Consider the following 72,089-nt stretch of genomic DNA (forward strand, 5'->3'; position numbering starts at 1 on the left):
GCTAGCTCTTTAGAGCAGTGCCAATTATAGTATTTGCAGACAAGAGAAAGAGAAGCAACATTACGACGATGTGATAATGGTTGGAGGTTGGCTGTAAGAACAGATCCAACTATGTTTACAATGCGTTTTTGCACCTTGTCTAAAAGAGAAAGGGCATCATTAGAAGATCCGCCCCAGATATGGCAACAGTATTCCATACAAGGAAAGATTTGAGGTTTATAGAGGTAGAGAATAGAATCCGAAGTAAGAAAGTGTCGAGCTCGATAAAAAGTAGCAACCTTGGCTGATGCTAATTTTGCAACGGATTTGATATAGGGCTTCCAAGAAAGATCGGAAATAAGAGTTATTCCTTGAAAATGAAGAGTGGATGACTCATTGAGTACATTACTGTTCATAAATATAGGAAGATCTAAATTATTGCGATAACGATTGGCTAAAATAAATTGAGTTTTATCTGAATTGTTCACCAGCCACTGTGAAAAAGTTCATCAGCCACTGTGAGCCCCATGCTGTAGCAGAAGTCAGATACTTTTCAAGCTCAAATGCCCCCTCCAAGCAATCAGAGAGTATTGGCTTCTTATCACGACAATAATAAGTGGTAGTATCATCAGCAAACAATGCCACCTTAGATGTGAGAAGATCTGGAAGAACGTTAATGTAAATTAAAAAGAGTATAGGGCCAAGGATAGAACCTTGAGGAACCCCTGAAGTTACAAAATAAGAAGACGAGTGCTGTCCATCAAGAACAACTTTTATACTACGATTGGAAAGGAAGGATTTAATAATCTTAAGGATGTTACCAGATACACTGTAAGAAGAAACTCATGGAGAAGACCAGCATGCTAATCTTTGGCCTTAACCTCTCCACCTTTATTTAATACACGATAAAATCTATCGGTTAATCAATCGAATAATCTTATCTGGATAAAATCTGTCTGTTAGCGAATAGCTGTAGAGCAAAAAGATCGAAATCCATATTGATGATCAGAAAATTAGTGATTAGATTCAAGATGATTGATTAAATGTTTGTTAATTAAAGATTCAAAAACCTAGCTTATGATTGGAAGAAGACTAATGGGACAGTAATTAGACGAACTAGATTGCTCTCCAGAGTTTTTGAAAATCCAGCAGGCTAGAAAATAAGACTCTGATAAGCACTTGTTAAATAGTTTGAAAGTATAGACGACAACTCCGGAAAATACTTCTGCAAGACTATAACAGATATGTTGTCCGGGCAACATGACCTAAGAATAGCGGGTTTCGGCGTTAGACAAAACCTATTTAAAATGGCTTCTGGCATTAATAAACAGATGCCTGTTTTCTGGAGAATTGTTTTGTTGATAGATATGGAAGTAACGGTTTCAATTGGCAATTGCGGCAGCATAATGCGAGGAAAATTATTGAGGAGAGTGAAGCTTGATCTGGAATCTTTCAGAGGGAATAAAAGATTCCATGCCAGCCTGAATCCACAAAGTTATGTAAGAAGCACATTTGTCAACAGGAAGGAGAAAAATTTCTACCCATGGGCCATCACGAAGAAAATCACGGAAAGAATCGCAGTCAACTTAAAGGTAGTTATAAGAGCTACATTGTTAGGGGGATCCAGATGATGAAGTAGAATGAAATAATAGTTTTAGAGAGATCAGAAGCACCTAAGGGTGAATGTGGAGAAACTGAGCACTGACTAGGATCAGAAACAAGACATAAGTTGAGTAGAAAAGGTATATGATTCCTGTTGTCTTGAAAACGAGTTTGAAAGTTGACTATTTGAGTTAGGGATTGAGAAATGCTAAAGTTGTGGGCTTTAATGCCTGCAGAGTCACTGACACTAGCACCAAGCTTTTCAGCGTGATGAGCATCAAAGTCACCAACAACAACAATATTAGCTGATGGATAAAGAGAGAAGACAATTTGATCAGAAATAACATCAAAAAGAGTGCAATGTTAAGATGAAGGAGAGCGATATAAAACAAAGAAAAAGGCAATAAAGTGAAGTGGTGCTAAACAAAAGCACATAAAGAACAGTCTTTGGATTCAAATCTAGTTTTACGACAAATAGGCGAATTCTTAAGGTTGTAAATGCCTTGGCCATGCATGTGACTATTAGAGTCTTTACGAATTAAAGGAAGATAACCATCAACACTAAGATCACAAGAAGAGACAACTGAACTCAACTTAGTCTCACAAAGAGCAAGTAGGTCTGGTGAACTTTGCAAGAGATAAGACTTAACAGAAGAAAAGTTACTTCGAAGACCACGGACATTAGTGAATAATAGGTTTAGAGAACTTGTTAATAACGATGGTTTTTTGTATTTTATAGTTTTTGGTACTTTATTCATTTTTAAGTTTGTTAAAGAACTTGGCTCAAAACATAGATAGTACTTAATACACTGTTTAATATCCTAAGCTATTGTCTCATTACTACTAATAAACCCTAAGCTGTAACAAAGGGCTCCAAATGTGAGCTTGGCAATGCACACCAAAAGTACAAACTGGGACATCACCCATGCGCAACATGGCACTGTTCATATTTTGATATTATTCAGCTGTTGATGGAATCAGCCTCTCTGAGAGCTACCACAGAGTTTGGGAAACCTGACTACCAACCGGCCTCAGAACCATAAAACTGAGTTTTAGAGCTGTACCCTTATTAGGAGTTAATAGAATGAGTTGCCTAGTCATAAAAACAGAGACACAAGCAAAACACATGCATTGAGTCATGCAAGAAGATCCAGCATTCAACATCCTAAACTGGAAACAATGTATTATAAGTACATCTGCGCCGGCCTAATAAATGAAGGAGTGCGAGGCTGGTCAACAGATAGAATCTATTTACCACTTTAGTCTTTGTCTAAGAGGCCTCCTGCAAGACAGTAGCCGGATGCATTTAACATCTGCCCAAGATGAGTATTTTTATCGAGACACTATCTCTAGCCCTTACTCAACCAAGAGTCCAAAGGCAGGGGGTATTTTAACCATTTGTATCTGTATCAACATACAAGAAATTTGAGTATGCTACATTGGTCGTAGATACTATCTTGAACAACAAAATAACGGCAAAATTACGGGCCTTTGCCTAAAATACAAAATTTTTCATCAAAAAAAAATGTTCATTACATTTTTGGAACAAAGAAGAATTTTCTGATAATAAACAAAAATATATTTTTGGGGATGTGTAGCAAGATTTTAGAGCATGTTCCTATGTACCGTAAAACGTACTTTTTTGCGTCAACTTATAAAGGTTAGTTTTTTAAGTACAGTCTTTATGTCGTTTCCTTTTATTTATAAAACAAAAGGTTAGAAAATATTTCAATGCGGTTGAACCTCCATCTGTTTTTTTACTTACACGGTACGACGTTTTACCTCAAATTAGTATAAGTCAAATTCAATTGCATTTTATATCATAGCATCATATAAAATACAAGTTACTTTTTTTTGAACTCGTATATTTGAGTTATATAAAATTTTACATATGATATCAAAAATTGTATTTACATAAACTACAATTCTTCATATCTTATCAGTTCAAAAAATCAAAACACACAAATTGAACATTTAGAGAAAATCTTGCTTTACAAATATGAAGTTCCATTATAAATTAAGTATATTTTCCACTCCTTTCAATAAATCAAACTAACCTTTTCGAGCGGACCCAGAGAAATAAGGTACGGGGTTTAAAAAGCCATGATATCAGGATCATAAAAATATAAAAATTGAAATCAAAACATTATATTCAAAAAATTATTCAACATTTAATTTTATTACTATAAACAGCAATAAAGGTAATGACAGCATTAAAAAAATTGACATTTCTACAGTACAAATAAATAAGTAATTCTTTAATTTACAAACAAGAACAAAATATGCATGGTTTTTCATCCAAGTGGGACTGTTTTGAATGTCTTAAGGCAGTTTTACAAATGTTTGCTATTAAAATCAACAACATATTTTTGAAGTTGAGTTTCATATTCTGGATGTGAAATGGGATGCTTATGCCGTTGCCTATTATTCTGAAATTGGTGATGCAAAGCTTCAGTTGTTTGCTCAATATATATTCCTAATGAAACATTTTTTGTCATGATGAAATCCTTGATATGAAAAAAAACGGTATGGACTTTAGGAGTCACACTTCCTGCAGGAAGTGCAAAAAAAAGAGTGCTTGAAAAGAACAATTTTTTCATCAAAATTGTGTTCAAAAACATTCCCAAAGCATGCTTTTACAACAGCATCGAACTTTCGTAAGGCATCAATGAGAGGGAAAATGTGAAATGCTGCTTTCTCTTCTGCCATTTACTGAAGAAGATTAACATTTTTGAGCAGCTTGCGGCAATCATTGTCAATGAATTGACCTTCATAATAAGGCTGTGGGCTAATGTGAAAAGCAGCTGTCCACTCATCAGTATGAGGACAGACAGTTTAAAGAATTTTGTTAAGGTGGTCGACAAATCCAAGCAAAAGATATAGTTCCGTTGGTTGAACTAAATCCAAAACAAGAATAGTGTCATCTGCTTTAAGAATGGGTTCATGAATAAAATTTACAAATTTATTTTGCATTACCAGCAAAAGCAAATGCTTGAAAAGAAGCTTTGAGTGAACCAAATATGTAATTCATAATTATAATATGTCATTCAAATATATGATTCTAAACCTTTTATCATAATAGTACCTCATTCAAATATACAGTATCGGACAAAACGAGTGCAACCAAATAATGCTAATTTAGTTTCTTTATATAAAAGTGCTGCATTTTTTCAATTTAAGGAAATAACTATGTAACTGTTTAGAGACAAAGTTCTTCAAGCTTTATTCATCACAAAGTTCATTATTTGTACACGAAAATTAATAAATTAATCAAAAGTTTAAAAAAAGTTGATTTCCTTCTGGACAAAACAAGTGCGACTCGACAAAATGTTGACCAAGCTGTATTTCGCTATTAATTATTTCGTGGCGAATCATTTGTTGTCAATCACAGCCTTGCTTCTTTGAGGCATAGATTCGATCAGGTGATCAATGAAACTTTGTGGAATCGCTGCCCAGGCCTTTTGGATTTTTCAAACATTTGATCCTTATTACGAACACCTTCACGAATAATTCTGCGGTTGATAATCTCTTACAGGTTCTCGATAGGGTTGAGATCCGGAGATTAAGGCGGCCAATCCATAACCGATAGGTGGTTGTCTTGAAACCACTGCTTGACTTCTTTTGCAGTGTGTTTCGGATCGTTGTCTTGCTGAAAAACTCATTTTATTGGCATATTCCATTCAGCATGAGGTAATATAACATCTTTCAGGATATTTTTATACATGAAAGGTCCGTTATTCCATCGTTTCGATGTATTGGACCTAGACCGTTAGCAGAAAAATACCCCCAGACCATTACATTGTCTCCACTATGCTTCACGGTCTTATGGCAGTAACGTAAATCGAGGCGTTTTCCGGTTTTTTAGTGAAATCAGTGGTTTCTTTGCAGGGCGTCGAGAAAACAATCCGGCTTCAACAGCACGTCGTCTGATTGTTCGGTCCAATACAGGCAGCTCTAATTGCTTTTGTATCTCGACTAATGATATCCAGGGATCCTTCTTGACGGATCTGACGATCATAGAATTCTCTCTAGAAGTGGTGGAACGCGGTCTTCCACCTTTGTTATCTGCTGCAAACTTCCCCGTAGAACCATATTTGGAACATAGTCTTGATACGGTCCATTTTTTCACGCGATATTTACCACAAATACTTTTTTGTGACATTCCACTTACGTAACCGCCAATAATTTTCTTTCTTAGTTCCAATCCAAGACCGTCGGGGGCCATTTTTGCACTTGAAGTCATAAAAATAATAAAAATAAATAATCACGCTTCTCAAGGCTTACCGTGTTACATTTACCTTGTGATGATACAATAATACTCTGTGGAACACAACGTCTTGGTTGGATGTGGACTGTATTGATGTAATGAAACACTTGTTGTATTTCACTTCTTGTATTGATGTTCTTTGATAAAACGCTTTGATAAAACTCACTTCGATAAACTGTCTTGATAATACTGACTGATTGACTTCCATATACTGACTGAATTACATGTCGATTTACATGTCTCTTATATAGTAAAATGAACCTGTGTGAACCTGTTCTAAAAGATTCTAGATGCTTCTTTTCGATGCTTCTGGAAGCGTCTGGATGCTTCTAAATGTTTCTGAATATTTCTGGATGCTACTGGATGCTTCCAGATACTTCTTCTTGAAACTTCTGGAAGCTTCTGCATGCTTTTGGAAACTTCTGGATACTTCTGGATACTTCCTTTAATTATTAAAAAACTTCCGTGACGTTGGCACGGACCAGACTTAAGATAATGTCACAAACCAAAAAAGTTGCACTTGTTTTGTCCGCTGCAAAATGGCACTTGTCAACGAAATTCTGTCTGTCTGCTGTCAACTGTCAGCTGATTGCTCATGGCATGGCATGCTCTGACTCCAGACTCCTGAAATGTTTACTGTGGTAGTATAGTTCGTTTGTTTTTAAGATATGTAAAATTAGGAACACTTTTTAGCATTGTTCGATGTTGGTTGCAAATGTTTTGTCCAATACTGTATAATTCATAACCTTTTATGATGTGTTAACTGGGATAGTCTATTCCTTAATCAAAACTCTGATAAAGCCTATGATATGTTCATATCAGAGTATTAAAAATATTATAACAAAGCATTTCCAGAAGTTTCAAAATTGGTTAAAACAAAAAGGTTATTAAACCCTTGGATTAACTAAGGGTATTCTTAAATCTTCTAAAAAAACAACAACTACTATTTAACAAATTTCTTAAAAAAAAACCATTCGTAATGAAACTAATTATAAAAACTACAAACGACTCTTTGAGTCAATTGTAAAAAAATTGAAAAAATGTTTTTATTTAGATCAATTAAAAAAGCACTCGAATGATCCTCAAAGTACTTGGCGTATTATTAAGGAAGTCATTGGTAAAAATAATTCTGACAGAAATACTGATCCAAAATTACTCAAATTTAATAATAACTACGTTTTGAAGAAACGACTAGTGGCTGAAACACTCAATGAATTTTTTGTAAATGTTGGTCCTTCATTAGCATCAAAAATTGAATCTTCACAAACAAGGTTTGATGCATACTTGGTTTCTAATAACACTAATGTTATGTCTAATAAAATACTTACTGAAAAAGAATTATTAGTCGTGGTTTCTTTAATCAAGCCCAAAAAAAGTGTAGTAGTTGACAATAAGTAGTAGCATCATTATAAATTCAGTTAAACTCATTGCAACCCCACTCTTGTATATATTTAATTTATCTTTAAAAGAGGGAGTTTTTCCAGAATAGTTAGAAATTGCTAGAGTTGTCCCAATTTTAAAATCAGGTGATCCTTATGACATTACTAGTTATAGGCTGATCTCAATTACTAGAACGAATATTCTATAAATTTTATAACAGACTCAATTCTTTCTTAAGCAAAAATAATATTTTATACAATGAACAATTTAGTTTTAAATCTGGCCATTCTACTGATCACGCAATTTTCTTACATCTTACATCTTGTACATGATATATTTAAAGGGTTTAATGAAATAAGTATACTTTAGGAGTTTTTATAGATCTAAGAAAAACCTTTGATACAGTTGATCATATAATTCTTTTGTTCAAACTCAAAATCTGCGGTAAAAGAAATTCAAACATGACTTAGTTTAAAAGATACTTGTTTAACAGGAAGAAATATTTTTCATACGAAGGTGGAAAAACGGATGATATGACTATCACAAGCGGTGTTCCCCAGGGCTCAATACTAGGAACCCTCTTATTTCTAGTTTATATTAATGATTTAAATAATTTTTCTAATATCTTAAACTCAATTTTATTTGCCGATGATACTTGCTTGTTTTATTCCAATGAAGATATTAATATTTTTTTTTTAACAGTAAACAAAGAACTTGATAAACTAAGCCAAAGGTTTAAATCCAATAAACTATCCTTAAACATTAATAAAACTAAATACACATTATTCCATCATGCTTTTAAAAAAAAAAATTCCATGGAAACTACAAAATCTTTTTATTGATAATAATTTAATAAAAAGGGAAATATCATTAAAATTCTTGGGCGTAATTCTAAACGAAAATATTAATTGGAGAGAATATATAAATGTAATTTGAAAAAGTATTGATATACTGTGTAAAGCTGAACAGTTTTTAAACCAATCTTGTTTGAAATACATATACTTTTCATTTATACATTGTTACCTAAACTATGCAAATATTGCTTGGTGCAGCACCAACGTTACAAAAATAAATAAACTTCTCTGCAAACAAAAACATGCTATTAGGATTATTACAAATATAGGTCGACTCTTCCATACAAAAATACTTTTTAGTAAACTCAATAATTTAAATTTTTTCAAAATAAATCTTTATCAAATTCTTATATTTATGTTTAAACTTTATAAAAAAAACAGCACCGCCTTTATCTTATTCAATATTTAAAAAAATAAATCAGCACAAGATTCTCAAAAAAAAACTTTAGTCAATCCAAAACCTATTATTCAACCACTAAATACTCAATTACAAATTGAGGACCTAAATTATGAAATACACTTTTAAGTGATGATCTTAAAACACACTCTTCGCTTCACCAATTTAAAACAAAACTTAGGCAAACTCTTCTACTAAATGACAATGAATTAAATTTTTTCTAAGGCTTTAAGTAAGAGTACTCTTATGATTTGATTTATATAGTTATGAGTATATTTATCAGATTTATATATACGCATATATATTAAAAAAAAAACTCTATTGTAAATTTTTACACGATTTAATTTTTTCATATGTTTATTACCGAGGATGTGTATATATATATTTATATATATTTAATATTTTTTTATTTTTTTATTTTTTTCTTCCTTTTTTTATTTAAAGTTTAACTTTTTAGAAAACTAAATTAATATATTAAAGATTTTGTATTATCTTTCACGTTTTTTAAAAGCTATGGTAGGTATGGTATATAGTATGGGGCTTCGTGATAAGACAACTATAGTCTTCTTTTTGCTCCTGTCATGTAAACTTTTATTTATTTACTTAGTTATTGTAATTATTGTCAAACAGCGAAATATATATGTAAAAAAAAAACAAATATTCGCAGTTCTCCACATTCAGCAAGATTAATGGAAGATGCTGAGCAACAAGTGCATAGATGCTTGGAAGAGTGGGAATGAAGACCACATAAAATATTGGCTGCTTTTATATCACAAGACAACATGAATGAGGTTTGTGTAATTTCCAGACATTTCTTTTGAAATAGTAACATTAATTTGCTGGATGCAATCACTGTCTTTGGAGTTCTTTATGGTTAAGAGTCGCTTTCTTGATGGTGAATTAAGATCAGGCCTTGTATCTATTACTACAATCCCGAGAGAAAATTTCAAAAATCCTGCACCACTATCTATTCCAAGTTTAATGATAACGGGTGATTACTAAAAATCTGGACAAAACTAAAAATTAAATAACTTTTTATCTAGAAGACCTATTTTCTTGTTTTAAAAATAATAAAATAGCAAATTTATTCTAATTTTAATAAAAACGTTTATCTTAATTCAACAAGACCTTGTCTTCTTATTGTGTCGAGTCTTCTGCTAGTAGACTCTGCCAAGCGTTGTACCAGCTCTTAGTCGAATTTCTTAAAACAGTAAATTATTCTAGAGCGTAATTGATCCAAATTCTCTGCCTGCCAATCATTTTTGTAAACATATCCTTTGATACAAGACCAAAAATCCTCAACACAATGACATTCTGCTATATTTGGAGGGTTTTCACTTTTTGTTACAAACTTTATACCATTTTCATTCAAAAACGTAATAGCTTTGTTTGAGTAATGGGCACTTGCTAGATTAGGCCAGAATATGTATTTGGTCTTTTTTGGAAACTGTTTAATGTGTGGTAATAGTTTTTTAGTCAAACATTCATCAACGTAAATATGCTGGTTAATAGCTGTTCTACACTGTACAATGTATGAGTTGATAGGCCAAAAGGCGAAATGACCACGTAAACCAAAAATTTCTTATTTTCTTTGAATTTAACATTGTTTGGTGTTAATTTGATGTTACTTGAATAGAAATTATCATTACCATTAATTTGGCTGTTCGAGAAAGTAAAATAAGACTCGTCATCAAGAACCCAAATAAAATCTTTATAATTTTTATAAAGTTGACCACACAAACGTCGGTTTTTTGCTCTCTGGCTGTCAGTTCGACTTGGAATCTTCATTTGTTTTCTTTTTTTTTATTAATGTTTTGGTTTTCAATGTCTTAGAAATAAGTGACTGAGAACATTTGAACTTTTTTGAAGCTATACGCTGAGAAATGCCACATTTATGGTCAAAAAGCTTGGTAAGTTGACTGATGGCGCGCTTAGTCATTATTTTCGGCTGTCTACCACTATCAGTTTGCCTTTTAAATAGTTTATCTTCTTCTACACGTTTAATAATTCCATATATAGTCGATCTTGATAAGTTTTCTGCTTCAAAATGAGAAACAGTGATTAATATAGGTTTATCTGAATTTTCTTGATAAAACTGGTACACACGTTTTCTCTGGAGCTCTTTGTTTGACGTCATTTTTAATACTAAATTTAAAATACTTATATAAAAGTTAATATATATTTCAAAAGAAGAATAAATTTGCAACATTTAAAAAATTGTTTGAAAAAATAAGTATTAGTTGCATATAGAAATATGATGTAAGCAATTTTGTCCAGATTTTTAGTAATCACCCGTTATGCTCAGAAAATATCTTTCTTTCCAAAAGAACATAGTCAAGCTATTCATTAAAGTCTGATTTAACAGTGGATGATTGTTTTTTCTACTTTTGACCCTTTTTCTTACACTGTTTAAAGTTTTAGTTGTGTAAAAAATTTGCGAAGTAAGATCATGCTTACTCTAGCAAAGCATGAGTAAGCATGATCTCGAATACCGATAAAAATAAAATGAAACTTTTTAAAAATAGCTTTCTATTCAATCGACTAAAAAGTAGAAAATAACTTTTTTCTGTTTTAGCTTTATGTAGATTTAAAACGAATTTGATTTTGAAAGCATCTGACTTAAAAGGCGCCAAACTTTCTATTCCTTTACTTCGATGAGTTTGTTTACATACGTACATGAATTGCCTTCAATGTCTTCCATTATTAGCTTTACAAAAATGATTATTACTAAGTACATGATTTCCACGAGTACCAGAAACAGAAAAAAGTTATTTTCTACTTTTTAGTCGATTGAATAGAAAGCTATTTTTAAAAAGTTTATTTATTTATTTTATTTTCTACTTTTTAGTCTTGATAAAATTGAATTATTACACTTATTGATTATGATTAATATTCAATAAAAATTTATTTTGAATTCTGTATATAATAATTAACAAAAATATTTGGAGCATATTTTTTTTTATTAATTTAAATGTTGGTTGGGTCTTCTTCTCGGTTGATGTAATTGTTCTTTTTTGGACGCATTTTTATGTCTGAAATTAACAAGTGGAATATTTGTAAAATTTTTAATTAAATTTATATTGATACTTAACACTTTTTGATGCCCTCTCGGTTTCCGATATTTTTCACGGAGTTCCAGATCTAACCAACGAGGAGGTGGGGCATCGTAAATCGTAAAGATTCATTATATCAAATCAAACAAATATAGCTATTGTTAGTCGGCAAGAGATAATTTGTAAAATTTCAGGGCTGTACGATCAAAAGAATTGCTTCAAAAAGCGCTGCGAAGTTTTGGCCTCCACAAAAAAAAAAAAAAAGCGGAATCGTCAGCGAGTGAATAGAAAGCTATAAATAGCGTTGCTCATAAATTTAGTTTAACATAAAAGTGGGCCCTTTCCCGTAACTTTTTTAAAAAATATCAGTAAACTGTAAAAACATTGCTTTGATATACAGCCTTTTGCCAAATTAGAGCAAATTTAAAAATATTATTTATTCCATTTCTCCACATCAGCTCGAAGAGGTTATCTTGATTTTTTGTCAGGAGTGTTCCCAAAGATGCGATATCGTAGTTTGAGAAAGTTTTGATAACACATTGATTTCGAGATCATTCTGAAACTGAATATAGATTGCTTTGTAAAATGTAGCACTAACGAGGGTTGCAACAACGACACTGAAAATTGTCGGATTAATGTTTTTTTCAATATAGGGTTATATTATATTGTTTAATATCTGGTTTAATATCTTGATTCACTTCATTAAAACCAATTAAAAAAAACAACCAACTAAAAATGTTTTGCTGAATAGTTTAATGAAAAAATGCAAGTTTTATTTTAATTCGAAAATACTCGATAAAAAATTAATAAAAGAAATCTCTAACGAGTTTTTAAAAGGACTCGTTTAAAACGCTAAATTTATTTTCAGGCAAAAAAAAAGAAAAGAAAGTATTTTGAAAAATATAGCTGGACATAAAAAGATTAAGTATACACGACATCAACAAAACGCGATGGGTTTCAAAACTAAAATAAAACATAAAATTACTAGAAAAAGTGTAAATATTCAGAATAAAAGTTTTTAATGAAAACTCGTACAATACGTAAGAATAGCGTTTTAAGAAAATTTAGGGTTAAGAAAATTACTGAAAAAGAATGTTTTTTAAAATAAATAAAAAAAGGTGCAAACTAAGCATAAAACTAAAAAACAATCGATTTAAATATTTTACACGGAGTTTAGCTCTGAGTAGAAAAGTACACTAATATAAAAATAACCTATGAAATGTCTGACAAAAAAAAAAATCTAAATAAATTAACCGAAAAACCTTTCAATATATATTTATTATTACTCGATTCAAAGGAAAAACTAAATTTTTCCAAAATTTCTCTTTTATATTCGCCAACTTAACTTAGTATCTACGTTTACGACATTGCACCAAAAACTGGGTTGTGTCGAGCTATACTTGGACCATACTCATCATATTGTGCTTTTGTGTGACAAACCTGGTAGAACTCAGGCTGAAATTTCAAAGTTTGAAAATATTTTTTTATTGTTAAAAAACTAAATTGAATAAAAAATGTGATCGTTGAAAAAAACTATTTAAAAAATTTTTTTTATACCGTTGAAGCCAACATACTTCCACCAAACCATACAGCATAACGTTGCATTGAGTGAGTTATTACTTGACAGTCAATAGGCTTAGGCTGTAAACCAAATCAAAATAGCGTATTTAAAAAAGCTATCTGACGTAATTCATTACAAAAAAGAAAAAAAAAAAAGCTTTTGGATTACCTTTATCACGCCACCACTTAATTCTTCACTAACTTTTAATCTTGAATCTACAACGCGTTTCAAATCTCGTTGCAATCTTCTCCCGAAATCTCTGAACATTGTTGAACCCCCCGAAAGAACAACATTCTTAAAACAAAAAGCGATTTTCTTACGTAATTACCACATAATTTTAAAATAAAGTACTTAAAAATACCTATTAAAAAAAATACCTTATATAAGCCACGGCGTACATCAATGGGACAATTTTGAATGGCACTGTCAACTGTCTCAGATATTGATGTCGAGAAATCTGGATTTGAAAACTAAAATACATATAAATTCAAGCTAACTAATGATTGAAATAGTTTATTGACTAGTTCTTTGAAGTGACTAGTTTGTCGAATCAATATACAAAAAATGAAGAGTAATCGACAGCTTTAAAATCATAACTTAAAAGTTAATTAAATCTAAGTAATAAATTGTAAAATATTTAACATAAAAATACAATTTCTTATACCGCTTATGTTAGGCATTTTTAAAACTGAAGTGTATATTAAAACTTAAAAATATATCAGAACAGTAACAACATCAGAACCGTGCCAACATCAGAACTGAACTAACATTAACTCACAAAAATATGAGTATATGTATAAAAATAACTTGCGTACTTAGCCACTGTGGATTAGAGAGCATATTAGGTTTGATGGAGTATCACCTGAACATCAACTTAATATTGGAGCAGTAGATAAGATAGCACAATTTTTTTAAACAGAGTTCGGATGGTTTTGAGTTGTGGTTAAAAAAAAAACGCTATATAATTAAAAGAGGATATCATGGAGTTGGATAGGATGGTGGTAATAATGCAAATAAAATTTTAAAATTGCTTGCTTCACTTCAACTTGAGTGCAAATTAAAGTGCCTTTATCTATTTCCTGTAGTCCAAAGCTTAAGAAATTTTAAATCTGTTTTTAAAAAGAATCTGATTCAGAACACAAAATTTTTTTTAGAGATTTTTAGAGAACAATAAAAATAATTTTCTGTCTACAAAAAAACAGCTTCTTCACTTGGAAAGACACTAACAGCTTTATGGATAATCCACATTATATGTTGCCTTTTGTAAAGCACGCAGAACGCGGCTTGTCAATGTATGCAGTACAGTGTGGTGAAGCAATTTATGCAAAGTTCAAGTCTACGTGACAACGATACAAATGCAGCATTGATCAAAAAGATGGAGATAGATTTAAAACTGCTTTTTAATTTTTTTTTGTAGTGATGCAAACTAAACCTAAAATAATCAATAGATTTCATATTTCATTAAAATTTAATTTGGCATTCAGGAATTGCAACTATGTATCAAACCCTCATTTTTTAATTACAGGATGGTTCAGAATTTTGAGGTTTTTTTTACCCTTAGCAAGTGAAACTAATTTTAAATATGATTAAATCATGCTGGCATAACAAAACATTACTTTATCAGTAAGAGAATCCCAGGTGACACTCCATCAAACTTAATATGCTATCTTTAATAAAACAGAAAAAATATACATAAAAAATTAAAAGGTCTCTTAAATTGCTATTATTTTATTTATGTTTGTAATTATTTATGTTTTTTCTGCAGTTAAAGTGATTTTGAATTTCTTTATCATCACTTGTGTCATTTAAAAAAAAAAAGTGCTCCACCTACAAACCATACCAGCAAAGAAAATGATTGCTTTAGTTTTATGTTACACTTATTTAGAGAGGAACAAATAAAAAAATATCTTTTTTTTTTATTTTATTTAATAATTTTATAATAAAATAGTTTTATTAGCTTGTACTTTTTTTTAAACGATTTAAAAAAGTAGAATGACTTACTTCAGGATGGAAAAATATTTCTGGTCCAAGAAAACGCTCATAACCCACATCAACTGAGAATTTCTAAAAACATATCCTTAACAATAATATTTTTAATAAATAAAAACATATCCTTAACAATAATATTTTAATAAATAAAAACATATCCTTAACAGTAATATTTTTAATAAATAAAAACATATCCTTAACAATAATATTTTTAATAAATAAAAACATATCCTTAACAATATTATTTTTATTAAATAAAAACATATCCATAATAATATCTTAGAAATAAATTAAAAATCCCTCCTCTAAAGACATTTAAATAACAATAATAAAAAATCATTACCTTTTTAGTGACATTATTAACTGCATCATACTGTTTGATCCATTTTGAAGGCTCAGAATCATATTTACTAAATTCTTTTACAATGTCAGGACAAGTATAACAAAAACGTTCCTATAAAAAAAAATTTAACATAAAAGAATCAAAATTTTATGAAGTATATTTTATGTCTTAATCTGTAAGGGTCTTAAGCAATTTTTAAATTTAAATTAATAACTTTTCTTTGAAATCAAGTATCATTTTATTATATGGAACATGATTTGCGGTTGAGATTTTACAGAAAAAAGGTGGCACCCTATTGCACAATAAAGCACAAGCCGAAAAGATTAAAAAATTAGTCAAAAATAAATCTGATAAATCTTGACACATCAGACTAGAAAAAAAAAAACAAGCCTTTATAAGAGATGTGTGTGGTTGTTTTTTATTTAGATAACTTGGTCACAGCCATTTGCGAGTTTTATTACATTAAGCATTTCTATACTTTGTAACATTTCTATACTTTGTAACATTTCTATACTTTGTAACATTTCTATACTTTGTAACATTTCTATACTTTGTAACATTTCTATACTTTGTAACATTTCTATACTTTGTAACATTTCTATACTTCGTAACATTTCTATACTTTGTAACATTTCTATACTTTGTAACATTTCTATACTTTGTAACATTTCTATACTTTGTAACATTTCTATACTTTGTAACATTTCTATACTTTGTAACATTTCTATACTTTGTAACATTTCTATACTTTGTAACATTTCTATACTTTGCAGAAAAAACTTTTCAAAAACAAAGAGAACAAAACAAACAAAATGTTTTTAATGTTGAGTTAAAACTGTTTTTTATTTTTTTTGATTTGCCTTATCCAATTTTGCTGCAGAAAATAACAACCACCCTAAAGAAACAAAAATAAAAAACAGTACACGAGTATTCAAATTATTAATTTCTTTTTCTTTTTTCTTTTTCAATTTATTTTAATTTTCTAATTTGTTAGTTTTGATTCCTTTGTTTTTGAAACTTAGTTTTTTCCACAAAGTATTGAAACGCTTGATAAAATAAAACTTTCAAACGTCTGAAATTTGTGACATTTTTGAATATATAATAAATAAACATTTTTTTATTCAAAAATTTCACTAACTTGTTAATTTAAAAAAAGAATGGAACTAATAAATTCAAGTCATTCTCATTCAATTTTAGACACCATGTAAGATTCAGTAATCTGACTAGTAATCTTGTAATATACTACATACCAAATATGTAAAAAAGAGCTTTATTTTCCTTCACAATAACATTCAAGATTCATTATGTGTACTTATGGATAATGAAGTAGCATTTGCTACAAGGCAAAAACACCTCACTGTTATTGTCACAATAAAAATTTTTTCAATAAAAAAATTTTTCACAATAAAAGGTTTTAAAAATTTTAAAGTTGTTTAATATTTACAAGGGAAAATATTATTGAGTTGTTTATTAGCTAACTTACTTTATGGATTTCATATTAATATTGATTAAAAAAAAAAAAAAAGATATAATTTAATTACTTGAACTCAAATATTAATATAATAATATAACAACACACAATGGTAAAGATAGTTAAATATGATTCATAAGAGAAACGTGTAAAACTATCTTTACCAACTAAACATCATAAATTTATGTTTTCTAACAGATAAATAAATCATTCTATACTATCAAAGAATTACAAAATGATAGCTCATATTTTCAACTACTTGGCACTTATTAGCCTGCTTAAGTTTGCAAAAACTTCTTTTTCAATCTTTGTTTAAAAAATTTTATTTTGTTGTTACAAGAACAATTGTATATCAAAAATCCCTTTTTATCAGAATAAACTTTACTTTAAAATAATATTAGTGTTTATTTTTATTAATTAAATATTTATAAGTAACATTATTCTATATCTATTTTTTATATTTATTCTATATCTATTTTATACTACTATTTACCTATATTTTACATACTAATCATTTGTATTGCTTTAAAGTAATATAAAAATTCAAAAAAATTTTTACAAAGCAATTTGCTACACTTACTGAAAATCGCATAACTATTTTAACTAAATACCTTGATAGCTTTAGCAGTCTCCATAGATTGCTCAGGAGGAATACCTGTCTCTCTTTCTTTTAACAATTGTTGAATAAAAAATGTAATATCTCTACCAGCAATTGGAATATGTTTAATGCAACTACCAATAACATAGCCCTCAGCCTAAAATAAAAATAACATAGTCCTCTGCCTAAAATAACAAAAAAATTTTAAGCTTACAAAGCTTCATATTTTAAACAAAGCAAATTAAAAAGTTTAAAATTTATTCAAAAAAAATACTTAAAAAAAAAAATTCTAAAGAAGTCACATATTTAAATTTTTCGGTTATTCCAAACTTATGTTACACTCGCAGTTAAAATACTGTCACATCAAAATATTTTATGTATGGACATTGATGTGTATATATATAGGATTTCTTGTAAGTGCCGTATGGTCGCACACTTTATATGACCACGCATATAATTTTTTTGCTTTGACAACTTGGCTTTTTGCAAATTTTTAAATCAGCCAGTGCACTTAAACTAAAATTAAAATAAACAACCTATAAAATGAAACAAGAAATAAAACCTAATAAAAAAACTAAACTAAAAAATAAAAAAATCTTAAAGAATGATAAAGTAAAATAAAGATAAAACAAAAAATTTAAAGCATAACATTAATGTTTGTATTAATTCAAAATTGTTTCAATTCAAAGAATTTAAAAAAGATTGAAGTTTTAAAACATTAAAAAAAAGGATCCGTTAATAGAATTTGAACCCGCATCAAATACTAAACTAACAATCATGTCTCACTAATATGTTAAATCATCCTAAGCGCTACACTAACATAGTGACCTATGAAAAATTATTACCTTTAAAGTATTAACTGGGATGCTTTTAAATTAAATTAAATATATTAGACTTGAACTAATAAGATTCTTCTAAATTATTATATATATTTATTTTATATAATATATATAATAATTTAGAAGAATTTTATATAAGTTTCTCTTCAATTTAGTATGATTTTTTCAGCAAATTTTTAAAACACCCAGAGTTTTAAAAATTTGCTGAAAAATTTTTAAAACTCTGGGTGTTTGTATAGCTAAATACCTAGTTATAGGTATTTAGCTATAAAACCTGTCATACTGATTTAGGGAGCATTTAGTATCTGACATACATACTGATTTAGACAGCTGCTAAGGCTTCAGTACATAACATCACCTGATATAGGTAGAACATGAATGAGTGTTGCTTACATAGAGTAAGGGTTTGGGCAGCAGTTATTTTATTATTCTTCCTTTTTTCTTAATTTTCTGAAAAACCCGAATGATTTTGCTATATGATCTGCTATAGTAGATATCAATAAATTAGTATATCATATATATATATATATATATATATATATATATATATATATATATATATATATATATATATATATATATATATCAGTCTTCCCTGTTTAACCAGAGCTTTTGAGCTCAAGTTTTTTCGCGCTCGACTGTACACCCGCAAAATCTTTGGCTAGCGCATAAAAAAGCGCTTGCCACAAAATAAATGCGCTTTGTTTTAAATTGCAACAAAACTTTTTGGCTCATTTGTTCAACTTTTATCAAAAATGACTTTTTTTTACCAGCTTTTTTATAAATTCTTATATCTAGTATTTATTCAAAGCATCCTTTTTGCTATTTTTATTTTAATTTAAATAGCAGGAAAAAAAATGATCCTTTTATATCGTGCAGGCTAACTTAAAAATGACCATCCTGTCAGCGCTTTTTTGTGCCCTGGCATTAATTTCAAATGGAGAAGACTGATATATATATATATATATATATATATATATATATATATATATATATATATATATATATATATATATATATATATATATATATATATATATATATATATATATGAGCTATTCTAGACTGTTTTTGACAGCGTTGACTGTATTTGGGCGACGCCCCAATCAAAAGTTGAGGATCTTTTTTTTTATACATTTTTTAATGCAAATATTGTTTATTTTCACTAAAAAACGCTGATTTTTTACAGGACAGTGGGGAAGGGGGGTGGGTACTGCTGCACAGAAAGGTGAACAAACGGCAAAAATTATAACTATCATATATTAACACGCGATACATAAATACTATCGTATTTTGGGTCAAAAAATTTAAATTTACTATTGAAAATAATTTTTACGAGTACCTATGATGCGTACAACGCGCTTGCGCGTGTAAGTTTCATTTACATGCGCAAAATATGATTTTAATAAAAAAATCGGATTCTTTGATTCAAAATACCATATAAAAGAATACCACATATTTTTTAATGTAAATTTTTCTTGTGCCTAAGGCTCGTACTACACACGTGTATACGTGTTATGGGTCTTTTACGCGCACAAAGACTAACTTAATTTTTAAAAATTAAATTCTTTAAACCAAAACATTTACTAATTAAGAAAAAAAATTGGATTCAAAAAATATTATATATAATATTAAAATAAATTAAATACAAAATAAATATTCATCTTATCTAATTTTTCATTTGAGAAAACAAAAAAAGAAAACCTAATATTAATAAAAAAGCTTTATTTCATTATTACAGCATACACAAAGATAAAACTTCAGGGGTAAGTGTTTTTCCATTTTCTACCTTGTTTTTTTTGAAACAAAAGTTTGATATTACAAGATCACTTCTAATCAACAGGTATTGGTACTGGTTTTTCATAACATTCTTTCTAGATATCTTGGCTGTATGGTTTAATCTAGCTTTGCAAATTTCCTTATTTAAAGCCTCTTGTGATTCTTCAGAGTAGTAACCAATTGGCAGTTCTAATGCCTCAGATATCTGTACACCATGTTCCAAGAGTTTATGAGCAATTGGGGGATTCACATACCAGCAATAGCTTTTAAGTATAAGAGTTGTAGTTTCATAGCAATACTGGCCAAAACTTTCAGAGCTCAACTCATACTAGGAGCATACTGATATAAGGATTGTCCTTAATCTAAAAATTACATCTACTGCCACTCCCGTTATATCAGCAAAAGTTTCAGCATTTTCAAATGCCCTTCTGGCAGTGTTTTTATCATTAGTGTTGACGAAACCCTGTTGGGGCATATCAACTATAAGACTTAGCTCCTCTCTGAACCTCAGTAGAATAATCTTTTTTCTACGTTTTACTGATGCTTTTTCAACCGGGGATTTAGAAAAGAATTTTTTTAATGTCTAACTTACATCTTAAATATAAAATATATTCAAAAGATCTGAGCCAGCAATGCAGAGTAGAAAGGCCCGAAGATAAAGCTTTTTCATTGATTGGTTTAGATCTGATCAATGCTGGGTTATTAGGTTCACAGGGGTTAGCTCCGCAAACATTACATGATTGAGAGGACAGAGTGTTAGTGAGGACATTAACCACTTTACCATCAAACATTGTTAAATCTAGTATGAACTTAAAAGTGATAGTCATATCTGGTTTGCCTGCCTCTACTTCTAACTTTACTTCAAACTTGATTAGTCTATTCTTTTCTGCTTTTAAAAGTTCATACTCATTTCTTATCAATTCTTCCGTTTCTTTCTGATATTGGAGATGTATGGGTCTACAGTTGTGTGTACTAGAGGGCTTCTTATTTAACCATACATTTTTATTCACGATGGTTAATTTAAGTGGAACAATAGCTGTCTGGAAAAGACTTCGCTCATTAACTTGGGCCTTGCCAATATTTGTATCAGTATATTTTTGTTTACAGACACTTTGACTGGAGGCACCATCAAAACCACATTTAAAGTGAAGTAGACCTTTAAACCTCCCCCCAATTTCAGCAAACCTTCTCATAGAGTTAATATCTTTGTCAGAGTATGATTAAACTTACCCTGTAGAGAAGTTGAAGCAGATGTTTCTGTCACAATTAAAACCTCAGGATAACATTTGCTTCTCTCATTCTTAAATTCATGAAGTGAAGGATAAATACCTGCATTATGCATTATTGATGAATTTCTAATAATTTGATACTGTTCATTAGAAAGGTCACACTGAATTTTTAAGCTCAAGGCATCTTCAGTTATCATTTTTATTGGAAAATTTATCTCCATGATTGTAACTTTTTCAGATTTTGTAACACTTTTCATGAGAACAACGAACTCTTTTTTGTTAGGATCTTTAGTGGCTTTTTTTATTGAAGCTAATGCTAATGCTTCAGCAGGATGTTCAGTTAATTTGGCAACCTTAAACAAGAGAATATATAATATTTAAGCTTGTAAACTTTTTTTTTAAACTGGGTTGAATTTAATTGACTTATTATTACCTTAGATCTTCTGCTTCTATCACCTTAATCTTCCCAGTTCTTACACTTTCTATCTGGACTTGCTGCAAAGTTTTTTTTGTAAACAGTTACATTTATGTCCAACCGAGTTCGCTCGTGTTCTAAAAGTCTAGAGAAGGTTCTTGAATGTTTTTGCAACTTTGATCGGAATTTACATTCAAATATTATTAGAGTTTTCTTTAGATTTATCATTTTAGGTTTGCCAATACTTTCATAGTATAGACCCTCCAGTCTACAAAATTCACATAAAAGAACCTTGAGCAAATTATCATGATTAATCCCTAACTTTTGAATTATAGGTATTAAATGTATTTTTTTCATGTTGAATGTAAGCAATGAACTATTGTTAGTTATTTTATATACAATTTTAAAACATGCACTATGCCATCAAATGTTGCATATTTTGGTTTTTGAGGTTTGATAATTAGCACCATCTGCTTGAGCATGAGTTTTTTTACTAATAGGAACTAAATGTATTATTTGTGTGATGAATGTAAGCAATTAACTACTGTTTGCTACTTTATACGCAAGTTTTAATTAAAAACAGAAAGAAAAAATACAAAGAAACAACACAAAAAAAAAAAACGAAGCATTTAAAAGATATTGTTTTAATTGGGGCAAGTTAAGGCAAATTATTTTTATTTTTTCTGCTTTCATATATACATATCAATGGGAAAATATTAAAACTACCATCTAAGGAATTTAGGGAATCCTTTAGTTTTTAAACTAAACTCATAATTAAACTAATTTAAAAAAAACCAATTTATGACAAACTTATGAGATCTCAGTAATGAAAATCTAAAACTAAAACTAATTGTCAAAAATGTTGCTAAAGTTACCAAATATAGTAAACATATGACTTCAAATTAAATTTTGAACTGTTTTTACCCATACCAATCTTAAGAGTGAGACCCATACCAATTTAAAAAAAAAAGAGTGAGACTAAAGTAAGACTTTTTTGAGTGAGTTTTCTGATAAATAAAACAAAACAAATAAGTCTCTGAAAAAGGCGAATAAATTGTTTAAATCTTAAAAATTATTCACAAAATAATTAATTATTGTCTTTTAGTGGTATTTAGTTATATTATTATTGAATCAATTATTTTCAAGCAATAGTTTTTTATTGAGGGCATTCTGCCGTTTTTTATGAATTTTGACTCACTGTGCGCTGCCCAAATTTTTTCCTAGAATAGGCCCTGATATATATATATATATATATATATATATATGTGTGTGTGTGTGTGTATATATACATGTGCGTGTATATATATATATATATATATATATATATATATATATATATATATATATATATATATATATATATATATATAAAATCAAGAATACAATGCTAAGAATAAAATAATATAATAATATTTAGCTTAAGTATGAGAACAACTCACCACAGGAATAACATGAGTAACACCATCACCAGAATCAATCACTGTTCCAGTTAATGTACGTTCTCCTACTTGCCTTGATGTCCATGAGGCTGCTAAAGCTAACACAGCTTGCACAGCTATGTAAAGTCCAGGTACATTGAAAGATTCAAACATAATCTCTGCAGTATATTCTCTATTTTCTGGTGTGTTTAATGGAGGCTCAGTTAGCAGAAAATAATGATCCTCTGGTTCAGCTCGAAGATATTTGAAAATGCATTGCTCCCAAAATCTTTCCTTAAAAAATTTTATCATGCATTTTTTAAAATTGAATCAAAACTAGAAATTATATATATATATATATATATATATATATATATATATATATATATATATATATATATATATGATTTACTTAAATAAAATGAAATATACCATTAAATCCCAGTCTTCTACGATACCATGTCGAATGGGCCACTAAATACAAAATTACATCATTAAAATAAGTTAAAATTCATAATCCCTGCAAAAAATTTAGTAAAAACATTTTAAAATAATTATGAAATGTTTGGTATAATTGAAATTAAAAGTTAAGGCAACTGACCCATAGAACAGAATAAAAACAAGCATAACAAAGCTGTTGTTTGTTATGCTTGAAAAGTGATTTTGTTGATTTAGTTTTGTCTAAACACTTTAAGAAAAACGTTTTTACTTTCTTGTGACTTATTTATCAATCAATGTATTTTGGAAAACGATATTACATCCACGGTCATTTACAAATAGTTATAAAACTAATATTAAGTAAATACCTATAAGTTGATATAAAAAAATATTTTTTAACACAAATAATAATAAAAATGATGAACAATTAATTAATAATAATGATAACACTATAATCATAAAAAATAATATATTGAGTATAATATTTATAAATTTACACTAAATAAAACCAATTAACGAAAATAAACAGAAAGTATTAAATAGTTTTAAATACTTAACACATATAAAAAGTAAAATAAAGAATAAGTACATTCGAGGAGATTTTTTAGATACAAAAAATTATAATAAACAACAACAAAAAAAAAACAAACAAAAAAAAATAAAGAAAAACTAGACTGAATATAAAAAATAAAAATAATAATAATACTAACAACTATAATCAATACTACTAGAATACAACCGTTACAATAATAATCCAAAAAACTTATAATAAACACGTCACACTCTAATATAAAATAATTAAAATCTCTAACTAACAGATAAAAATAGATTAGGTGGCTAAAAATGTATAGGAAAAGTCAACAAACGAGAAAATCAGGAACATTAAAACACAATACAAACACACACACACACACACAAAGCAAAACATATATCATAATATTAAAAAACATAAAAATAGGGACAAAATCACAGAAAAAATAAAATTACACAACATTTAAACATAGAAATAACTTTTTTAAAGTATATATTTTTGTTACATCTTCGACTTTTCGAATTTATAAAAACGTTCCATATTTTTCTTAACTTTGTTTAGCGTTTAACTTCTTTTTTTTTCTCATACATTTTAATTTAAAGATATCTTTTTGTTGTATTTGATTGACATTTTTTTTTCTTTTTTGTTCTTTTGGCTTAATTTTGTTAATGCTTTCATTTATTCTTTAATATATATATATTTTTCTTTTTTACTTTTAATAGTTTTTGTTTTTTTCTAGATGATTCTTTTTTCTTTCTTTTTCACTGTTACAAAAAAGCGACCGCCATTTGCGATGTCATTGCAAAGTCTTCATCATTCATATTTATTGTGGTCCTTATCACTAAATTTGAGTTGCGTTTTGGCAAAATGTCGGACGCTTGGAAACACTACACCTTAAACAAAGGGAAAACAGTTACTTGCAAAATTTGTGGAAATACAAGTCAATACACAAGTTCCACAACTGGAATGTGGTATCACTTAGACAAGAAACATGGAATCAAAAAGGAAACACAGGAAAAAGTGACACCAAAAGCTGCATCACAATCAAAAAGGCCTAAGATTTTAACTTTTTTTCAAAAGCAATCAATTGAAGAAGTGATTTCAAGACTTACAGCACTGGATGGATTTAATTTCAATGCCATTGTTAACAGCTCTTTCATTCGATCTGCAATGTCTGAAAAAGGTTATGATTTCCCAAAAAATCACAAACAAGCAATTCAGTCAGTTAAAAAGTTTGCAACTGGCGTAAGGAATGACCTTAAAAACACTTTCAATTCTTTAGTAACAATGGGAAAAAGCTTTTTAATTACACTGGATGAGTACACTTCTTTGAAAAGCTGCAGCTGTTGTCACTGAAAAAGTGGCAGAATTTGGGTTGAAACTAGGCGACAGCATTGTCTGCTCAGTTACTGACGGAGCTTCCATGATGGTTAAGTTCGGAAAACTGGTTCCAATCGAGCATCAAACTTGTTATACCCACGGAATGCACTTGGCCGTTCAAGAAGTGCTGTACAAGAAGCCTTCTCAACAAATCCAACAAAACTCATTTGAAGAAACAAACGTCGATGACGAAGTCAGCAGTGACGAATCTGAATCTGACACCAAAGTCAGTTTTCTTGGTGCCGCCATGGATGAAAACATTCCCATTCCAAAAGTGAAAGTTCACTTGCAATCTGTCGTCACAAAAGTCAGAAAAATTGTCAAGTTATTTCGAAAATCGCCCGTCAAAAATGACGTCCTTCAAGAAGAAATTAAGAAAGAGCACGGAAAAGAGGTTTCACTTATCCTTGACTGCAGAACAAGATGGAACAGTCTGCTGTCAATGATTCAACAATTCCTCAAAGTCAAACATTCAATCAGAAAAGTATTGAAGGACATTTCTCCACATTTGATTTGCAGTGATGATGAAGAAGACATTTTATCCAACATTGTTGCTGCTCTTGAACCAGTCAAATTAGCAGCAGAAGCACTTTGCCGACAAAATGCAACTCTTTTTACTGCTGAAGGAATTTTCAAGTTTCTTGTGAACAGGCTGAAACAACAAGATTCACCTCTTTGCATTGCAATGAAGAGTGCAATTTTGAGACGTTTTGAAGAGAGAACCTTGTAAGCTTGTACAGATATCTTTCCAATCCAGAATGCTTGTCCGACATTGAAGAGCATAAAGTTTTCAATATGCCTCCGAAGTCTGTACTTCAAAAGACCGCCAAAAACTTGCTGTCTAGGCTTTTTCCAACAAATCCAGATGACCTGGAGTTTATTCAAGAAGTGCAAAGCTCAGAAACTCTTGACGAAAATCCACTTTCTCTTGAAGAGGAACTCGAGGAAGCAATTCAGCATTCGGCCAAAAAACAGCGACACAATTCAAACGACGAATTCAAGGCCATTTCAAAAGAAATGTTGGTCTATGAAGCAACCGGAAAGAGAACTGCAAACCTTGAACTTTTGTTCAATGCACTAGAAACCATCCCACCAACAAGTGTCGAATCTGAGCGAGCCTTTTCTGCCGCTGGATTATTTGTAACAAAAATTCGATGCAGAATGAGTGACGACTAACTTGATACACTTTGTTTTCTCAAAGCTCATTTTATATCCAAAAATAAATCTCAAAACTAACATTAATGTATTTTATTTACTTATTTTATTTACTGCAATTTATGGTTTTCTGTTTATGCCTTTTTATTTTTTACCGATTTTACCAGTAAATTTTGATTTTTTTACCGTTTTACCGGTAAATTTAAGTTGGTAAAAGCTCAACTCTAATATATATATATATATATATATATATTAGTATTAGTTTCTGCTGTGACTGGTATTGCTACCAGTGAGTGTGATTTTATACACACTTTGACAGCTGAGTCTCGTGATGGTTTGACTCCCATCGATCAAGTCTTGCTTTAAATGAATTTATTGAAGTAGCTTTGACAACAGTTTCTCGCAGTGCATTCCAGTAATTTGCAGCTCGATTAAGTAAAATGTTTTCTCTGTATTTATGTTTCGAAAAGTCTTTTGAATATTTTAGGATATGGCCACGAGTACAATTTGATTTAAAGGAATGATTTTCTGTAAATTCAATTTTATCGTAACCATTGAAAATTTTATACAGTTGTATTATGTCCCCTCGTTGTCTTCTTTTATATATATATATATATATATATATATATATATATATATATATATATATATATATATATATATATATATATATATATATATATATATATATATAAATATATATATATATATATATATATATATATATATATATATATATATATATATATATATATATAACTCTTTAGCAGATATGCGGTAGTGGTGTAGTGGTAGAGCGCTCGCTTCATAGGCAAGAGGTTCCGAATTTGATTCCCGCCACATCCCTGGTAGTACTGCGCTCAGTTTCTCCGCGCAGCGGCCTTGCTTGTCAAGGTTCGTGTTTCGGAGTTAGAGAGTTGAGAGAGAGTTATAACCACAAGTAGCCTCCTTATCTGTAGAGATGAATTAAGAAAAGAAAAAAGAAAAAAAGACATGTATAAAAAACTAAGACAGGAGTTTAAAAATATATAAAATTTAATTTAAACTTTTTATAACTATTTTAAAACAAAACAAAAAAACTCTGATAACTTATTTTAAAATATATCTTTTTTATTATTATTATTTTAATCAAATAATCAATTTCTAATTGTAAATATTTAAATTTTTAAATGAATAAACAAAAATCTAAACAAAAATAAACAACCCTAAACAAAAATCGATATTAATGTTTCATGCAATGCGCAAATAGCTTTAGCATAGCCTTTTATTGGTTGATTTTTAAATAACCACGCAAATTTTTCGGACCTTTAGTAATAATAAGTTTTTTCTTTCAACTTTTTTTTTTTATAACCCCTAAATTACCTAGTGTTTAAAAAAACAATTAAAAATATGTAAGTTTTGACTGTTTTTATTTTTGCAGTAGGAAATTTATTATTATTTTTTTTTTGGTTAACTTTTGCAATATGATAAATTGACCATTTTGTAATAGCAGTGTTCAGGGTTTTTAATAAAATAAGGATTTAATGATCAGAAATATTTTTGGATATTTTTTATTGGTTCAGAGCTTGCCTGAGGTCAATAAAAAATAGGGGCTCCGGAAAAACGAGTGTTAATTTTTAAATCAACCATCAAATCACGAATTGCAATTACTTAATTCCAGCTCTGAGCCAATAAAAAAAAATTATATTGGTTAATTTAAAAATTAACACCCATTTTTCTGGAGCTCCTATTTTTAATATTATTTAAACATTTGTTCTATTATTTCTTCAAACATTTCTACTTCAATTAAAAAGTTAGGATTATTTATATTACTCTTGATTAAGTGTTGTTTCAACGAACAATAAAATATAAAAGCTATAAGTGTGTTACAAAATTAATAACACTATTAGTGTTATATTATAGTGTCATTACTTAATTATAGTGTCATTACTTTTGTGGTTTTGCATTAACTAGAATTTTAAAGGATAGATATTTTTTTAGGAATCACAATTCATGATAAAAAATTAAGTAGAAGAAATTAGGGAATAGTAATAATACTTCTTTGGAACTTTGTGGGTGTGGATAAACATTTTATTTTTAATTTATTAGACTTTTGAATTTAATAATATTGGTCATCCTATTGCTTATAAGTAAAACTTAATTATTGCTTTAAAAAAAAAAAACAGGATTTTTTTGTAAGTCCACTTTATAAGCTAACATTTAACAAGTCTCAGCTAACAGTAATCAAAAGTATTCAATTGTAAATACAGTTTACTTTACTAAAAAAAAAAAGTGAAAAGAAACTGTGAAACAAATAGTAACAAATATGCATAAGGAAAGTCTATACAATAAATATTTTATAAGATTTCCCTACTGATCTATTGGTTTACTTTTTTACTTTTAAAATAATGCCACTAAAACTTGATGAAGAATCTTCAAAAATAGTAAAATAAAACTTTCTCTTTTAAACTTTTGCAAATGCAAAAGTTTAAAGGAGAAAGGCTCTTTACCATGCGCCTCAATAGTTTCAGAAAAAAGGTTTTTTATTTCAATTATTAGTTCTACAACCAAAACGAAACAAAAGTAATGCAGTTATTGTCTGAATCAGTTTTAGAACTAAAAAACTTATTTTAAAATCTTCTAATTTATCTGAATAATAGCTTTTAGTACCAATTAAATATAAGCTAGCAAGTCCATATATTTGTGAACCTGGCTTAGATTTTCTTTCTCTGCACCAATATTTATAAGTTACATTCTATTACTCACACAATTGAAAAAATCTATAACAAAAAAAAAAGTGTTGTTATACCTTAGTAGCATAAGTTGGTCTATCAATAGCAGCATCACCAATAAAGAAATCTTTAAAAAAAATTATAAATAAGAGCAATTTTAAACTCAGTAACAAATCTAAACTGCTATAAAGGTCAATAGTAAACAATTTATATTACTTTATCAAACATAATAAAAATGTATTAGGCAATCATTTCTCCTTACCTAAATCATCAACGCCTTTAAAAGAAGTTGATTTGCCCCCAACATTTGCACTTTCTTTGACAGCAATTGCTAAAATTATTCAAAATTTTTTTAATGGTAAATGATATTATAGAAACTGAAATATAAACTCAATAAAAACATTTGTTTGTAACAGGCTTAAGCCAATTTATAATATATATTGCACAATTTTTAACTTGAACTAGAGCCAGCAACAGAGTAAAAAAACAAAAAATCCAATCTTTAATATTTGTAACTGTCAAACAATCATTCTCATTAGAGGAATCACTGAATAATCTATTAAATTAGTCATTCACATAACATTATTAAATTAGTCATATATTAGTCACTGAATAATCTATTATATTAGTCATTCACATAACAAATAATTGCAGCTTTTGATGATGAAGGTAGCTTAGGAGTTGTAGTTTAATACAAATTGAAAACAAATGAGAATTTAGAGGTATTTAATTAAAGTCACCAGATCTTGATTTATTCGCTCATTTATGCGAAGATACAGAGCTAGCAACATCCTCTTTGAAATTGCATCATTATTATCATGCAGGGAGTCAGTAAAAAACTTTAAAATTGCATCAGCAGTAGGCAAATTTGCATCACATTTACTAAATGCCTCTACAACTATTTTGATTGTAGCAATGTAGCAGTAAACAAAGTTCAATTGTGTGCTCTACTTTTACATGGTCAATTACTTTTTGGCTAAAGTTTAAAAAACTATTTCCTATTCATTTGTAAAGATGCATTTATATTATCTCTTTCACATATTTTAGGTTTGAAATTATTTTGATTATCACTATTAGTTTCAGAGAAGCAGGGTAACAATAGAATCTTTAAATTTGGTTAAATGCAAGTTTTTTAACAATTTTTTTAGAAAATGCCGTCTAATGTATTTATTATACAATACAAAACAATACAGTGTAAAACTTTAAAAACTATTACTAAAACGGAAACAATTTTATTTTATCCATTAGCTTTGTCTAACTATAAAAAAAGCCAGCAAAAAGGCTTATGGCCCATGTCAGCCGCCATATCCATTTTAGATGGGTGATTCACCACTTGTCCACTCATTTACTCCTGCCAAGGCCTGTATATATATATATATATATATATATATATATATATATATATATATATATATATATATATATATATATATATATACATATATATATATATATATATATATATATATATATATATATATATATATATATATATATATATATATATATATTGATATATATATTGATATATATATTGATATATATATATATTGATATATATATATATATATATATATTGATATATATATATATATATATATATATATATATATATATATATATATATATATATATATATATATATATATATATATTAGTGATGTACCGACATGGCTGTTTCACTCAATATAAAAACGAGCGTGACGTCATGAGTTTATCAAAAAAAAAAGTATTTCCGCATTAAAAGTATAAAAATTCACAAACTTTAAATTAATAGTAACTTTTTTATATAAATGCTTTCATCTTGCAATTAAAAAAATATAAAAGATCTATCTTTCCTTGTTAAATAAATATTTACATTAGTTGGTATAAAAATAGATATTGCCAAAATATTTTTAATAATTTAGAACCATTTTTCTAATTTTCGCATATTTTCCGGAACAACATGAGTTGGGCCAACTAAGATTTCATAACATAGCTTTGTGCTTGATATTTGAAATTTGGAACACTTAACCCTAAATGTCCATTCTATTAGATTTTTTACAAAAAGACTGTTTTTAAAGCATTTATATTTTTTAATTGATCGTTTTTAAATGCAAAACCTAACTTTTTTGATGGATGACGTAAGTTAATGAAATCTCAAACTTTAATGCAAATGAAAATAAAAAAATAAATTTTACGTGCCTTCAGCTATGTTATGAAATATGTTTTCAAAAATGTCATGTTTTACAACTAAACTTGTTAGTTTTAGGCGTACATTTGTGTTGACGTTTTTTTGCGATGACGTAACCTTTATTGTGTTACGTCCCAAACTATTTATTAACGAATATTCTCCAAACAACTGTTTCGGCGAGTCCATTTTTGAAGTATAAAATAAACAAAGTTACGCGGAATTTTTCTCTTTGGATTATCAAACTAATATCAGATAAGTTGTTAAATCCACTTTTATCTAGTCCATATATTTGTTAATTAATATCATTTTATTTGTTTTTATTATATTTATTAATAAGTCAATATTATTTTGATAACAATGTATTCAACTGAGAGGGAAAATCTAAAACAACATATTAGATGGAAAAATGGTTGGGAAGATAGGTGTAACTTTCCTTTTGTTAAGCAACTAATTAGGACAGATAAGATCAGTAACAATGTCATTTCCATTTTAATGACAGTCTTTAAAATAAGAGGTGATTTATTTAGTTTTATAAGTTTTCTTTTGCCAATTGATTTTGATATGCCTAGTAATGACGAGTTTGATAAAATGTCCCTAAAGATAGCACGCCAAAAAAAGAAATATAAAAAAAATTTTAAAGCTATAAAAAACGAAGAATTTTTTAAAATGCAACTGTCGCAAGCTCCACCCAAAAAAAAAAAAATCAGCAGATGCAGATGACTTTTTCACTTTAAATAACAGTCAGGAGCTACTGAATCAAATTGATCAATCAACTTTTGAAATTAAAACAAATATGGAGCAAATAGAAAAATTTAAAATGCAAGTATTTAAGTTGGAAGCTGAAATTACAGATTTAAATTCTAAAAATAGGGCTCTCAACACACATTGTAACTCATTAAGTTCTCAATTAGAGACTATGAGTATTAGGCTAAAACAGGAGGAGCAGTTCCAACTTTTTTTTTTCAAAAAAATAAGGAATTAAGACAGTTGCATTCAGTAAGAAATCAGGAGCAGAAGCTGCATCTTGTTTTAAAATGCTTTGAATTGCACAGCAAAGCTGATAGGAAGCTTCAAGCCTCTAAGGTGAGAAAGTGTGTTGTATGTTCTGAGCGTGGCGAAAATTCATTTTATAGACAAAGTCTTTGTCGTGTTTGTGGTCATCAAATTTAGTTAAAATATTTAAAAAATTAAAAACAACAACAAAAAAAAACTATTTACAAGTAAGATAAATTATATGAGATCTTTAATTTATATATAAGATAATTCTATTCTGTTCTAATATTTGTCTAATGTTAGTTTAAAATATTATTTTTTAATATATTGATTTTATATATTAGGTAGGAGCCCATTCTGTTCCTATCTTCAGAAGTTATTTATACCTATGCAATAATTTCTTTCAGGTTAAAGAATGGAATACTAGTCTTGCATCAAATGTATGTAAAAATCTAGCTTTTATATATTAACTTGTGATCAGAGCCACTGGTATGTTGGTTGGCTATAATCTTGTATGTTTGTGTATTTAATTTAAAAAATGTATTGTCCTTCATTATATGTAACATTTTTTTATAGATATATTACATATCCATTCGATGTTTATCACCAGAAGTTAGTTCTACCTTTGCAGTACCTTTGCTCTACATACCTCCTCGCTGGTTAAAGAATGGAATATAAATCTCATATCAAGTTGGTGTAAAAATTTAGTTCAATAAATTAAGAATTTGTAAACGTCATCAAAATTTTGAGTGGAGCAATTGTTTTTCTGGTTTAGCATGAGTATGAATCTGATATCAATTGGATGTACAAAGATAGTTTACTACTTAAAGAACCTATCAGTAAACCAACTGATTATAAAACAGTTTTTAATGGGAATAAAAACAAATTTTCAAAAGATTTCAATTAGCTATTTGTATATTCAAACACTTTATTTACTGAGAGAAGAGACTATAGATTCAAGTGCTATAAAATAATTCTACTACCAAAATTGAGGTAAATTCAAAAACTTAAACTCAAATTTGGTCATGAATTATTTTATTAGACTTGGTGAGTGTTTATTTATTAACAACTTAACACCATATCATTAGAACTGTATGCACAGAAAAAAATAAATGCTTAAGCTTTAAATGTTTTGACTAAATATTCCAAAATCGAAATCTGGCTTTATTTTGCAATGCAATGAATTTATTGGCTTAGGAAAATAAGTTTCTAAAACAAGAACTCCTAGGTTTAAAAATGTACTCTTTTAACAGCTAATCCCCCTTTTAACTACATTTTTCATAACTTTGCGAAAAGTGCGGTTTGCTTTCAGACCTCAATAAAGTCTGTTTTAGCTATCCTTAAACAATTAAGTAAGGTTTTTTTGTTTTTATAATGGTCAAACAATGGGTATATTTGAGAATAACTATCAGAAATAAATTTTTCTGATTTTTTTTTGATAAAAAGTAACATCAAATTACTTGAATTCAGCCAACTTCATCATTTGTCGCGTTTTTTTTAAACTTAAAGAAGTTTTTTTACTAATGCATTAAATGTCGTAAGATGAAACATTTTATTGCTGTTTTTATTCTTTTTACAAAACAAAATTATCTTTAATATTTTAAAAGTTATAGAAGTTTTAGTAACACCCCTTAAGTCAATATTTTCAAAAAATAACAAGAAGCCGTTAAGCTTGGTTTGAAACAACCGTGCTGATTGCACTTTTTTGGCCGATGCCGATACCGATGAATTAACTAATTATTAAAATTTTGAAAATGTAAAACCATACAACTTTAAATCGTGTGATCTTTTTCATGGAATCAGTACTGGTAAACAAATACTTGGACTCAAATTAGAGTTGAACCATTATTTTATAAGATATTAGAAAAACTCAGTTAAAAAAAAACATTTTTCAGTTTTTTTTACTATGAAAAGAAAACTTTCAAAAAATAAATACAATTTTCGAGAAACGCTTTTTATTTCAATTTAAAAAAAAAATGGTTTAAAAAATTAAAAAAAACTATCATATGTAGTTTACTTAGAATTCTTTATTAATTTTATAGTAATTTAGATATCTAAACAATAATCATATGTTGTTTAGGTATCTAAACTATTTTTTAGATAATCAAGTTGTTCTTATAATTATTTTATTTTGTGATGTTCGATCCCCACCATGTCCCTGGTAGTACCGCGCTAAACTTGTTTCTCGGTGCAGCGGCCTTGTTTGTCAAGGTTGGTGTTTTGGAATTATAAAGTTGAGAGAGTGTTATAACCATATCTAAAGTAGCCTCCTCGATTGCAGTGGCCTTGGGAATGTGAATTGAAATAATACAAAAATAGTATAACAATAGAACAATAGAACACAAAATAAATTTATTCTAAAAATAACACAAATGGTAGTAAAAGTATAAAGTCCATTCAGCTGTTAAATCAAAGCTTATAAACATCATCTTTAGAATAAATAATATTGCATGTAAACAAAGTCAAAATAAAAATTTTTCAAAAAAATTCTAAGTAATGCATCAAGTTTTGTTTATATATTAGTTAACTATTATCATAATGCAGTATGAAAATATTAAAATGCCTTCAGTTGGAAAATCGGAAAATGAGGCCGATGCCGATACCGATTGTGCAAAAAGTGGCTGATTAAGCCGATGCTGATTAATCGGTACATCACTAATATATATATATATATATATATATATATATATATATATATATATATATATATATATATATATATATATATATATATAAAGCATTTTAGTATACTCTGACCATTTACAACATAAGTATAACTAACATTTTAGTATAATTTGACCATTTTATTAGTCACCCAATCAGGAAATGACTGTTCAAAATAGTGTCGCTCAACAGTAGATTATCATAAGAGATTTCAACCAAAAATTTCAACCAAAACTAGATTTAACAGCAACTGAATATTTTTCTAAAGGATTTTAAATTAAATATGATTTTAAAATTTAAAATTTAGTTTTGAAGGAAATAGTAAAACATAGAATGTAAAATTTAGTTTCAAAGGAACGCAAAATAGTTTCGCTAAACCAATTTTTGATATACAATTTATTCGCAACTTTTGCCTATCAGTATATTAAGGAAATGCTTTATTATTTGCGCTGAAAATAAGGACAATTTTAAAATTTGTTTTTCAAATGTTTTTGCTAAACTTTACTATTTTTATCAATGCACAGAAAAGCAAGAAAATAAATTGCTATTTATTTGTAAAATATTTTTATTTTTATTTTTTAACAAGTTTTTCATATAAAATAATAAAAACAATAATATAAGTTATTAATACTAATGTTCAAATATAAAATATTTGGATGTTTTGGCTGCCCCTTTTGAAATAGTCTGCACTTTCATTGGATTCTTCAAATTGTGCATTTAAACCTGATAGTTTATTTCTGAACTTTTGTTATCAATGCTAGTTCATTGTTACTTTTTCTAAGTTTTTAAATACATTTTTAAATACATTTTTCTAGTTTATTAAATTTAATTTGATATTTCGTTACAATTTTGTTTTCTTGTTTTAGTATTGGTTTTTTTTCTCAGTAGATGAGTTTAGCTTTTTGCATTACTGAAATGGTTTAAAAATTAAAAAAATGCAAACTGCCATGTTCAGTGTGTTTAAAAAAAAAAACTTTAAATGTGGACAAACAAGGTGTGCGACCGCATGCGCTTCCTGGGTAGGCTTGCAAATGTATTTAAAATTATTTGTTTCTTATTAATTCAATATGGTGAAGGTTCTTTTGACATTTTATTTATTAACACAAATTTTGTTTACAAATATTTTATTGGTAACTAAAATCTCTCTACAAACTGTTTATAATCAATGAAAAATATTTTACTAAATATGTAAGGAAAAAAAAAAAAAAAAGTTGTGAAAAAGAAACAAAAGCTTATGTTAAGAATAAATTGTTTTAAGAAATAAATTTTAAGAAAATATCTTATATATAATTTTTTTAAATAGCGAACTTAGATTTTATCAGTAATTTTTGCTATATTAGTTTAAATGATTTTTAATGTGGTTTAAATTCCTACTACAATGCAGTACTTTAAAATACGCTAATGACCCAATGTAACTTTTAACAATGTAAATATTAAAGCTGTGCTGAATTTACATTTATTAGCATTACGCGTTTTTATTATGCAAAAAAAAAATGTTATGACAAGGCCTGTAACAACATAGCCTTACTTTGAAAAATCTCCGTTTATAAATGTCCTTAAACATTTATAAAAGATCTATACACAAAATCTAAATTTTTAAAATGCTATTTTTTTTTTGTTCTTTAAGTTATAAATATATGTCACTACAATTAAAAACAATACTTTAGGGCATGTACGCAAGTCAAACCCATATCAAACTGGAAAAGAAGGATCAAGCATAAAAAGAACTAAAGTGCTGCTAACATAGAGAGCAGCCCATGGAATTAGGGAAAATGAAGTCGGCAATATTGTGCTGACCTTATTCTGTTACAGGTCGACAAAAAAAATTTTGATAAAAAGATTTTATTATAAAACTAGAAATAAAGTCGCTGATAATTTGCTGACCTAAAACATTTCTAGGTCTGAATCGTTAAAGGCCGACCCTAATTTCGAGGGCTGTAGAGAGTGAAATCAAAACTAATGCCTTGAATCTAATCAATAAACAGACTTATTTATAACACCAGGGCTTGTGATGAAGCAAGCGCGATCGCGCTCCGCTCGTAAAACGCGCCCGTAAACGGTATTTTCAAACGTTCTAGGCGAGAAACAACACTCGTTCAGCTTATAACGAGCGTATAAAATAACGCTCGTCGAATAGTTCAAGATTATTTTTTTAATTTCATAAAATATTTAAAAAATATTTTTTATTAAAGATATTCTGTTATCAAACAAATGATATAAAATATAAAAAGCACTACGCCGTTCTCTTTTGCACTAAAGTAATGAATGAGTTTAAAGTCGTTAATCGTCACTAATTTCAATAATAGAATGTGCACGTGGAAACACAATGTGAATACAAAAATGCGCAAATAAGATAGGAATAGAAAATTAGAAAACCATTATAAAAAAATTAAGTCCGTGGAGTATTTTTAATCTTGTGAAAATATCAAGTAAAATTTATTTGATTTATTGTTTGTAATATTCCACACATCGTTTATAATAAAAATAAATATTAATAATAGAGTAATTTTTAAAATTAGTTTTTGTTCATAGTATAGATTTTTTATTAACTATTATTTATTTTAACTCAAATTTAAAACGATTCTGTTGTTTGGAATGTTCGCAATTAAGGACATTCGAAAAGAAAACTAAGTAATGACGCCAATATTTATTAAATGAAAAGTTATTATTCTTATTTATTATTATTTCAAATTATTCTTGTGTTATATTTTTAAGATAACGTAACGTAATTTAAGAAAGAAATTTTAGAAAAAAATTAAATAATTAATTTGAATAAAAAATATCAAGAAATATAAAAACCATTAACCGTTAATTAAGCTTACAGAGTAACATTTTAAAATACATATATCAAAACAACAAAGCAAAACTAAGTCACTAAATTATACTTCAATACTAAATCAATAAGAAGTTGCGTTTTTGTTTGATATTATTTTTTTATAACATAAATAGTTAAAAATAAAATCGCAACCTGACAATATACAAGAAGTTTGGAAGTATAAAAATCTCTTTCGTTGAATTAGTTTCATAAGTGTGATACTAATTCAAACATTTTTTGACGAAAGAATTATGTAATAAATAAAAAAAGATATAAAAAACAAAAAGCTTTTTATGAGCATCGCCTTCAGCAATTTTCATGATCGCGCTCCCCAACGTTATCTCGAGCGCACATAATCACGCCCGTTAAAAACATATTCTAATTTTACGAGCGCGATATAACACGCTTGACGATTTTCTTCATCACAAGCCCTGTAACACCATATAATTTTGATTTTTCTTGTAATAGTAGATTAGTTTTTTAATTCAAAAGAGAAAGGTATGTTGAGCATTAAAAATGGTGATTAAATTATTCTTAAACCTACATGGAAGCTATTACCATATATTAGAATTTGATAATATTAAAAAAATTCTTATCCATTATTTATTTTAACTACCAGGGTTATTGCAACTGAAAGTTATTTTTAGATATAAAAAATTCCATACCTGATGGAACAATAAACTGTGGCTCAGTATTTCCAGCAAAACCCATCTTAGTATATCTAAATGAAAAACAAAACAATAAAAAAACCAGTTCTTGGTTTCCTTTATTTCAAAATTGATTTTAAAAATAATAACCAAAGAATAATAATAAACTATAATTGTTTAAACTAATGGCTTTGCTAAAGACTATTTTAGTATTATGAAACAAACTATGTTGAATGTATATATGTATAAAACAAACTATGTTAAATTAATAAATGTTTTCATATTTTAAGATTATAACTTTTTTGTAGAAGAAAAAACTAAACGTTTCAGGAATTTCGGACTTAAACTTTTGAATGAGTTTGATGATAAAAAATTAATTGCAATTTAAATAATATATCAAAAAGACTCAAGTCAAAATGTCAATACAAGAATATAAATTTGAGTTGGGAGCAAATAGAGCCACTTTAGACATAATATTCTCAGGAAGATTTTTATTGTAGATAAAAAATAATACAGCAGCAAAGATAGAACCTTGGAGTTTTCCTAAAATTACTGAAAATAAAGAAGAGTGTAGGCCTTTGAGGATGACTTTATTAATGCAGTTAGAAAGAAATGATTTAAAGTGATCCCCAAGTGCCAAGACAAGTTGTGTTCATATCATAAATAATTCTTTAAAAGTTTCATGTTAATTAAATTTTCCGAAACAAATTATTTATTGAGATATTAGCAAAAAACTCTAATTTTTAATGCCATTTTTCTTCTTCTCACTTTTATGTAGAAGAATGCCTTTATATAATTTATATTATTATAAAATACTAATTTATATTAAAATAAAAACTAAGTTGAAATGCAATAATCTTTGTTTAATAACAATTTTTATTTTGTTAAGTCTCCAGTTAAACTAAAATGTTTAATGTAGCGCAAATGTAGAGTTATGTTATAAAAGGGGAAAACCCAATCTAATTGTGAAACTGTGTAAATGATTTAAAAAACTTTGCATTAAGTACATTTATTATTCAGACCAGATATTTTTAGAATGAAAAAACTATACAAATTCATGTAGTTAATATTCATTTCTCAACCGGAAGTATAATTGCAAAACAACAACAGCTTTTTGTTAATATCTCAATAAATAAATTGTTTTGGTAATTTTAATAGACTTGAAATTTATTTTCTAATGTTTACTTACAAAATAAACACTTCTCTTACAAAATAAAACATTCTCAGCACTTGAGAATACCTTTTAAATCTTAAAACTTTTATATGAAGAAACTAATACTAAAGAGAAGACTAATCGCAGGACTTATTTAACAACTTATAATATTTTAGCCATATAAAAGTATATGTTTGCTATTTTTTTAAATGCTAACATACAAAGTCTTTACATATTTGTATAAACTTTAGTAATTATATGGTATAATATTTGCCAAAAGAAAAGATGATGATCAGATGGATGTGTGGTATGACTCTAACAAGACAAAAGAAGCCAAAAATCTTTGACAGAGATTAGAAAAAATATATCAAACAATGTTTGTCAGAGAAGATTAAAGTGGTTTGGTTATCAGCATGCAGAGAGGTAGCAGCTTCAGGAGAAAATGGTGTAGGTAGAAAAAAATTTCCAAAAAAGAGATTATATTCGGCTTAGAGAAGCTTTAGTCAAGGAAAGAAAATGTTCGAGATTTTTTATATTCTAATATATTTCTCTAGAAACAGCATGAAAGGGGAAGGCTAATGCTTAATGATGATTATGATGATGATAACAATAATTATGATGATCATATGGATCATAATGATTTTTATATATGCTTATATATTATATATTTAAATATAAAATATAACAATAATTTTGAATTCAAAAAAATTTACATTAGGATGTATCAATATTTACGCAACCCTGGTCACAAACCCAGCCCCTGCTATTTTATATGAAATATAGCCTTAGCCCCAGTCAATTTGGTCACTTACTTATAAATGGTCAACGGCAATAAACTTTTGCTTCTTTAATAGTTTTTATATAAATTGTCAGGCTTATTGATTCTGTATTAATTTATGTTCAAATCACCAATAATTAATTTACTCGACTTATCAATAATAATTGTTTAAGAAGTGAAAACTATTTTTTAGCTTCTTGAAACGTTTCAGCTTTTCCATCATTGTGAGACATATAAACTACAATTAATAACACATTATCATAATTACTTCTACTTCATCATTTGGTAACAAAATCAATTTTAATAACTTTTTAATCAATAATCCACATAATACTGCTGTGAGGTTCCTGACTGTGTAGTTCTCTTCCATTAAAGAATTAAAATAAATTTTTTTTTTTTAAAAATTCTGCTTAAAACATCTCGGTAAAACTGCAGTTAAGCGGCGTAAAATAAATTAACATTTTAGCTTTTTGCACTCTTGTTCGTGGGGACTAAAAAACAAAAGAAATTAAAAAATGAATTTTAATCTTTGACTTATTACATTAATTAAATGAAGATTTTAATTCAAACGTGTTATAAAAACTTGTGGCTATGAAAAAGGCCATTTTATAAATTTATCAATTATAGAGGATACTGACGGGAGATGCAAGTAAGAAATACTAAGAATATTGGGAATTCTTTACACCTTTATCACAAAATAAACTCATGAAGATGAGATGTAAATAAATTTTTATAAATTCGAAACTGTTGTCACAGTTTACACTTGGCTCGCATCTACAAACTCTTAATGTTTTAAGCATGGATTTTGTTGATATCTCCTAAAACCGTAGAATTTATTTTAAGTTCAATTTTGCAAACATCGCAACAAAAGTTTGCCCGATCAGCTAAAGTATGACTAGCGTCATTCAGACCGGCTTCATGCTGGAATTCTTTCTGAAGCATATTTCGACTCCAGCCATAAATATAATAAATTATATTTTGAAATGGTAACCTACTTTGGCTAAAAAAAAATCCTTCACTAACACTTTGCCATTGTCTGCATATTATCGAAAACAGGCTATTCTAGACCATTTTCCAAAGCATTGACCATATTTAGGCGTCAATTTGAGCACCACCTAAATAAAAATTTGAGGATTTTTTTATTTAACTACATTTTTTACAAGGAATATTGTTTTTTTGGAGAAATTTAGAGATATTTATAAACAACACTGATTTTCTGCTAAATTTCTCCAGGTGGGAGAAATTTAGCAGAAAGTTAGACAATTATTATACTGAATACTATTTTTCATCAGCCTATGTCTTGTCAGCCATTGTAAAGCACTTAGTGGTTCTCTTATGTTGTGGCTAAGTTCCATTAAACGCCAATTTTTATGTAAGACAATCTGTTCATGAAGGACATCATCGGCTCCAACAATATCTGTAGGGGCACTTGGACATCAACGACCAAGTTGTTGCATAGCCATTAGCCATAAATACAAAAATAAGAAATTAAAAATCCAAACTTTAAAACACTTAAAAATTTCAACTCTCTTCTTCAATGCCAAAAAAAATTCTAAATCAAATTTAAAACTGGAAAACCTATTAACTCAAAAAAAACCTATTAAAAAAAACCCTTAAAATAAAAATAAATAAAGAAATGAAAAAATCTATTAATTGATTTTGAATTTTTAAATTGCGTAATGTAGGTATACTTAACATGCTCACCATCGTTGATTTTTTTAAGTATAAAATATAATTTTATTTTACGCCGCTTAACTGCAGATTTACCAACATCTTTACTTTTCTATTTTTACTTTATATATATCTATATAACCGATCTCTTATGCAAACAAAAAAATCAATGACAACATGTACGGAAACACTTAGGAATAAAATGCGCTTTAATAAATTATCAAGTATGTAGATTGTGACATGCTGACATTTTCTTTTGTTTTAATAAATTTAGCCCAAACAATTTTTTTATCATTCTCTTTAATATGAACACAACATGTCTTGGAGGTTTGAGATCCCTTGTCTTTTGTAAGAAAATAATTTTATTTTTGTCCATTAAATTATCAATGTATCATAGCCTTCTATTAACATTTCTAACATGATGCATTTTTAATTTTATTGTTTTTTATGCAGATGAAGTGGGAGATATGAAAAGGATCAAAGTATCTTATAGTAGAAATATTATTTAATTAACTAAGCTGGCATTATTGATATAATGACAATCAATCCACTATCTTATTTTCTTTCAGCTCTGAATCCTGGAAGAATCAGAAAAGTCAAGGTTGTCTGAGCATTTCATAAGCAACCAAGCTCGGTAATGTTGCAGAATAGTGGCGTAAAATAATTTTATTTTTTCGCTTGTTGTGAGACTTGCTCAAAGTGGTGACTTTTTAATATAGACTAATATTAATTGGCTTCAGTACATACATCGACTATCTTATAGCCTGCTGCTACAAGGAAGTGCTGCTACATCGACTATCTTATAGCCTGCTGCTACAAAGAAGTGCCACTACATCAACGGAGGGTTTGGTTGGGGCAGGCAGTCTATCAAATAATAGAAAAAAAACTTTAAAAAAAAAATCTAAAAAAGATATTAAAATATTCCGTATGTTTATATTAAAAAGTCACCACTTTGAGCAAGACTCACAACAAGCGAAAAAATAAAATTATTTTACGCCACTATTCTGCAACATTACCACCAAGCTCATATAACTTTCTTATAACCAAAAGTTTAACAACAGTAGAAACCTGTTTTAATTGGTCATTAGGTACGTAAATTACCAGGTAATGCTGGTAAACAAAAGTATGTATTTATTCATATGCAGTGTTGCCAGATGTTCAGTTTTTAAAAAGAAGAACACAGAAAAAATCTTTATTCTTATAGGTTCAGCACTGTATTCTCCTGCATAAAAGCTGGAGATCTGGCAACCCTATTCATGTGCATCATCATATTGCAGTTTCTATTTAGCCATATTGATGTCTATTTTCATCAAACCTTTTATCTAAGCTTTGCTTAGTTAATTGGCATCCAGTTTATAATTTCAAAAAATTTATTAAAAATATGCAAATATTCAACAATAATAGTAGAACAATTAAGATTTTACCAATTTTTTTATAGAAATTGAACAACTCACCCGGTACCATTATCAATTACGCAAGCTGGTTGTCGCATAGCCATTATAAGTCGTGAGGGAAAGATACTATATTGTGACAACTAACAACTTCTATTTATTAAATGTCCATACAAATTTTATATTTACGTTACTCCAGGATTTAGCATACCGACGGCATAAATGGCGAGCTATTAGGGCGATAACAACAAAAAATGACGAAATATTATTGGCTAAGTATTTTCGGCTCCAGATTCCGAAACAAGAAGCACGCAATACGCTTTAAATTTAAATTTTTTTTAACTACTTTATTTTTGTTTTGCTACTTTTTTTTGTTTGTTTTAATAATTATTTAGGTGCTTAAAAAAAGTCCTTACGGTCTTATCATAGAGTAACGCAAAAGAGCATTTAACTAGAAAGTTCACGCCTCCTTCCTGAATGACGCTTATTTGGTCGGTTCCTGCATTAAGCCTCGGACCTGATGCTTCCAAGCCAGAATCACTAATCTCTATAATAATTGATCTCTATAAAATTATTCATTTTTCTACATATATATGCTAATATTTTTTATTAAATTTTAGCAGTGATTGTACTGGAATCTGCACGAAAGTTTTATTTATTTATATTTTGCTGTTTTATTTAAAATTAGATTGAAATTGTTACAATTGTTACAATAGCCACGGCAAAAAAAAAAAAAGACCGTTTTACTCAAATTTTTATCATATATGCATATCTACATAGTAATTCCTACCTATGGAAAAATATGTTACAAGATTTTCAGTAAACCATTTTGTTATACCAAAATATCATTAAAAACTGAGTCTTTATTCTATTCAGAATCGCGGACCGTTTTTATGGAAAAATTTCCAAATATTGTATTAAAAATTTTTTTACCCGAACTGTTTACAACTGAATCCAAAATTCGTTAAAACCAAAAATTATAAAAATTCATTTTAATAATTTTTGACTTTTGACCATTTAAACTTCGCAAAAAAAAAAAAAAAAAAAAAAAAAAAAAGAGTTAGATAATGGTAGGGCAAAGTGACCAATTAATGGCCACAATTTTTTTATAAAATGTCGTTCGGGATGTCTTAAACTAATGGTGAATTTTTTTTTTATACTGCTTTATTAATGACCAACGCCTACACCTTATACAAACCTTTTTTATTTTTAAAACGTTTTTAATTCAGATAAAAATGTATTTAAACTGAGATTTTAAATTTGTACCAGTTATTGGCCGGGAAGACCAAATAATAGCCAGCAAATTAAAAAACGTTACCTATTATGAGCCACTTACATTATCTAAAATCAATATATCTAAAAATGCTTATATATCGAAAAGTATTATTCAGACAGACGATTAAAGCCTAATAATGAACTAGGATCTACTTTAAAGAACTACAAACCAAGATAATTTTTTTATAAGTAAAATATTCTGTACTTCGCTTAAAAATATTATTTTGGTTGATATTAAACAAAAAAACTTAAACAGTTTTTATTTGTTATTCAAATAGATATTTGTTATTCAAAAGATAGTCTATCAAAAAGGAAATACAAAATAAGTTAAGAAACTCTTTAATTACTTTTATAGAAAATCAAGCATAAAACAAATTTTAAATTAAAAAAAATAGCTTTAGCACATAGCTGTTATAAGATTTCAACTAGCATTTAATAATGCAATTTTCAATATATGTACAATAAGCTTTACAATAATATGTTAGAAGTTTTGATAATATTAAAATAATAATAAGAAGTTTTCACAATATATTGATAATGAATTTGATAATAATCTGTTGATAATAATCTATTTACATTTGCTCATTATCGATGGAGATAATTGCATTATCTGGTACTTTAATACAGATATTTTGATTATCTGAAGAGATATTGAATTCCAATATCTTAGGAGTTGAACTGAATTTTCTCATTCTAACTGAGCTAGCTTTTTTAGATAGCTTTTGTATCTCTTTCTCCTGTTTTTGTTCTGCTTTATTTTCTTTTTCTTTTTGTTTTTTCAATTTTTTCTCTTCAGCTGCGACTTTCTTTTTTTTTTTCTCTTCATCATTTACTTTAGATTGCATTGCTTCTTGAGAAGTTAATACAAAATATTTTTGAGCCTTTTTTCGATTTTCTTTTGACTTGATAGTATATATCTTTGGATAAGGCAAAATATCATTGTCACTATCATTATTTGAATGGTTTGTACACAACATAATTGGTGTCAGACTAGGCTGAACAATCGCTTTAAGTGTCATCTGATTACAATCATTAGTGGTTTTATTTGGAAAAAAACTAGATTGCCCAGTTGTTTCATTTGGCACAGGAACTTGCTGAATAATAGTTTCATTTAGAAATGGAATAGTAACTATAGATTCATTTGGCATCGGAACAGAGTCATCTATTTCTAAAATGGTATTTGTACATGAAATCTGTTTCAGTTTAAATTCTTTATATAACTTATACAAGGGATCTGGGATGTCGTAGCCATTTTGAATACAGAAATTAAAAGTTGTAAACTGCTCATGAGTCAAATGGGTATTCCATATCAAAAAATTATTGTCAAGGTTTATCAAATTATTATCTATTTTAGATTCAGACATATTTCCAGGTTTATTAATTAATTCTACTTCAAAATCAACTTCCTCTTCTATTGCATATTCTGATCTTGTTATTTTAGTGTCAGTTTTGATTGGATGCAGACTTGATTCAAGCAGATCATTTGAGTCAAGTAGCTGTTGTATGGAATAGACAGAATTAGGCAAGTAAGCTGTGCTTGGAACAGCAGACGGATTGTATGGAAAAATGCCACATAATCGAAACCCTAAAATAATATTAGCATCTGTGAGAGCTTGATTCCAGACTTTCTTAAAAAGGCCACAAAAAGTTGACTTGTCAATAGTAACTCCAGGATATTCATTCATTAATTCATGACATGTTTGATTATAATAGGTTTTAAGAGGACCAAATACTGTGCGATCTAGAGGCTGGAGCCAATGCGAACAATGCGCTGGCATTTCGACAATATAAATGTTATTTTCGATTGCAACAGACAATAACTCAACAAAGTTATGAGAATCGTGACCATCAACTATGAGAATTTATGGCCTATCTCTACCTATGTACCTAGGCAAGAAAGTATTAGTGAACCAAAGAAATGCAATTCCTTGCTTTGTCCAACCTGTCTCACTAAATATCCAATTTCAGCCTGATGGTGCATTTGCAGTATTAAAAGAATGAAGAGATCTAGCCGTTTTACCTTTTGCTATCAAATGTGGAGGTACTAAACCACCTGTAGCATTTACAGCAATATGGTTATGGTTTCACGTTTTCCAGATGTGCGAGATTGAAGGTGTTTTGTACCTCTTTTTGCAATTATTGTAGGAGGTTTAAAATCCATCTGTAGCCCAGACTCATCCATGTTCCAAATTAATGAAGGCTTTAAAAGGACACGAGTGTCACTCAAAACTTTATGCAGCGAATAGAAATATTTGGCAACTTTTGGCATAGACAAGCATTGATGACAGACTGATGAAGTACCTTCAGGCTTTCGCAAAACTAAATTTTTATGTCGCTGATTAAATAAGTGCCACCATTTTTCTGAAGGAGTTGAACGCCTAAACTTTAAATAGTGCTTTAATGCTAAATCTGATGCATATTTTTTAAATTGTCTCTTTCCAAATCCAAATCCAACTTCAGCTCTTGTTGTGGCATATTCAACAAGTTTTAGCTCTAAATTCATTGATAATATTGGACTAGGTCCGGGTTTGACACCATGAACTGAATTGCCTTTAAGATATTTACCAAGGGTTGACCGAGGAATACTAAATTGTGCTGCAGCTTCTCGTTGCGACATTAAACTATTTTGAACAGCTGCAATTGCATTTTTCATATCTCTGTTGGACCACTGAAATCTCTTTACATTTGTCACTTTCTGGTTCAACTTTGAATTAAAACTAGAGGCAGTGTTCTTTTTAATCTTGTTATTCTTTCTTGCAATTTTCGTGGTTTTTCCCGTAATTACTCAAATTAACTAAAAGATAGAGAATACTGACTACATTGCTATGATAATGTATTTACATTAGATTTTTGTAAGGTTATATACAGGTACCACAAACAAGTACATATACAAGCATAAAGTATGCTTATCATACATATCTATACATCAATGTAACAGAAATAGCATACATAAGTATAATGGTTAAATACAACATAATAAAGGGTGTTTTTTTTAGAGGTATAGAACTTTAAATTGCAATAAAACAACGATGGATTATTCGATTGACAAGAATTTTTTTTTATTAGAAAGATAATCTTGTGGCATTACATTTTAAATATAATTTCTAGCATATGACCGCCACGGCTGGCTTGGATGTAGTCCAATCTGGACGTCCGATTTTCGATGACTTTTTCCAACATTTGTGGCCGTATATCGGCAATAACACGGTGAATGTTGTCTTCCAAATGGTCAAGCGTTTGTGGCTTATCCGCATAGACCAATGACTTTACATAGCCCCACAGAAAGTAGTCTAGCGGTGTTAAATCACAAGATCTCGGAGGACAATTCACAGGTCCAAAACGTGAAATAAGGCGGTCACCAAACGTGTCTTTCAATAAATCGATTGCAAAATGTCACACATTTTGCGCCGTCTTGTTGAAACCACAGCTCCTGGACATCATTGTTGTTCAATTCAGGAATGAAAAAGTTTGTAATCATGACTCTATACCTATCACCATTGACTGTAACGTTCTGGCCATCATCATTTTTGAAGAAGTACGGACCAATGATTCCACCAGCCCATAAAGCGCACCAAACAGTCATTTTTTCTGGATGTAACGGTGTTTTGACATACACTTGAGGATTATCTTCACTCCAAATGCGGCAGTTTTGTTTGTTGACGTAACCATTTAACCAGAAGTGCGCTTCATCGCTAAAGAAAATTCGCTTATGAAAATCGGGAACAACGGCAATCTCGTTTTGGGCCCATTCGACGAATCTACGCCTTGCTTGATGATCGTTTGGCTTCAATTCTTGCACGAGTTGCATTTTGTAAGCACGCATACCAAGATCCTTCCGCAAAATCTTTAATACAGTGGATGGACACAGATTCAATTCCTGTGCTCGATGGCGGATAGACTCATTCGGGTCTTCCGCAATGCTACGCTCTACAGTAGCAATAGCTTCTTCTGTACGCACCGTACGGCGTTTCTGGGGATGCGAGCTATCAATAAGAGTAAACGTGGTGCGAAAACGTTCCATGGTTAATCTAATTAACTGCTCTGATGGATGATTTTGTCCAGGATAAAATGGACGTACAGCGCGATACGTATTCCGCACAGAAACATTATTTTCGAAATAAAATTGAACTATTTTCAAGCGTTGTTCAGGCGTGAGTCTATTCATGATGAATTGCCAAACCAAACTGAGAATAAATCACTTGTCACCTGTTAAATCGGTCGCCATCTTGAACAGTAATGCCAACTTAAAGTTCTATACCTCTAAAAAAAACACCCTTTACTTATAATACATAATACTTAGTGACCATTAAATTAAATATACAAAATATATATATTTTAAATTGTTATGTAGCTAGTAAATATTAATAATAATAATTTTTGTTTATTTGTATTATATAAATTATAAAATACAAACCATTACTTTAAATATTTACAAACATTAAAACAAATAAAATTACATACTTGCAGACATAATAAACCGTTATAATAAATACTGTAAAGTAAATACTAATTATACGTAGTATTTATACATGTTAAAGTAAATACTGATTATAGTTAATATAAGCCTTATATTAACTATAATCAGTATTTACTTTACCATGTATAAACACTAAGTATAATTATAATAAGGATACAATTAGGACATATAAGTTATTAGAACTTTTATAATAAGGACATATAAGTCTAATTTATTGTGACACAATTTGTGTTTAAACTATATACACAATAAATTAAACTATTGTCCTAATAATAGCCACGTAATAATTCGATATTAAAAATAGGAGCCGTGGCTCTTATTTGGTTAAATAAACGGCTATTATTGAGACCTATTTGAAATCTGGGAGTTTAGGTTATATTGATGTTTCTGCCTATCGTATATTGACGAACAAAACAGTTTACATAATAGTATTAAAGTACACAACAGATCAAAATAAACCAAAAAGGCATACTTGAAAGAATATTGCGTTAAAATATGTCTCAAAGTTGCATGAAAAAACCAAAAATTACTTTTTACGGCATAAAATATTCACTTAAATTAACCTTGAGAAAAATAAGATTTCCTTAAAATCAAGACTGAAAAAAATATTTATAAAAGTTAGATTAAAACATACATATATTAAAGAAACAGAAAAGTATAATCAACAACTAGATAAATGTTCCGCCAAATAAATAAATGCAACAAAAGCGGACCCAAATTTGGCTCTTAATAAGACTCGGCCATTATTAGGGCTCTTTGCCCTATATAAAAACTTTACAGCAAGGAGTTCAATAACCGTCCTGCGATTAATCAAACTCTTGCTTTCTTAGCAGAAATAGGGTTGAACATATCTTTTTTAATTGTTTAAATTTGTGCATAAGTGGCAACATTATATAGTCTTTAGTAAACTTTTTGCTATAGCTAAAAGTAAGAAAAAAAATTACTACAAAGAAGCAGAAATCCTATATAACACAATTTAAAATTAGAAAACTTTTATTAAACAATTCACTACAATTATCAAAAGATACCAAGTTAGAGGTAAAAAAATTTTAATCTGGTAAGACAACCAGATTACGGAATTTCAAAAAATTAGTCAAATGGTTATTAAGTAAAAACAAAACAAATCTCTTTACCAATAGTGAAGGAAGGTTAGACCTTTTTATTTGAAACTCATTAAGACTTTTAAGAAAAACACTTAATAATAATAATTATAGTTAAACAAAAAATAGTTAAAAAATAATGACACCACATTGAAACTTGATATAAAAACTCATTTGCTTTGAAAGCAAAATGAGACTTTTGAGTTACCTTGTTAAAGTTATTGATGGTTTCGTTGTTGCTGTTTTAACTTCTTCAAAACCTAAATAAACAAAAAGTTTTTTACAAACTAATTGTATGGAAACCATATTAACATATTATAAGCGCTTTAATCATCCGAATTCACTGAAAAGTTATGATTGATTTTGATTTTATTTATCCTATAAAAGTGGACCTGAGGTACCTGAGAGTAAGAATATTTCGTTGATTGGTCGCAACCTGCATTTTTGGTATTTAGGTATAATTAATAAAGTAAAGGGTTCTGTATTTTAATGTTGCCATGGTAATAAATTTAACAACAAATCAACAACTTTAATTTAACTATTGCGGGCATTTATAAGCAAGATATAAGGGCGTTTTCTGTGAAGTTTAGTTGGAAAGATCTCATCAAGTTATTAGAAAATGAAATACTTAAAAGCATTGAAGTTATGGATAAAACTAAGTATATTTTAATCTCTAAAAAGTTTATACTTTGCATTTGTTCATTGTTTTTGCTACATTAAGTACTGCAAAGTTGACTTGGCAAGTAATTACAAATCAAAACTAGCTTTAGTCTATAAAAAACAAAAGCAAACACCTTACATCAACAAATGACAATAGATGTGCTTGTACTCAACAAATAATAAGAGAACTGAGTGTTCCTGATACCTATAAACAAAGTATCTATAGCATCCTTCAGTTTATGTTTGAACTAAAAAATAATGTAATCCCAAAAATATTCTATAACTACTTCGAACTTATTGATCACAAATACAAAGCAAAACATTTTATGCAGAACTACTAAATTCCAAAAAGGATTTCGAGACAACCCAAATTCTCAATATCTAGAAGAGGACCCCAATCGTGAATCACCTTTTTCACAAATAATATAAAAGCGATAAACTCGATTCAATATTTGAAATACGTTATTAAACAACAGCTACTTGACCTCAACATTACTGAAACAATCTCTTATTTTTAAAACTTTTACGGGTCTTGAAATTTTTTTTCGAACACAATAGCTAGAAATGTTTATGGTTAAATTTATAAAAACGCATTTACTTGAACTTATAAAGATACATTTATTTGGCTATTTTATTTATACGGGTAGTGAAAATGTTTTATATTTTATTGATTATTTTATTGATTGTAAAATATAACTAAAATTAACGGGATAAGATAATAAGACCATCGTCTTCTGCTTGCTCAAGTCATATCTTTTACGTTAGCAATTTCGTAAAAAAAAGTTATTGACGTTAAGTTAAGACGAAGAAAAATATATATATATATATATATATATATATATATTAAACATAAAAATGCATGCAGAATTAAATTAAGGGCAACAAAAACTGAGCAATGTGAGCCATTTCTATGCAAACTTTGAATGCTTACAAGATCAACATATACCAACAGTTGCATTATAAAGTCAAAACTACAATGACATTACACTTTGGTTCAAAACTCAACAATAATCACACTAAAATATTAAAAATACTCTTTAAAAAATTAAAATCAAAGTTTAGTCAAACTTGTAACGCCAAAAATATGCAGCAATATTCAATAATTTTTGTGTCCACAGTGTGTTTTCAATACGGCATGCATTCGCTTCTAAATAGATTGTATAAGGTTTTGAATTGTGGACACTGAAATAGCTTGCTAAGTAGCCTTGCATACAAAAATCATTCAAGTTGTTTGCATACAAAAATCATTCAAGTTGTTTGGTTTTGTTCTTTTCACTATTCTAAATAGATCCTTCCACAGATTATCAATGGGATTCAAGTCTAGACTCTGCAAACCCTGTGATACGAGATCGTTTTAAATACTCTAAAATCTTTTTTACCTTGAAGCACGGTGAATTTTCTTGCTGAAAGAAAAAAGTTCTATTTCCGTCATTCAGCTTCTTGGCAGATGGAATCGAAATTCAGAATATTTATGTACGTATTTTGGCTATAAGTGCCTTAACCAGACATGCAACCCTAAACCATGAGAGAACCTCCTCTGTGCCTTACAGTTGGAGCAATTGAAAAAAAGTGGGAACACTTTTAGTACTAAATCTTTCTCCCACTTTTCTTAGAATATAGGCCCTCTTAGCACCACAAATCACTTCAAAAGCGTTCTTATTACTCAAAAGAACCATGTTCCAGTCGTTGATTGCCCAGTGTTTATGCGCAGTCGCAAGTTCTTGCTGCTTCATAATGTTGTCGGTACTCTCTTCCAAATCTCTTCCAAATTGTTTTTGTAGCCGAGACTACGCTATATTGTTTTTCCACCAAGCTTACCAGATCATATACTAATCTGGTTAACTTGACTGCCAACTGAAGAGGCTAGCTTAAATTAATAAGCGATCATCTCGGCTTGTTGTTTTTTAAGGACGACCATTTCGCTTGCAATCTGCTGAATAACCTGTCTCAACAATTCTCTTTACTGTAAGATTTACAGTTTTCTTGCTTGTCTTCATGTCATAAGCAATTTGTTGATATGAGTAGCCTTGTTTCTGAAGTACCATTAACTTTAATACAAAACACTTATTTTACTAAAAAATAAGTGTTTTATATGTTGTTCTACTTTCTTAAAACAACATATAAAATACTTATTTTTTTATTTCAAACACCTAATATATTAATTAAATGCAATAGAAGTCATTTTTTTATACAATTAATTCAAAAATAGTTCATTAAGACAATATTTATTTAACTACATTGTGTACATTATAAAAGTATAAACAAATATTTATCTAACTACAATGTCACTAATTATACTAATTATTTTATTAGTTAATTAGTTCTTTTCTAATCAATTTAATAGAAAGTTAGTAAATTCATCTTTTAGAGTTGGAGTAATGGTCCCTCCCCAACACGATTTTATTTCTAAAGTGCCTTTTTTTCAATTTTTTTTAAGAAGTTTCTAGATATAGCGGACTTTTTTTAAAATTTGACGTTTGCGCCCCTCCGCTTAGTTGGTTGTACTAAATAAATAGATAAAACTTACCTATTCATTTTTAACTAAATCTAGCGAACTTTGGGGATATAATTTGAAATGTGACAATTAATAAAATTAATAAATTGTGACAATTAATAAATTGTGAAACAAAATATTGTAAATGCCTGCCAAAATTAAAAGCAATGTACATTAGCATTGATATTATGCTGATTCCTAATTTGAAATTTTTTTTGGAAATTATACAATCGCTTAAAGCACGAAATGCAGCATATTGTCACCGTGTTAATGACATTATACCGCTACAGTAGGTTTACAATTCGTTTATAAAATAAAGTAAAGGCTGTTTTCGATATTATTTAAACCTAATTTCAAGAAGTTATCAAACTATACATTCTAAACTTTAAAAAGGTTATATTAAAATTTTTCAATATTTAAAAAGTTATATTAGTAAGAATAAAAAAGTCTTTTACTTTTCTTCAAAATCTTTGTTTAGAAAGTTAACTCAAAAAATTTTATTTTTTTAAATTTATTTAATTTAAACATATAAAAACTTTTTATAAATAAACTTATACGTTTGAATTTTTGTAACGCTTATAAGATTTATGATGATGTAGAAGAAATTTTATACACCTTCTGATTTTTTGGAAATCACGGGACTCGCCGATTTGTGCATGAAAAAATCGTGGGGAGTTTTTTATATTAATATTATTAATAGTAATTATATGTGAGATTTTTTTTTTAACATTTCCGAGAAAAAAATTTAATTTCAATATTTATCAAAGTTTCTTAAACTTTACGTAACTACGCTTAATTCTGAGAATAAACTTTAATAAATTGAAAAAGTCAATAAAAATAAATTAATTTTTGACTTTTGTTTAACATAAGAAAAAAAAAAACCAATCTTTTTTTTTCTTAAGTTTTTTCGAAAAGTAGTTAATTTTATCGCTATGCTTATCTATTATCTGTAATAAACTCGTAATTAATACTTTGTACCTATTTGTAATAGTTTGTTGTACCCGGGTCTATTTTGTTTAAATAAAAATTCTTAAATAAAAAATTTAACTAGCAAAATAATCAAACTTTATTAGTTTTATTGTTTCACTTGATTAATTTTATCACATCACCAATTATATCTTTACTCAAAAATCTCTTCAACATATTAGCTTATCATAAACAAATCTTCTAACCCAATAAACACTAGTGGGCAGCCTGGATTTCTTTGAAGCTGACACTTTGACTATCTACTTCCTTTTTTTTTCTTCCATTCTCCTCCTTGACTTTTAATCTACCTGTTCTCTTCCTAGCAAGCAATTGACGTCTTTTAGACCTTCTAAAATTGGTCTAATTTGTATTATCGTAGATACGTATATTTAAGACGTATATTAGAGATCAAAAAAACAACTGATTAGAGAAATACTATTTTTGTTCTATTTTTAGATACATATTAGATGCATAAAATAATTCATGCATAGAAAACTTTTTTCATCTAAACTTAGATGTTTTTTATAGATTTGTTCTAACAGAAAGAAAAGTTTTTAACACATGACAAAATGATTTTACGGAGAATGATCGCCATTTCAAAAACATGCAGGGTAGGCAGAGACTTACTTCATGAAAGGAATGAATATTAAAAGTAGCTTTATTTTATTTTTTCATTTTAGATATTATATTTTTTATATATCATTATTATATCTTTTAGTATAGATATATAATAAAAGTTTTTTAAATGCATTTTGTTCTATACAAAATAAATATCTGGTAATGATGCTTTGTTTTAGATGCATAAAAAAATGCGAAACGTACATCTAAAACGTTTATATTAATATATCTTATATCTGTATATTAATTTATCTTTTATTTTAGTGAGATATTTTTTATTGGGGTCAAGTCTTCTGCTTTATTTTATGTTGGTAATTAGTTTCACACGATGTAAAAGTGAATAATAGTAAAGTAAATAACCCAATGTGGAATTCTTTGTCGTATTTTATTAATTCAAAACAATGATCTATTTTGAACAATAGTTATTATTAATTGTTACAATTTTGAACAATAGTAATTATTAAAGATGAAGCAGTTTCTCTATCTCATATTATGGTTAATAGCAATAAAACAAAACAGAGTTTGCGATATTAAAGATCTGCAAGCTTTATTATGAGGAGTTTTATCTAAATAAAAAAACACTAGATAAAAAGGTATTTTATAATAATTGGTACCTATTTTTAGTTCTAAGAAAATTTCTGAGCTGAACTGATAAAATAATGACTTAATCAGTTCATAACTTCAGCTTAATTTTATGCATCATCTGAGGTTTTTTAACCTTAATAAGGACCAGCTTCTATGAGATTATAGAATTTAAGTTGGTCCTTTTGCCACTGATTATGTTGCCACCCTCAAAAAAAAATCTTTAATTGCTGCAAGACGCAGCTGGAATACAAAGGTATTGTTTTGGCAGTTCATCTAGAATTGATAACTGATTCTTATGTCCTTTCCATCGACAATATAAAACAATAAATTATCCAATTAAGAAATGATTTTGAATTTTATTTCAATTTTACAAGTCAATACACTTTGACTCTAATTGAGTTTAAATTACCTCAGTTAATATTTAATTTTAATAAATACATATTTTTTAATTTTATTTACGTGCCCTAAGAAGTCCTTACGGTCTTATCACAGAACACCGCGGATAATTATCAAATTTAAAAAAATAAATAATTAACGAACTTAAAAAAAAAAAAAATTATCGAATTTAAAAATAATTGTTGAATTTAACATTCTTTTTGTAATTTTCAAAATGAATACATTGTCATTCTACCCGGCTAAAAATTTTTGAAAATATATTTGGTACCCGGCGTCCTGTCCTGCCTAAAGACCTTCAATGCTTACAGATCAAAAGAGGCATCCGCTTGCTTAGACACATGTTCTGTTGTCTTGCTTCCATAAAAGCTACTGTGTTTGAGTTTTCCTGAATCAGTTTCCGTAGCCTTCTATTTGTGATGTTGACTCAGAGTGTAGAGAGATAAGTTAAAGAAAGTATATAAAGTTTGAGTCTCAGCTCTTCTAAGGAAAAGTTAGCAAATAATCCTTTTGACCTAAAAGCTGTAAAGGATTTTTGGGCAGGAAAAGACCAGAACCTCAGGTACCTAATAATTTTTTTAAAATTTATAGTCGGTTAAAAGGAATTTGTTAAAGAGTTAATGGATTGATTTTGAAACTTATAAACTAATGTTGTGTTATCGGTCAGCATTAAACTCTAAAAGTAACTGAATGGTTAAATTAATTTAATTAAAGCTAACGGGTGATGCGGAAGTTATCGGACAAATCCTAATTTCATTATTTGAGCATAATAATTAGTTTTTGTGGTTTTATGCTTAGGTATAAACGTTCTATAAAATATAAACTTTATTATTTGAAACACAACTATTTAAAATGAGGTTAAATGCAGCTGAACGAGAATCTTTTCGAAAGCGACTAAAAATGCTTTTTGTAAATTAACCTAACATAAAAAAAAAAAAAAATCATAAATCATTTTGAAAAGGAAGGATTTGCTCGAAGTACAATATATGATAACCTAAAAAGACTTAAAACTGTTCAATCATTTTCTGATAGAAAGCACCCTGGTCGTCCGACATCCTGGACTAGAGAAAAGAAAGCCGAATTAACGAGAAATGTCAACAATCGAAAAGGGGTCAGTCAGAGAAAAATAGGTATTAAACTCGGTGTAAATCAATCGACAATTAGTCGTCAGTTAAAAAAAAATGAATATTAAATATAGAAAATGTGAAAAGACTCCAAAATACACTATAGAACAACAAATAAAGGCAAAGAAAAGAAGCAGGAAACTAGTTAACCAACTCTATAACACAAAATCGCTTCTAGTCATCGATGACGAAAAATGCTTTTGTTTTGCAGGGGACAACATGCCTGGAAATTCTGGATACTACACAAACAACAAAAAGACATGCCCAGAAAGTGTTCGTTTTATCGGAAAAGAGAAATTTCCAAAAGAATTAGTAATGTGGATAGCCATATCTGAGCGTGGTATGTCCGAGCCATTGTTTCGCACTTCCAAGGCTGTAGCGATCAATTCATCAATCTATATTAATGAATGTTTAGAAAAACGACTTCTTCCATTTATTCACAAGTATCATGGAGACTTTAACTATTTATTTTGGCCAGATTTAGCAAGTTCTCATTATTCTAAAGATTCTGTAAATTGGATGGACCAATATGTCTATTACGTTGATAAAGAATCCAATCCCCCAAATGTGCCTCAAACACGACAAATTGAAAATTTTTGGGGACATTTGGCACAGTAGGTTTACGAGGGAGATTGGCAAGCCTCAACAGAGCAAGTTTTGATAGATCGCATTAAACTAAAACTACAAGAAATTGATTTAAACTTTTTACAGCCGCATATGAAAGGCGTCAGAGCAAAATTGAGATCAATTGCAGATGGTGGTGTTTTTTCATATAAAAAATAATATATTTTTATTAAAAGATAAATGCTTTATCTTAAAAAAATGTAATAGTAGTTTGTTTTTTTATTTATAAATAAGTTATTGACGTTTTTATTTTGTCCGATAACTTCCGCATCACCCGTTAAGTATACTTTTTTCGTTGCTTTTATAAATGAGATTAAATCCCTCTAACACTTTAACGCCTCTAAAACTTATTATCAATATCTAAATTTAAATTCTGTATCTAAAACTTATCGTTAATTACACGTAAAAAACTCATTATAAGAATGTTCCATAAAATTTTTAGTAATTTTATGGAACACTCTTATAATTAGATCTTTCCATTTCATGTTTTTATAGATAATTAGAAGTAATTATCAATAAAAACATAAAATGGAAAGATCAAATTGAAAAAAAGTTCTAAAAGTATTGGCTTACTCTATAAAATAAAACAAAATAAAAATGTATTTACGTTACCCAAAGCTAACAAATAAACTGAAAGCAAAAGCAAACATGTATTATCGTTTTAAATGCAGTCTTGATCCGCTTGAAATACCTATAATTACAGCTAAATGGTCATCAAACGAGATGTTATACCCTATTGTTAATGAAGATATATTTTACAGATACTGTGACTATAAAAAGTATGGTAGCCGTGGACAACAAGAAAAAGCATTTAGAATGCTACTAAGTCGCAAAATAGCTTCAGTTAAAACGATAATATATGAAAATTTTGCATACGTTAAAGCAATGATTAAAAAATCATTTGGCGAAGATTTGAGACCAGCTGTTTTACTTTTTAATGGGTTTAATCCTGAAAAAGGACATTGCGGTTGTCCAGTTGGTCCAAGTGGTTTGTGTTGCCACATTTTTGCACTTTTATTGTTTTTGAAACACTATAAAGATACAAAAGATAAGATTTTGGCCTTATCCTGCACAGAACAGTTACAAAAGTGGCACCGTCGATCGAAAAATGGATCTATTCCAATGGTCCCATTGAATGAAATTAAACCAAATTCTGCAAAAATAAAAAAAAGAGATGGCAATACAGTTATATCACCAGCAGATCCAGATCAAAGTTATTTTAAAAGAAATGTGCCATTAGTTATTAAAAATTTGAAAAAACAGTTAAAAAAAGAAATACCTGAAGAGGAACATATTTATTCTGTATTAATGAAATCAAAATATGGACGCAAGTCATCTGTGGGTCAACACTTACACAATAAATACACACAAAAAACTGCATCGGCTTTATCAGACCACGTTTATTGCAAAACCCCAATATTTGATCAAAATATAATTCACATTGATAACACTAAAATTAAAATCATCAACTTCTACGTTAATAAACTCACTAATAATTCAAATGATTATACTTCAGGAAAAAAAATTGTTTTAAGTAAAACAAAAAATCTCACTAATATCTTCCCAAATTATATTGAAACTACTAATGTACTCAGTGTTTATGATGGCCTAAAAGATAATACACTTTATACAATCATTAGAGAGCAAATTGCTAATGGTGTTGCAAATATTGACATCAGTAACCGTGTGACTCCAAAACCATCAGGTGTTAATTACATAAACTTAAAACAAAACAATAATGAGTGGCACGAATACAGAAAACATAAAATTACAGCTAGTCGATTACCTTATTTACTGGGGATTTTAGGAAAACATAATTTTATATTATATTGGGATGTTATTAAAAATGGGACATCTACACCAGACCTAGGTTATTTAAAAAATATAAAAAGAGGTACATTATTTGAAAATGCAGCAATTAAAAATTTCGAATTTCTTTCAAAAGCAAAAATTGAAAAATGTGGATACCTTGATAGTTTAATTGACGATAAATATGGTTGTAGTCCTGATGGATTAGGTCCATCAGGCATTTTATTAGAAGTGAAAACTCGAACAGCAGGTTGTGTTGGGCCATTAACAACATTAGCAAATTTCCCTCAATATTATGTTCAGTGTCAGCTACAGATTGAGTGTACAGATGCAGAGTTTTGTGTTTTACAATCTTTCCATCCTGCGACCAATACATCAAAATGTTTTTTAGTTGAGCGAAATAACACCTTATTATTAATTATTAAAGAGATAGTAGATGCAATATATGAAAGGAAGAAAATTAAATTATGGAATTATCTTGAAATCAAGGATCTACTCAGTTTTAAAAAAAATATAATTGGTTATGTACCTGATTTTGTTATGTTAAAACCATTTAAAAAATTTATGAAAAAGTTATCAAAGTTTGTGCCCGTCATAAATTTTAGACATGAAAACAATTTTAACATTTTAACAGTTTAGTTTTTTCACTTGTATTAAGGTTTATTTTTATAAATAATTTATATGTACACGAGAAATCCATTAATTATTCTTTAGGATTTATTGGTTCCATTGTTAAATTAACAATATGGCCTAACATTTGCCATGTAGATGATAAAATATCAATTTGATTTATTAGCCAAACAGTGTTCATGATACCCCAGTTACATATTCTTCCTATAAAACGCTCAACGTGAATGCGTGTTGCAGCAATATCAAAATTTTTAGCAATATCTTGTTCAGAAAATTGACTGCTATCTTTTGATCTATTTAACAAGATGCCTTCCTTTGCACAAAAATCTTGAATTGAAAATCCGCGATCACTCATTATTTCGTGTTCTTCTTCAACATATAAAGTAGCATTTGACTTTTCAGTAATTTCTGAGTCTGAGATTGATCCTGGGTAAATTTCACTGAATAAAATTCCTCCACCATGAGGAGAAATGCCAATCAAAGCTTTGCCAGTTTGAGTATTTTTATAATTGGAAAACATTAGAGAATTTAATTCGAAATTTATTGCACTTTGAAATTTGAACTCGTTGCATCTACTACAAGGTCTGTCAAACCATGTCCTGTTTCAATGAAACTTTTGGGCATATTTTTAAGCAAAAATCTCGATGCAGGTTTCAAATCTATCTCATTAAATATAGTAGCTAAAACTATTGCCCATCCAATAAAAATTCTTTGCATTGTTGACTTAGACTTATCTATTATATATGCCATTACCCCTTGATGTAGCCCATGCCTACATAAGCTCAGTGCATTAACTTCACTTTCTGGATATGGTATTAAAGAGTATAAGGAGTAACACATTCTAAAATAATTTGAAATTGTTTCATTGATAAATCACATAAGTATTAAAACATTGTAGACTGTTCTTTTAAAAACTTATATTTAAATTGTTTTTGAGAGGATTGTTCAATTTTATTTTTTAGACTGTTTAAATTTTTTTGGTAAGTAATGCTAGCAGATTTCAGCTTCGACAGTTCAATATTTTTATATGAAGTGCTTTTTTCAATTGTTTAATTTTTTTCTTTGCTTCTTCAAGTTCAATTTTTATGTCATTCATTTGAGCTTCAGTGGAGTTAAGCTTTATAATCAATGCTAATTTAGATAAAGCTTTTTTTTTGTAACTAACTGGTGTTGTAGAATCTCGTTTTGGAGAGCTACGCAACAACTTTTCAGAAACGTTGTTTCTTATCTGTGTGGCTAGTTCAAATTTTCTGTTTGCTAATTTTTTTTTAACACATCAATTGGATTTTTGTATGAATCAAGTTTTATTTTAGCTAGTGAGTGTTTTTTGCATATTTTTTTATATTGGTCATCTGGTATAATAATGTCTGGTAAATCGTTAGTATTTTCTCTCTCTTTCTTGCTCCACATATGTGTCCTTTTTCCCAGTTCATATCACTTGTTTTAAACAATATCGTATGGATTTTTTGCACACTTTCTGATTTCGGTAAACGATAGTATTTAATAAAAAGACCATTTTAATCTTTTGATTTAAAATTATTATAGCATAAAGCAGAAGCGCAATACCATTTAACCATTTTAAAAATTTACGAAAGTGATTAAATTATCAAGACGAAGTGTTTAGTGTTTGGTCTTTTATCGAACTAAAAGCTTCCATTTTTACTTTTTTCCCGACATCGTAAACATAAGAGCGCGAACCGCGTCCAATGAATTCGGCTAATATGTTGTGATTCTAAAATTTTTTATATGTCGTGATTGTACTTCTTAGCTGAAAATGCTAGTATAACAGCTTCAATAACTAAAAATAAAATTATTTTAATTAAAGAAGTTGTTAGTAATTTAATTTTAATGTAATTATAAAGTTATTAAATGTTGATTGCAAATACATTTAAGTGTAATATTTAAGCCAACTATTTTTTTATATTTACTTCTTTCAAGATCATCTTCTTGACCTATAAGACATCATCTTTTTGATTTATAATAGATCATCTTCTTGATCTATGATACATCGTTTTCTTGATTTATAATACATCATCTTCTTGATCTACAATACATCATATTCGTGATCTATAACACATCATCTTCTTGATCTATAACACATCATCTTCTTGATTTATATTAAATCATTTTTTTGATTTATAATAAATCATCTTCTTGATCTATAATAGATCATCTAAAAATATTAAAGTTGATAGTTTAAAGTTTTTTGACTACTTTTAGAACTTATGAATGTGTTTAAAAAAACGGCTTGTAATGGATGAAAACTAATTTTGTAACAAACTGTTGAATCATAAATGAAGGGTTAAATATTTTGAAAGATGAAAGAGATACTTTTTACTGAATTTTTCTTTGATGCAACCACAATAGTCAAAAAAAAAATGACAACTTATTAGTAAACTTGGTGAGTTGTATAATGATTTTTCAATACAGTTATAATTATTTTTTATGTAAACCATTTTATGAAATGCTGCATTCTTAAAAATGTTTAAAAGCTCTCCTAAATATGTTTACTCCGAGAGTGAATAAAAACGTATTTTATTGTAATTAAAAAAGATATATCAAAATAATTGTCTTTGGTATAATTTGGCATAATTATATATATACTTATATAGTATTGATTTTTTGTTGAACAAAAACCATTTTTATATTTTGAGGAGAGATACGTTGTAGTACGTCCACCACTTTTTTAATAAATGAATGTTTTTTTGTTTATTTAAGAAATATGGCAACCCAAATGTTCAGCAATCAGTAAGGTAATACAGATATATATAATTTGTTGTTTAATAACGGAATGTTAAGTAGTTTATTGAAAAAATATTCATGTTCTTGTATACTTCTTAAATGCAAAGAAAAATACGAACTTTATTTAAACTCTTTACTCCTAACAAGTGATGATATATGAATGTTGGATTTCTGTGTCCAGTTAAGAACACTTATATCGACACGTCTGGTGTTGTTAATAGTTGAGGGGGTCGTCGTCCATTGACGGTAATAAAGAAATAAAAAATTTTCATTAGGAATTTGTTTAATGAAGCGTAAGGGAGACTTTTGATTGATAGGTCCTTTGATTCGGGAATTCACGAAGAGCGCGTTAAGTGAGTTGGAATAAGCAGATAAAAATTTTATTGACGTGTAAATAATTTATTATAAAAAAACTAGTTATAAAAAAAGCTAAAAAATAAAAAAACATTTTATTCATAAAAAAATTTACAATTTAATTCAAATGGTGGCGCGTTACATATCCATTCCTCTTCTTTATTTGCTTCTTCTACTTTTTCTGGTTGTTTTATAATTACGAGTTTTAATTCCTGTTTTAAGCATTTTTCAAAATTTAAACCTCTCATCGGTCTTTTTAATTTCTCGTCTTTGATTAGAATTTCAAAAAGGTCGAGATGTCAGTTCTTTCTCCCAATCATCATTATTATTTACATAATTCATTTTTTTATCTAAATAAAGTTGGAAAAAATGATAGTATAAAGTTATATAAAGTATTATTAATAAAAATGAAGTAATAAAAAATGGAATAAAAAAAAAAGACAAAAAATGGAATAAAAAATATATATTCTAAATAAAAAAATTTATTTCTTGAGAAGTTGACAAGCTTGACATTGACCACATTTCTTTACACAAAAATAACGATCGTTTATTAATCGAGAATGTTTTAAGGATTCTTGATTTAATTTAAAGAAGTAAGGGTACATTGCCAAAAAAAAAGAAAATAAAAAGGTTTAACAAAAAGTTTTTTTAATTTATTAAAAAAAAAGATAAAAGAAAAAAAGAAATACTTACTTTTTTGGTTATTTTTTTATTTTTAGTGTATCCACTTTTGTTCATTTTTTTACTAGCTATAAACATAAAATAATATCATTCTTATGTACAAAGTTTTCAGATGTAATAAAATGATATTGTTCTGTAGCCCAATTTACATAATCTTTTAATAAAATATAAAATTGTTCATACTGAGTATTATTTAAATAAGAATGAAAATAATGAGGTAAAAATATTTCACTGTTTGTATATAAAAATAGGCATGTTCGTAAAAAAAATCTAAATGTTTTTTATATAAAAAATAAAGTCCATATTGTGTTTGCGAGTAAAAGGTTTGATCCCAAATAATATATTTTTTATCGTAGTATTCAAACGGCATCACTTCAGGTAGTATTTTAAAAATGCTTCAATTTCGAGTAGTATTCTATCATAACCCATTTTTCTTTTACATATTTTTTTCAAGGTTGGAACTTTTTCATATTTTAAGTTTATTCTCGTGTGTGGACAAAACCATACCCATTTAAATGTAAATCATATTCTTCGAAACTTTTTCTTTGTATTTTGATTTCCATTTTATTATAGTTATCTAAAAAAATATTAAAAACATTTACAATATTAACATGAATAAAACAAAGTTCTGTAATATAAAAATATTGTTTTTTTGCCCAGTTTATATATTTCATTATTAAATGATATAAGTTTTTCATTAAATTTATTTCTAATTGTTTACGTGGATCAGCAAAATACGATATTTCTTTAAAAAGTAATTGAAATAAACTGTAAAGGTAACGTCTTTGAAGATGAAAAAATAATAAATGTTTCTTTTTTTCGTAAATGATGTTTCTTTGGTAGCAGTAAAATAATAATCTATTTTCATCTTTATTTTTCCATTTTGAGGGTAGTTTGGTTTTATCAAATAAAGAAATGATTTTATTTTGTTATTGTTCAAACTCGTTTTCGATTCGTTGAAGTGCCAAGGTTCTTTTACATAAATCTTTCAAGGTTAATTGAGATTGATTTTCAAGGGTAAATTTGTTCAAGTTATCTAATCTATTATCGTCGTATTGAGAAAGATAATAAGAAAAATGTCGTTCGTTTGGATAAAACCAAATCAGTATTTCGTGTTTAAAGTTTTTAATGTGAGAATGGATGTTTTCCAAATAAGTGCAACGTTCTTTAGTTTTTTTGTCCAATTTTTTGACTTTTTTTTCTCGTTCCATATGTTTTCTACGTTTATGCAGAAAGTAGTGAAATGAAGTAAATTCTTTTTCAAGTATGTTGACAATATTGCCCCAGTTGCTGCCCATTATTTAATTAGTTAACTAAAAAAAAACAACAAATATAAAAAAAATACAGTAAAAAAAATTTTGTTTGGGAAACAAGTCATAGTTTTACTATACAAGTAAAAAACTATGATTTGTTTCCCAAAAAAAAAGTTTTTTAGTAGAAATCAGGTTTTTGAGCCCATTCGGCTGCTTCAGGTGGTTCAGGTAAAGGGTTATAAAAATTGGCTTCAATGACTGCACTTGGATAAAATGTGTTTGGTGGAGAATAAACAGGTGGTAGATTTTTAACTACGCTTTCTTCGTAGGTTGGCAATCGTGGTATTTTGTTTTTATATTTATTTACAATGTTTAAACGATGAATGGCTTTACACATTACAAGTAAAAATTCCAATTGGCTTTCCAATGTTTCATAAATATGTCCTTGTTCGTCTTCTATAACGTTGTCTTTGAAGTACTCTATGATATCCATTGCAGTTTTTAAATTTTCTTTGATTTCTTTTGGTATTCTGTGCATAAATCTGATACTGTTCACATTGGCAATAGTTAGTTCAAGACTGATTTGTCTGAATATTTCTACTGAATTCATTTTTTTATTAGTTAATCTAAAAGGTAATGTATAAAAAATAGAGATAAAAAATATGAATACCTACAAAAAAAATAGAAAAAACCATTTTTTACATAAATATATTATTGAATAGTAATCGCAATAAATAAATTATTATTAAAAATAAATTGTTTTAGTTCTTCGTGCAAAATGAAGTTGGGGAAACCAACAGCTACATTATATTCTTCGGTAGGTTTATCAAAAGAACTGGCATTTAAACTTTGAATATAATTTTCTGGGGTGATAATATGAGCAAAAAATTTATCATTATTTCTTAGAGTAAAAGTTATTTTTTAGCAAAGGGCCATTTTAAAGCATCATCGAGCTTGCTTCGAATGAGTTGGAAGAAAATGGCTGCATTGTTTACATTTGTGTTTCGAGTATATATTTTTATTCGATAATAATACCCTTCTGGTGAGTAAACAGCTTGTGAATAACAAGCTTCATCTGATAGCAGTCTTAGATTCATTTGATCGAGTTTGATGATATGTTTGTCTTTAAAGAGGTGTTGCTTAACTTGTGGTTGTTGAATTGAATTTTTTAATACTAAGAATTCTGTGCTGTTTTCTTCTACGATTTGATTGAGTTTTATAATTTCTTTTTTGAGATTTTGAACATCTTCTTGATTCGTTAACATGGTCATGTTGTCATAGGTGAGTTTTTTTAATTCTAGCATTTCTTCATTCAATTTATTAATCGTTTGAACTAGTTTCATGTTCTCTTGTTTTAGATTTTTATAATCAGCAATTTGTCTAGCAATAATTTCTTGAAGATTTTTAACGCTACTTATGTTGTAGTTGAATGCAAGATTTAAATAGTTTAAGTTTGTTTTACCATCTTGAACAATTTGTTCCATATGTTGATTATGTTGATCTTTATACTGATGGAAACAAATAACAGAGTGTTCATTGTAGTTGTCATTCATAACAGTATTACAAAAAAAGCATATTTTTGGTCCCATTTCGAGAACTTCGTAATCACACTCGTGATTTAATAAATCTTCTACTTTTTTTTGCATGTAGAACAGTCATGAAAGTTGATTTGTTCCAATTTGTCTTTGGAGCATTTGAGTTGATGATCCATGAGCTGTTCCATAGCAAAATTTTCATCGCAAAACCAACATGGAAATTTGTCCATTTTAATTTATTAGTTGCTGAAAAAAAAACATTTACTTATATAAAAAAATCATAATAATAAAAAAATACACCAGTTTTTAAAAACAATTAGAATGATTAAATATAAAGTATTAACAAACACGGCAACTAGATTAAATATAAAAAAAAATCTATTTCTATGTTTAAATTTACGTGTTCCTCATTGTTTATATCATGAAATATTTCATTAAATGAGATATTTTCTACTTCATCGTTTTCTTCATCTTCAAAAACATCACCAAAATTAGGAAACATATCATCAAATTCATCATTATTATTCATTTTTTTTAGTTATCTAAAAAAAAAAGATGTATTTACAAAAAAATAATTAGAAATTTAATTCTGGTAAATCATCCAATTTATTCATAACATCAATGATATATTGTTTTATGTCAATTTCATCTAAAATTTCGTGAATTTCTTTTTTTTATTTGATCTACTTTTTTTACTACTTCTTCTTCTATCATTTGCTTTTTCAGTTCTTTAATATAATCCATTTCTTCCATTTCTTCTCTGTCTTCTTGTAGTAATTGTTCTAAATAAATTTCATATTCTTTTTCTGACATTTCCTGCATGTCCATTATTTCTTTTATTTCTTTTTCTTCTTTCTCAGTTTATAATAACTCGTGGTAACAAATAAGTGATTCGTTGATACATTCACCATAACTAAGAGAAAAAAATAAAAAATGTATTGAAAAAATACAAAAAATAAAAAAATACAAGTTTATATTCTAACCATCCGCATTTTTTGATGTATTGATTTATTTTTTTAATATATTGGTTTTGCTAAAAAATAAAAAAACTAATTTACAAAACATTTATTGTAATATAAAGTTTGCAATCATTTCCATAGTTTCTTTTATATTTTTTATAAGTTCTGGATTATTTTCTTTTGTTGAAATGTCAACAGTCCAATTCCATAACGCATCATACAAAGCACGAGCTGCTTCGATTTTTGTTCCTTTTTTTTGATATATTAAAGTTATAAATCTCATCACTCTTTCGTTACTGCTGTTGTAATCGTATTGTATGCATTCGATTTCTCTTTTTTGATAACCAAGGTATTGACCCAAAGTATCCCATCGTGTTTGCAAACGTGCTGCTGTTTTCAGTTTAATTCGAGAAAAATTAATTTTTTTATACTAAAAAATAATAGTTATAACAAAATATATCAAATAATTAATTATTATTGATTTATATTGTCGTAAGTTATATAAAAGTTCTTTATTATCGAGTTTATTTTCCCATGTTGATAAAACAAAATATAAATATTTTATAGCTGATTTTTTGTTTGTATGTCGTAGTATAAATAAAGTTGAAACGATTTTTAATTTATCAAAGGTTTTTATGTAATTTTTATTGATTTTTTTAATCTCGTTTCTTCTAAAATTTAAAGAAAACGCCGATTGATTCCATTCGGGGTGGAGTTGTTTTGCGCTATTATTTATAATTTCTTTATTCATTTTTTTTTCTATTATATATAAAATAGTTAAAATAGTTATAAAATTGTATATAAAAATATTAAATTAGTAATATATTTGTATATTAAAAAATATAAAATAAAAAAATATACAAAATAGTTACAAATAATATAAAATATTATAAATTTTCTGGATCCGCACTTTCTAAAAAAAAAAAAGTGAGAGGGAATATTAAAAAAAAATATTTATATTACTTTATTAATAAAAGTAATAAAGTTAAACTTACGAGGGGATAAGTCCCAGTGGGAAGGTCCAACTTCTCTATTTTCGAATACTGGATACGGACTTTCTAAAAAAAAGTAAGAGAGAATATTAAAAAAATATATATTTTTTATTAATAAAAACTAGTAAAGTTTAACTTACGACGGGAGTGGGAAGGTTTTGCTCTGTTTTCTAAAACGAAGTTTCGAACAAAATTGCGGAAATTTCGCATTCTTATTATTTCTAAATCTATAAGAAAATAGTATTTTAAAAAAAAGTTATTTTTTGATTTCATGTGTAAAGCGTAAACCAAATACCTCTTTGTGGGTTGTACGCAAAGACTTGATTGATGGCGCGTTTTTTACCATCTTGAATGATAAAAAACTGATCATGAATACTATCATTGAATAGTTCGTATTAAATTTTGTTTATAGTTATGTATCTCATTATTATTATAACTGAAAAATACGTTCATTTAGATATAAATACTATATTATTTTTTTGTAATAAATAAAATATATATATAAATAAAAAATATCATTTTTCTTACAAAATGCCTAAAATAAGGTATACTCCTAGATCGTTAGACACTGTAAATATGGCCGTACAAAAACAACAGTTCCAAAAGTAAAAAAAGCAGTTCAAACACAAACGAGTACAAAACAGAGTTCAACATCGACACAGACTGAAAGTCAGTATTTACCGAGCAATTGTAAAAGAAAATTATCTTGTTTACGAAGAACAAATAACAGATATAAAGATAATAAAACAAACCGTAAACTTGGAAGAGTTGGAGAATAAAACGCTGGGTTCATACTGGCGAATCATATGTCGATATTAAACATCAATTAAAAGAAGCAAACATAAGACGAAAAAATAGAAACAAATAATATATTTATATAAAATTAAAAATTAATATAAAAAGTTTTTTTTATGTTATATTTTAATTTGCGTATATCACTTTTCTTTTTGTGGTTGTTGTTGTTTGTTTTTTTTTTATCTAAAAAAAAATAAAAAAAAATTCTTAAAAAAACATGATTTTTTTTATTTATAAATAATAATTTAAAAAAATAACTTACTTTTTCGTTAGATGAAATAGTTTCCTTGTTTTGTTTTTTTTCTTGAAGTTTTTCTTGAAGTTTTTCTTGAAGTTTTTCTTGAAGTTTTTCTTGAAGTTTTTTTTTCTTATTGTAAAGTCTATTCCGTCGTTTATTTCTTCGTTAAAAATTTCATAATTATCTTCATCATCCTCGATGAGGATGATTTCTTGTTTATCTCCGATATCTAAATCAGAAAACTCAAAGTCTTGTTCGCTAAATTCCAATTCTTGACAAATTATTTCTTTATTTTCTGAAATGATTTCTGACATTTTTACAGTTCTTTTCGTAAAACGAGTTTTTGCCATTTGGTTTTGTTAGTAAAAAACGCGCTTCTTAGGTATAAAATTTAATCTCTACAGGTTAGTTTGTATAAAAGAGTAAGTGATGCAACTTTATGCAATGAAAAGAAAATGCTGTGTCATGGTAATTAAATTTAGAAAGTTTTAATAACGCTTTTATGAACAAGATTAAAGAGATTAAAAACGGAGTAAACAACTTTTTAAAAACTCTACGAACAAAAAACTCTGCGATAAGTGTTAAAATAACAATTTAAATGAATTCAAAACTCCATAAACCATCACGTCGACGTAGCATAGTGCATTCGCTCGCCGCACTATGTTTCAAACGCCATGCCATTAGACCGTCGTGGGTTCGGCTCTCGTTAGGTAGAAAGTTTAGAAAGTTTAGAAAGTTCAATGTTAAACGGTGGGTAGAAATACTCACCGAGTGTTGTCTAGAAAGTTATATGTATGCGGTGGGTAGAAATACTCACCGAGTGTTGTCTAGAAAGTTATATGTATGCAGTGGGTAGAAATACTCACCGAGTAATGTCTAGGAAGTTATATGTATACGGTGGGTAGAAATACTCACCGAACGGTGGGTAGAAATACTCACCGAATGATGTCTAGAAAGTTCAATGTTAAAACGGTGGGTAGAAATACTCACTGAGTAATGTCTAGGAAGTTATATGTATACGGTGGGTAGAAATACTTACCGAGTGATGTCTGAGTGTGTGAGAACAAGTGAGCGTACGAGTGTGTAAGTAAGCAGGCTAAGTAAGTAACTAAGTAAGTAAGTAAGAAATACGGCCGTATAAAAAATAAACACTATAAGAAAAACATAAATAAGTAGGCCTACTAAGACAAAGTAAAGATGGAATAAGTAAGGTTGTGTCAGGGTGACACCATGTTTTTTATCTTGTAAAAAAAAGATATAAAAAAAGTTAAAGTCAAAAAAAGTTAAAGACAAAAAAAGTTAAAGTCAAAAAAGTTAAAGTCAAAAGTTAAAGTCTAAATTGAGTGCAGACGACATTGATTTTTCCCGTATGATTGTAAGACCGAATTTATTTTAAAGACCTCCCTATTATAAAAGTATTTTAAGACCCAAATATACATCTAAATTACCCAAATACACACTGGATGGGCAATAGCCTTTTCATAGAGATGCTTTTTTTGAATTTTTTGATAGGACCTCATTTGATGAAAATGAGTTAACAGATCCTAATAATACGGAATTAAGAGTACTTTGACGTAGAAGAATTAAGAAAAGTTTGAAAAAAAAAGGGTCGATATTCTAGAAAAGCACTAATGTGTTATCAAAAAACAAAAAGCAAGTATATAAATATTAAACAAAATCGTGAAATGGAACGAGTATGAAAACCGATATATCGTTTTGTTTTAACAAAAGTGGATCGCGATAAACAAAGAAATATTTTTTGAAAATGAGACATAGGGCTGCTAAAAGATATATTTTTGTTCACCGAAAATCGAGACCTCATCCTAGATCTCATCATTCTTTAATTGGTAAAGGGCGAAAACTTATTCGTAGAAAACGTGGTAAAGGAATCCTTGGTAGCTTATTAGGAAATATACCCGTACTTGGTGGTGTATTTAAAGCTATATTTTAATCGGATTAAAAAACAAGTATAGAAAACCTCAACTCTACAAAACGATTATTTACAAAAAATGAATTCAACACAAGTGTGCAAACATGCAAAAGACTCATATAAAAAAGTATTGTAAAAAATGCTTTATTAAAAAATTTCGACAACACGTACAAGAAAATT

At 28.2% G+C, this 72,089-nt stretch overlaps 1 protein-coding gene and 1 long non-coding RNA gene across 4 annotated transcripts; one reads left to right on the forward strand and one right to left on the reverse strand.

Annotated features, from left to right (window-relative positions):
• Positions 1-12,423: 12,423 nt before the first annotated feature.
• Positions 12,424-43,924, reverse strand: LOC100203283 (actin-related protein 3). The gene is made up of 13 exons (XM_065800518.1): positions 43,739-43,924; positions 38,701-38,756; positions 29,653-29,721; positions 29,468-29,517; positions 23,607-23,648; positions 23,196-23,468; positions 17,508-17,651; positions 15,426-15,536; positions 15,095-15,157; positions 13,471-13,563; positions 13,262-13,387; positions 13,090-13,173; positions 12,424-12,987 (listed from the first exon to the last, which is right to left on the reverse strand). The coding sequence occupies exons 1-13, from the start codon at positions 43,780-43,782 to the stop codon at positions 12,892-12,894; spliced, it is 1,251 nt and encodes a 416-aa protein (XP_065656590.1). The 5' UTR covers positions 43,783-43,924; the 3' UTR covers positions 12,424-12,891.
• On the forward strand, positions 32,931-33,453 carry LOC136081989 (uncharacterized). 3 transcript variants are annotated; one of them, XR_010639322.1, is made up of 3 exons: positions 32,931-32,996; positions 33,133-33,246; positions 33,332-33,453. It is a non-coding gene; the product is annotated as an uncharacterized LOC136081989 (long non-coding RNA). The 3 variants fall into 3 exon arrangements; XR_010639321.1 differs by lacking the exon at positions 32,931-32,996 and having other exon boundaries at positions 33,070-33,252; XR_010639320.1 differs by lacking the exon at positions 32,931-32,996 and having other exon boundaries at positions 33,070-33,246.
• Positions 43,925-72,089: the final 28,165 nt, after the last annotated feature.

Source organism: Hydra vulgaris, chromosome 06, assembly GCF_038396675.1.
Source record: "Hydra vulgaris chromosome 06, alternate assembly HydraT2T_AEP".
In the NCBI taxonomy this organism is placed as follows: domain Eukaryota; kingdom Metazoa; phylum Cnidaria; class Hydrozoa; order Anthoathecata; family Hydridae; genus Hydra; species Hydra vulgaris.

Excerpts from the sequence above, each read along its gene's own strand:
- LOC100203283 (XM_065800518.1), bottom strand. The coding sequence starts at position 43,782 with ATGGCTATGCGACAACCAGCTTGCGTAATTGATAATGGTACCGG. Across the intron at positions 15,158-15,425 it reads TTAATAATGTCACTAAAAAG|AAATTCTCAGTTGATGTGGG; the intron begins GTAATGATTTTT and ends ATATGTTTTTAG. Across the intron at positions 13,388-13,470 it reads TACGCCGTGGCTTATATAAG|AATGTTGTTCTTTCGGGGGG; the intron begins GTATTTTTTTTA and ends TTTTGTTTTAAG.